Source organism: Oryzias latipes, chromosome 21 (genome assembly GCF_002234675.1).
Source record: "Oryzias latipes chromosome 21, ASM223467v1".
Classification (NCBI taxonomy): domain Eukaryota; kingdom Metazoa; phylum Chordata; class Actinopteri; order Beloniformes; family Adrianichthyidae; genus Oryzias; species Oryzias latipes.
Genome location: NC_019879.2, coordinates 30,461,500 through 30,522,447, shown reverse-complemented (window position 1 = coordinate 30,522,447; position 60,948 = coordinate 30,461,500). Strand labels below are relative to the sequence as shown.

At 45.4% G+C, this 60,948-nt stretch overlaps 4 protein-coding genes across 7 annotated transcripts; 1 reads left to right on the top strand and 3 right to left on the bottom strand.

Moving 5' to 3' along the window:
• Positions 1-6,384: 6,384 nt before the first annotated feature.
• Positions 6,385-8,892, bottom strand: LOC101159571 (cyclin-dependent kinase 5 activator 1). Its single transcript, XM_011473660.3, has one exon. The coding sequence runs from the start codon at positions 8,329-8,331 to the stop codon at positions 7,465-7,467; it is 867 nt and encodes a 288-aa protein (XP_011471962.1). The 5' UTR covers positions 8,332-8,892; the 3' UTR covers positions 6,385-7,464.
• Positions 8,893-16,621: 7,729 nt separating this feature from the next.
• agpat3 (1-acylglycerol-3-phosphate O-acyltransferase 3) lies at positions 16,622-29,642 on the bottom strand. Of its 4 annotated transcripts, none has more exons than XM_023951164.1 (10): positions 29,492-29,642; positions 22,921-22,977; positions 22,598-22,828; positions 22,356-22,525; positions 22,118-22,279; positions 20,045-20,198; positions 19,877-19,979; positions 19,612-19,687; positions 18,293-18,491; positions 16,622-18,202 (listed from the first exon to the last, which is right to left on the bottom strand). In XM_023951164.1, the coding sequence occupies exons 3-10, from the start codon at positions 22,773-22,775 to the stop codon at positions 18,111-18,113; spliced, it is 1,134 nt and encodes a 377-aa protein (XP_023806932.1). In that variant the 5' UTR covers positions 22,776-22,828; positions 22,921-22,977; positions 29,492-29,642; the 3' UTR covers positions 16,622-18,110. The 4 variants fall into 4 exon arrangements, with proteins under 4 accessions (XP_023806932.1, XP_023806934.1, XP_023806933.1 ...); XM_023951166.1 differs by lacking the exon at positions 29,492-29,642 and adding an exon at positions 29,237-29,331; XM_023951165.1 differs by lacking the exon at positions 29,492-29,642 and adding an exon at positions 25,571-25,993.
• A 2,877-nt stretch (positions 29,643-32,519) lies between these two features.
• On the bottom strand, positions 32,520-39,349 carry LOC101155341 (pyridoxal kinase). Its single transcript, XM_004086930.3, has 11 exons — positions 39,043-39,349; positions 38,230-38,284; positions 37,168-37,272; positions 36,999-37,082; positions 36,889-36,923; positions 34,994-35,079; positions 34,502-34,547; positions 34,323-34,434; positions 34,091-34,227; positions 33,956-34,022; positions 32,520-33,457 (listed from the first exon to the last, which is right to left on the bottom strand). The coding sequence occupies exons 1-11, from the start codon at positions 39,124-39,126 to the stop codon at positions 33,330-33,332; spliced, it is 939 nt and encodes a 312-aa protein (XP_004086978.1). The 5' UTR covers positions 39,127-39,349; the 3' UTR covers positions 32,520-33,329.
• A 9,918-nt stretch (positions 39,350-49,267) lies between these two features.
• Positions 49,268-60,243, top strand: chpf (chondroitin polymerizing factor). Its single transcript, XM_004086929.4, has 4 exons — positions 49,268-49,911; positions 54,056-54,620; positions 56,399-56,581; positions 56,715-60,243. Exons 1-4 carry the CDS (start codon positions 49,619-49,621, stop codon positions 57,975-57,977), a joined length of 2,304 nt encoding a protein of 767 aa, XP_004086977.1. The 5' UTR covers positions 49,268-49,618; the 3' UTR covers positions 57,978-60,243.
• Positions 60,244-60,948: the final 705 nt, after the last annotated feature.

The window sequence follows — 60,948 nt, the reverse complement described above, 5'->3', positions numbered from 1 at the left end:
CACTGTAAATGAGGAACAGGAAGTTCAGATTCTAATGGATTCTTCTCTTCTGTTTTCCTTGGGTTGATCATCAGGATGGAACTGAGGGTTTTTCTGATGACAGTCACTGCTGTCAGCCAGGTGGGGGCGCTGTTGCCCTTCTCAAAGAGGAGCAAAGTTTACATAACACTATGACTAAGTACTGTTTTACTATAGAAGATTCAAAAATAGCCGACGATGTTCCCACCTCTTTGTGCTTCGGCTCCACCTGCCGAGAGGCCGAGCACAAAGGAGGAGAGGGAAGGAGGAAAACGTCGATCCGAGCAGGTGGAGGTGTGGAGGGTTTGCTCCTTTCAGATAAAAAGCAGATCTGATGATGGTGTGAGGGAGAGGAGGAGGGAGGGAGGAAGAGCTCATTCATGCAGCAGTGCTTGTGAGCGGCATATCAATGAGACAGACTGCAGGTCGCCATTGACAACTGAATGTCTCTGCAGCTCAGGTCCTGCTCAGGCTCAGCAGCACAAACACAGCAGAAATGTGAGGGTTCAGGCACGTCTTCCTCCTCTTCCTCCTCCTCCTCTCCTGTAACCAGCTCAGCCTCATCACGGCTCGTCTTGCGTAATGAAGCTGGTGGGTGTTTTCCTGCAGCCTGCGGGATTATCTGACTGAACGCTGAAGTAAACCGAGATGATGAGGAGGAAACACTTCCGGCTGCTCCTCAGTCATCCAGCAGGAGGAGGTGCACCAACAATCTGTGTCCACACAGAAACCTTTCACTATTCCTTAGTTTTTATGCACTTACTTCCGCAAAAAAAGATTTGTTTTTAAAAGATTGACAGATTAAGCCAGGCTGCCACGCCTCTGCCTGTCTGCCCCGGGGCAGCTGTGGTACATCAGCAGTCACCATCACCAAGCAGGAATGAATAATGGACACATTGGAAGAACTTTGAGCGTCTGGAAAAGTGCAGATACAAATCCAATCCATTATTAATATTATAATTATTACATTTGATGCTCATTTTTAAAGCTCCTCTGTTCGTCCCTTTACTCCCATCAGCCCCGCTTTCTCCACAAAGTAAGATTATTTTCAGATGATCATCAAAGCTCGACTGGAATAAAATCTTCTCGTGTTGGAATCCAACCGACCCAGGAACCTGTCGGTGTCTCAGAAACACCGTTTTTTTTCTTCACAGGTGAGTTTCCGACTTAAGCAGGTCTGTCTGCCCCCAAAAGAGACACCTGGGGGGTGTTGGTAACGTCAAACCGTGAACATGATGTGCTTTGTGCTAAACCTCACAGGCTGTGACTCATTCATTCAGGAGAAAGGAGGGATGACGGCTGAGTAAATTTACAGCACCTCACCTACGAAACAGACTGAAAGAGGAGACAACTGCGAAGAAGAGTGACTCGTCTGTGAGGACAAGGATCCTCGTCTCCTTTTTTTATCTAGACTCTTACAACAAATCCTGGTTTCAAGAAAATATTTATTAAAACCACAAAGAAATGATGAAATATTCTGAAAAAGTTCCAATGTTTAGTGGAGTCTTTTTCTGTGAAATTGATGCCAAAAATGTAAACTTTATTATATTCACTTTATAAAAAAGTTATTCCGTCCATTTTCTAAGTGATCTTGTCCTGTGTTTGGGGTCATTTTTCTTTGTCGCCCCCCCTTTGACCCTTTCTGGATGTGGGGGTGGTCTACATGGAGGATCAGCCCAGTCTTTGTGGTGTTCCGGTGGAAAATTGGAGTAAACACAGGGAGAAGGGAATTAAGGGCGTGCCTCACCTGTCTGCAAAGCTGGTGACCAAGTGGCCCCGCTGCAACTTAACACCTGCGTAATCTAGTTAAAGAGATTAGCAGGCTGGTTATGTAGCAACAGGACAGCAGAATAGACATAATCCCTGTGAGTGTTAGAGCAGATGATCCACTTTAGGACTTTTTCTGTATGGAAGGAATGCAGGTGAGAAAACAGCTCCAGTCAGAAGAAAGAGCGTTGAAAAAAATGTTTTAGTTTGTTTTTAACTGGATACTTTTCTCATTTACAGGATCAAACCATTTCTATAGAACATATTTAATGTTAATATGTGATTTCTTTAATCTTATTTAATTCACACAAAACGGCTGACAAAGAAACATCTGGATTGTCCCTGAAACCTTTTGATGAGACAGAGGAGGAGCTTTCTGAGCTTAAACAGACAGACTTTCAGAACATCAGGGCAACAGTCAAACATGGCAGTGGTAGTGCAGTAGTATGGGTTTGCTTTGCAGCGTCAGACCCCAGAAGACGTCATGGGAGCATGCCAGAAGCAGCTGAATGAGTTTAAGAAAGAGAGATGAAGAGGTTCTGCTGAAGGTCACTTCACAGACACCCAGCTGGTGAAGACATTCAGAGGAGGACCTTCAGGTCCGGTGGAAAAGTGGAGTAAACACAGGGAGAAGGGAATTAAGGGCGTGCTGCGGTCTGATGAGTTTTATTCTGCAGAGATTTTATCTGAGCCTTTTTCTGGACTGCTTCAGACTCCAAGAACAGAGGACACAACATCTTTGACTTGGGGTGTCCTGATCATTTATTTTACCTCTAGTATGCAATAGTCGCGATGCAGTACGGTGGTGTAGTGGTTAGCAGTCTCATCCCAACGTGAAAACACCTCAAAACCCAGCTGGGTTCTTCGTGTGTGGAGTTTATGTTCTCCTGGTTCAAACAGATGCTTCTTAGGTTCCTTGATGGTTCCAAACTGTCCTGTAGGACTGTGCTTGTGTGTCTCTGAACTGCAGAACTGTCCAGGGTGAAGCACGCCTTCACCTGACTGCAGGTAGGATAGGCCCCAGCAACCCTGTGACCCCTTATGGGCGGAAGCTTCAGAAACAAACTTTATTTATTGGTGCGCAGAGAAACATCCGACTTGGGTCTGCTGGGAGGAAACATTATGTTGGGGATCCACTTCCTGCGGGGCCAGGTCGGACCGCATCAGCAGATCAGCAGAGGGGCCCCTCCCAGCGAAAGCGAGCCCCTCCCAGACCGAGCTGGCAGTGCGATTTCTCCACTGAGACGACTTTTTATTCTTATTCTTATACAAGGGTCTGCGTGAGGAAGCACTGGAGCTTAACATAGACATAAATTACGAAAAAATAAAAAACTAAATAACCATCAAGGCAAAGACTTAAAAAAAGAACAAAAAGGTAAATAATCATAAAATTAAATACACATCTGCGAATGAATGTAAAAACTGAAATGGACACAACACTGGACACTATAGTCAGTAATAATTAAAGCCAAATCAAATAATTTAGCTTTAAAATGGTTATATTTGTAGTTTTCTACAGGTGGGAGGGTTTTTCTGAGCTTGGCCGTATGTGTCTTTGACTGTTCATTCTGCTTCAAATAACTGACAAGCTTTTATTTTTGTGAAAACTCGTATTTGTTTCTAAAGTTTGGTTTCCAAGAGCTGAAAATGTGCTGGAGGAATTCATCTGAATCAAGACGGAGTCAGAAAAAGCCAGCAGAAGCATCTTGAAGGTGAAGGAGGGATGGGATGCTGAGGGGCTGAGGTCCTGTCCGCACCTTATGGATGTCGTGCAGCAGCTCAGCCCTGCAGCTCTCATGGTCTCACCTACCCGTTACCATGGAGACGCAGCTGAACAATGCAGGCTGGCAGACGGACGTGCAGCAGCCCCCCAAGTCCCCGGTTTGTCACAGAAACCTGAGGATCACGACAGTCGTCCAAGGATGTCCTCACGTCTTCCTCCGTCCACCTGGAGCCCTCAGATGGTGACATCTCTAGTTTGTGAAGTTAGGAAATGTTCAGCATGAGACACAAATCGTCCTTTTGGCTGCCTGGCAGTTTAAGCTCTTCAGGTTAGCTCGACCTGAATCACTGAGGCTCTTTGTCAGCAGACCGGTCTATATTTAGATTTTTGTGTGAGCCTGCAGAGCGTGTCGGTCTGTATGATTCTTCTTCTGATCTGACAGATGAAGAGCATGAAGACCCGGACCTGAAGTGTCTGTTCTGTCCTGACCGAGCCTCCTTTAGGCGGACAGTGTTAGCCGTCTTCTCTTGGACCCTGAAGGTCATGCTGACTTTTTTGGAACAATTTCTCTGCTCCTTCATATCTCTTTTCTTTTTACAGCTTCGTTCCGGTTGGACCGTAATGTAAAAACTGATGAATGCTGAAGATCTGCTTCCTGGCTGTGAAGACGGTTCCATCACCAAGACATAAGCTGTCTTATTCAAAAAAGGTGGTGTTCTGTCACAGATCCCCGATGTTCTCTTCGTTCCATATGTGTGAAGATGACCTTTCGGCATGAAAAACTCACTGAACCAAACTCAAGGTTTTGTCTGAATGCTCTTCATTCTGGTGTTTTGGATCTTAATCATAACTCAGAGTAAACTTCATTTACAAAAAGGCTCAGTTTTATTCCTACTATTTTCTTCCTGCTGTTCCATTAAACCTTATTTCTATGGATATGTCAGTTCTTCATCATATTTCTCATTTCTGAGACCCCTATCTCATTAGCATAAATTTAGGCCATGTTTTCTGCCCCGTAGTTCATCATCCTCCCACTAGGGGCAGTGCAAGGACTTTTCCTGTTGCCTAAATCTCAAAAACACTTTTGGCGGAGAAGGTTTTGCTAATTTTCTAAACTTTATGGTGAGAATAACTCATCTCTTCTTATTCGTGTTTGTAAATTAATATTTTCTTTATTGAAAAAAGGCTTAATTGGTTGATAATAAATTCTTCATAATCCCGTTACAGCATGGTATAAATGATTTCACACGGCAGGTAAATAAGGTGCTTTTTCCCTGAACACTGGTAAATATTTATGCATGCTAAACGAATGTTGTTGCAAAAGCTTTCCAAATTACCCAAAGGGTCATAATTATTACAATCTACAGCTCACACATAAGAAATCTTGTTGATATTTTTTGGGGGATTTCATCAAAGTGTAAAAAAAACACATCCTTATTCCAAAAAAATGAATTTTCCTTCAGTTCTGTGATGTAGTGATGTTTCCATGGTTAAAAAGGTTCTGTTTATGTACCATCATGTGTGTGTCATCAATCATCTTTAAAGAGTTTATCCTGATTAAAAGAATCAGTTTTATTCCAGGAAACAATCAAAAATATGTTGAATAAATGCAGAAAATCCACGATCTAAACCGGAATGAAATGAAATCTTTAGTTTGGGTTTCAACAAGAATCTGTGCTTTTGCTTAATGTGCTGTCTTAGATGACCCCCCCCCCCCCCCCCTTCCATTGAGGTGTTCTCCCTACCATGACAAAGGTGGATAAAGGTGGAAAGATTTCATGTAATCCATGGACACCAGTGAAGATCACAAATCATTGAAGAAAAAAGGTTCAGAGCACTGTCTAGTGGGTCTAGATGACCCCACTCCCAACGTTAAAGTGCCTAGGATAGCACAAGGGTTATAGAGAATCAGATCCGCTAAAAAACAAAAACGGTCAAATCTAGACTTTTGATCCAAATGTGTTAAATTGTTGATCATTTAAAAGAATAAAGACTTGTGTTTGTCTTTTTTGTTATAATTTGACAACAAAGACAGCAGTGACTGGATGGTTTCTTTTCTGGTTACCGTTTGCTTCTTTGCAGATTCTAAAAGCTGACCCACATGCTTTTTTTTTTCTTTCTAAAGAGTTTTTCGTCCTAATTTTCTGCTGCTGCTCTCAGTTTAGTTTCTGTAAATAGATGCCGCAGATCTGTGGAAGATAAGAGATGCAGGCAAGGAAAGGCTCACACAGTCCTGAGACTGCAGCAGATTCCAGCCAATCACATGAAAGAAGCCTCCGGCCCACGTGGCTGATTCATAAAAACCAGGAGGAAATTCTTATCAATGCAATATAAACAAAAAAAAAAAGCCTCTGTCTTCTTTCATTAACGTGTCTCTGATCTGAGCTGGAGGCAAAGAAAAAGCTGATGTCCAGTTTGGTGCAAATGTTTTTTTTTCTTTCCTGCAGATCAGTTGGAGTTCCTGTATGTTTTCTCTCATTTCAGGACGCAGCAAAGAGGAGAAACCCAAAATATCTCGTTATGTGTGTCAGCAGGCAGCGACGGACGACCTCAGCCGGTAGCTGCTTATAGGTTTTAGGAGCTTCAGGTATGAGGAAATGAGTGAAACTTTCAGTCTAACAATGCCTCTATGGGGTTGGTGTAGTTTCATAGCAACCAATGAAATCTCTGGAGCTGCAGTTTCATGGCAACCTTTAGCAAAATATGCTCCACGCAGAATGAGTTTGTTCGTCATGGACTTTTCATTCCTGTTGCATAAGGATGTCTCAAGGGTTTGTTATGAATCAAAGATTAGTGAGGGTGTTAGATAAGAAGGTGTCCAAGGTGAGTGCAGCTCTGAGAAAACAGCAGTGGAAGAACTTCAGACGGAAACAGGACAGCCTGCAGAAGGTTGGATTTATTTCATAAGGGTCACCATACACAGCTACTGTATTGACCTGGTCATGACACTGGAGATGTCACTTTGCGCACGACGACCCCAAAGACGGTCTGATTGTGAAACTGGAGACAGACATGTGATGAAGAAGACTCCAGCGCCAAACACCAGTGGACCACAGCTATGCCATACCACTGTGCAAACACTGAACGCCTGTTGTGCAAAAGAGCAGCATCGTTTTCACTTTCCAAGCAAAAGTCACGACACGTTACGAAGGTTTCCCCCGATGCAGGTGGTGACCACCGAACCAGGAGGAACCAGAAGAATAAAAAGGACTTCTATACCGTTAAGCTGTGTTGGTTTGTTTGTGTGACGCTGAAGCTACAATAGAACAGGCAGCGGAAAACAGTCCAAATATGGGATATGTACATGTAAACCTCAACGCTTCAGGCTTCGGTCACAGTTGGCACACAGAAGATTCCAAACAATCTTTTGAGAAACTGTACAATTGGTCGCAGAGGACCACCGCAGAGCAGCTTTGAAGGAGGTCATCGGGTCAGCAGGAGCTCCAACCAAACCTGTCCAGGTGTTTTCAGCACACACTGGCACAGGAAAAGCAGGATTGGGTGGATGAGTGTGGGATTCCTTCACTTTGTTCCATCGGTCAGCAGGGATGTTTTGGAACAGCAGATTATGCCTCCTCTGCTTCCAAGGCTTATGTGCCGAAAGTGTGCTGGGCTAACTGTGGCCCCGTTAAGCCCGGCTCGGCTCTAAACAAAAATAGTGAGAGGAGCAGAAATTGGAGCACAGGTCAGCACCCTGGACAGCTCCAGCTCCAGGTCTGTTCTGGTCTTTCATCTCATCCGTTCTCCTCCCCAGAATGGGGGGGTTCATCCTGAGTGAAGGATGTGATGGAACAGAGAAGGAACAAAGCAAACAGAGAACATCTACAGGCATGCATGTCGGACCCCCCTCCCCCCGCACTGCGGCCTGACGTTGCGTAACACTGCGAAGCTCCAGAGAAGCCCTCAAACCCGCGCGGGTGCGTTCACATTCAAAGTGCGCCACAGTCCGGTTCCGGTCAGCGGTCCAGGTTGCCCTCGGCGGACTCGCGCTGGTTCTTCAGGTCCTGAAAGACCTCCGTGAAGAAGTGCGGGTCCGCGTTCAGCTGGAGCATTTTGGCGCTCATCCTGTCGATGATGCGCAGCGACGTCTCCCAGAAAACGTCCTTGTTGGCGTCAATCATGAAGGGCTTGAGCGGGTATGAGATCTCGTTGCCCATGTAGGAGTAGGACAGGTAGAGGCAGGTCTGGAAGGCGCCCTGCAGCTGCGCCGCGCTCTCCACGCCGTCCGTGATCGTGTCCTGGCACAGCAGGTACACGAACACAACGTTAGCCGGCGTGATGAAGCCAATGTCCTGCCAGCCCTGGATCAGGAGAGTCCGGTCAATGTTTCGGAACCAGAGGACCACCTCTGCGCTGCTTAGGTCCTGGACCTTGAAGCACCTGCGGCAGAGGAAGTCCCCCAAACACCGCAGCAGCTCCCCGGTGGACGCCTGGATCACGATCCGCCTCGGAGACACCAGAGAGAAGCTGCTGGGCTGCTTCTGCACCGACGAGAGCCGCCCGTTCTCCCCGCCCTGCGTGGGCACAGTGGGCACCGGCACCGGGATGGGCGCCTTGGGCCTCTTCTCCTCCGTCCTCCGGCTGTTCTCGCTGTTGCGCTGCGCCACTTGGCAGGACGGGAGCTCGCGCGCGGGCTGCGGGTTCGGGGTCACCTTCTTTGCGCTCTTCTTGGCTGAATTGGAGACCAGCTTCTTCCAGGAGAGCGACACGAACATGGAGTGGCGCTTCAGGCTCTTGTCGTTCTTCAGCCTGTCGGCGGAGACGTCTGCGTCCATGATGGACGCCTTTTTGCTGGCGGGGGAGATGGAGAGGACGGTGCCCATGTCTGCGGATGAGGTGAGCGCTGCCGCGCGCCGGGAGGATGCTGCTGTCGCTGCTTCTTCAGCGCAGAGTCTTCTGCAGTGAGAGGCGGACGGAGTCACGACTGCAGCTCCATCCACGCGTCCTCCACCCGCAGCTCAGCTCCAACGACGCCGCGCTGCCGCGCACCTGAACGGAGATCAGAGTCTGCGCCAGCATCAGGAACCCGGAGCAACAAGAGGCGCAGCGCCGTGACCGACAGCCGAGAACACCAATCACAGAGCAGATCGATGATCCAATCACAGCGGGGCGTGGCCTGCAGCTCTCCGTTTCTATTGATAGACTGTGACACTGTGGAACTGAGGGACTTTCCTGCTCTCTGTGAAAAGAAATCCAGCTGCGTAATCTGGATAATCCAACTAAGAGACTCTAATAGACCCTTCATTCGCTTTTAAGCAAACCCGAAAGAACAGTGCAGACCAACACAACAGAACCCTCAGATAAATAGGGCAGGTCTGCCTCCATGACTGCAGACCTGCTCCAGCTCGTGGTCAAAACCGGAGCAGCAGAAGGAACCAAAAACCGGGATCTCCATGAGTCTGTCAGCAGAAAAAACACCACGACTCTGTCCAGTTAAAAGATAAGTTCCAGAAAGAATTTCTCCTTTTTGCATCGGTCGAGCGCCTCATCTGGATTTAACCCTTGTGCTATCTTAGATGACCCCCCCCCCCCCCTTACATTGACGTGTTCTCCTACCATGACAAAGGTGGATAAAGGTGGAAAGATTTCATGTAATCCATGGACACCAGTGAAGATCACAAATCATTAAAGAAAAAAGGTTCAGAGCTCTGTCTAGTGGGTCTAGATGACCCAACTCCCAACGTTTAAGTGCCTAGGATAGCACAAGGGTTAACCCCAAATATCCTTGAAAAAATGCAGCTGAGACGTTCAAGAACCACACAGATCTGTAGGAGACCGGTTTGTCAGAGTTATCAAAGATGTCAGCAGAAATGGATTCTCCCAAACTTGCTTCAGTCAAACATCTGCTTCATCGAGTGTTTTTAAGATCTCTGATGTTCTGCAGGCGGTTCCACAAAAACCAGACAGAAGAGGCTCCATCAGATCAGACGCAAACTGAAAATAATGATCACAACTTAGAAAATAACCATGAATCTGGAGGAGCCAAAAACGAACGCGCCATGTGTGACCTCATCGCTCCTTCAGCGGATCCTGGAAGCACATCAGCAGGAGATGCTAGAGACACTTTTGAATGACCTGCAGTCATGAAGGCTGGTCGGGTAGAACCCAAACCCGGGAGAAGAACCCGCCTGAAGAGAAAAATCCAGACTTCTTCATATAGAAGAGGTTTGAAAAAAGTTTATTCTGAATCCACATGAAGAGATTCCTGCAATCCAGTCTTTTTGTGTTGGTGCAGAATTTGTGCAGTTTATTCTGAACTAATAACGTTTGGGATTAGGTTCATGAATAGAATAGAATAGAATAGAATAGAATAGAATAGAATAGAATAGAATAGAATAGAATAGAATAGAATAGAATAGAATAGAATAGAAGCTTTATTCATCCAGTAGAAAATTCAGAAGTACCCAACTGCTCGCATTCAGAACCACACAAGAACCCCCCCCCCAAATAATATTAATAATTATACATAAAAACAACCAAAGATTAAAATTAAAAATTAAAAATATTAATTAAAACCTTTAATGAATCCATAAACAATCAAAAATAAAATCTTATACAATAAAGGAATTCATTCATTCATTCATTCATTCATTCATTCATTCATTCATTCTCCACAGCTGCAAACACAGATTTCTTGTGGATGATGGACTCATGTGTCCCTGAAATCTTTCCATTTGGCTCATGTCGATGTTTCCTCTGTGAACCTTCAGTTCTTTGGTTTTCCAGCAGTTTCTTTGGAGAACCGTCCTCCTGAGCAGGACCAGGACTGCAGCATCATCAGGACAGAACCTCACCAGAGGGTCTCGGTCAAACCTGGACCATGCCTTCACTTCATCTCCAAACCGCCTGAGGGTGGCTGTGGGGGAGCGTGCTGCGGTTCCTCCTGATCTGTTCGGATCCCCGCGCTGATCCCATTACCGTGAAAAGGACTGGCACTCCTCCACCAGGTTACATGACGGATGTCTGACCCTCCACCCGAAGTGGGACAGACAGAAACCCGCTCAGACTCACAGAGGAAGAAGTCCCAACATCCATAAAACCCCAACACCAAAGTTCTGGGTGGTGTTCTTTAAATATTTGGAGCAGCGAGGAAGCTGAGGAGAGCTGTTGAAGTTAGATCATCAGAAGCACCAGACGAAGCTCACGTGCTTTTGGCGGGATTATGGGTTTGCTGGGTATTCTGGGACTTCGGAGGAGGTCAGTGAAGGAGGATCAGGATTGAGCGCCACGTCTGTATTTTAAGGTTTTGGAACACAAGTTATTCCTGTAGCATGACATCATGATTGGGGGGTTTTCAGACGCTTTTAGCAAACTCCAGTCAAGTCTCTGTTGTCTTTTTGTCACGTTTTCTGCAGACACACACATTTAGAAATAACCATCAAAGACACGGCAGGGGAAAACAGTGTTTCTCTAGAGTGATGGTTTCCAGATAAAAATGAAGAGAAATGACTGAAATCTCTGCAGGAAATCCCTCAATTTAACATTAAATCAGTTTATTTGAAAAGTGAACATTCTAATCAAAACATATGAGGGTCTGACTGAATAGATTTAAGGATGGAATCCATGGATTGGTCAGACGTTTGTAAAACATTTAATGCAGATAACTGTTCTATGAACCGTGCTGACAGTTTAGTTTGAACCGGTAAAGAATCTGCACATGGCCTCCTCCCCCTGGTCTCTGCCCTCAGATCAGATGACTTAACCTCCAGCTGGGTCTTCAGGTGAAACAGGTTCCGTTTAAAGGCATCAAACCTTTTCCTCACTCACTCATCCTCACAAAAACAACACATTCCAGTTTAACCTCATCATCACTTCCTTAACGGCCCCAAACATCTTCCTGAGTGGAACAGATTAATCATCATCAGTTAATCCCTGTTTTTCCTCCCCAGACTGAAGGACCCGGGGTTTCCCGTCCCGGTTCTGCCTGCAGCTCATCTCACAGCTTAAGTTCAATATAAACAGCATGTAGATCAGAGGAAACACTGCAGATGTCCTCAGTGTTGTTGTTTTCATCAGCATCTTTTACCCCAAACACTAAAAGAAAACCGCAGCATCCAAAAAACAGCAAACCACAAATAAAGATGAAAGGTGGGACGGTTGCATTGTGCCGTTGAGGCGTACGGCATTACCCGTTCCTCTTTTGATCAGCAGCGTGTTTGATCACAGATCAGAAACCGATCAAAAGAGATGCTTTGATCCCAAACCGAATCTACAGACGAATAGTGTCTGCGTTAAAGCGCCTGAAGCGTTTCAGCTCCTGGGTTCACAAAGAAAAACTGTTTTCTCTTTAGTTTCCTGTCTGGACTCTCGAATCTGATTTTTTATTTGGGTTTCATTGATTTGAAATGGATTTCGATGAATGATTTTGTCAGCAGAGCCGGATGATCTGCACAGAAAACTATCACCTCCCAGCAGGGAACATCTTTAGGAAACCTCGGATCAGATGCTGGTGAAACTGCAGGAAAACGTTTGAAGAATCTCAAAATTTGACTTGATGCAAGAAGAAAGATGGAGCACGGAAAATGAGACGACAGAGATCATTGAGAAAAGAATTTCACTTCTTTCTGTTTATCCCACAGAGAATCAATGCAGATTCACATCCTGAGAAAATGGGATTTAAAGTACATGAAAAAGGATTTAACAGATCAATCTAAAGTGGATTTTTTCTAAAAAAAATGAAAACAGCTGATGCAAAAAAGATGCAGACAAATTGAACAACTAGGAGACAAATAATCAAATGAATGAACCTTTGATTTAAACTCCTAAACGTGTGCGGTGAAAGCAGCCTCAGGCTTTGGTTCTCAGCTTTCAGTAATCTTCTTTTCTAACATTTATTCCGAAACATTAGCAGCGCGTCCTGACAGGTGAAGCAGCTGCTGTGACGATGCTTTGGATTATGCAAGAAGCTCTCAGGGATCGGCCTCTCCGATCCCACGTGACAGCACCGCCATCTGTTGGTGCGCACCTGTAACTGCAGCAGCAGAGGACACCTCTGCAAACATCTTCATCAGGTAAAAAACAAACATTTGTTCAAAGAAAAGTGGAAAAAAATGCGCACCAGAAATTATCTTGATGTTAGGGTGTATAGAAATTATTTAGAATAGAATAGAGTAGAATAGAATTGAATTTATGAAAACCTTCACCGACAATTAGAGTTTATTCTAAAAAAAGAAAAAAAGATTTCCAATGTTTCATTGATTCAGGTGAGTTTTCATTTGTTTATCAGCTCGTTGCTGTTTTCTTCGTGGAGGTTAATGATGAACACGAACTCAGTGTGATACATATCTGTTTACTTTACGTATTTTTAATGAAACAAAGAAAAGCAAGTTTTCAGTCCGCCAAAGAGCGGCGGCCGTCCTGCTATGCTCAAACTCACCACTGGAGGGCTCACTTTAGCCGTTTTCAGGATCATCAACAGGCAATTTTTTAGAGTAAAGAATGAAAACAAACAGAAGGGTCACAACACAACACAACACATTAACACACAACACATTAACTCACAACACATTAACTCACAACACATTAATTTACCACACAACAAATTAATCTCACAACACAATAACTCACCACGGAAGTAAAGCTGTGTTTGAAGTGCTTTTATTCTGAAATTTCCACTGGGCTGAGCGGCTAACTACCTAACAGAAAGTAACTTCACAGTGAGCTGTGGAGGGTAATACTGCTGCATCAGCAAGTAAGAGTTTCTGCTTTCTATTTTCATTGTGACGCATATATACATATAACTTATCCAATTCTGCCAACTTAATTAAATTACTTCTATTGGTAACAAGTAACTGTGTTAAATTTATTCAACCTAATTTCTTACGTCTATAAAACTCAATAATTGTTTATACAACTCAAATTTACATATTTTTCTAACTAAATGTCATCTGACTCCAATTCAATTAATATTTTTTCCATCTTATTTAATTGTAATTCTTGAACTCTCATATGTCTAAGTTTGAGCCGGCAGATATGCTCATTTGTATAACAATAAAAAGAACAAAACAGCACATGCTTAGCGCGAACATTCATTTAGGAATTTTCCGAAATTCGCAACATAAGGCTTGACTGTAGGGGTGGTATATAAACTCATCATACTCTCTCTCCCTCTCCCTCATGGTGCAGAGACTTAAGAATAACTCGGAAAAACACAGTAAAACAGCTAAACAATTAAACACATTTGGTCAAAAACCCACACTTAAACCCACATCTGTCCAGACAGGCAAAGGGAATGGTATCCCACAATCCCTTGCGGTGCCGATCTAACAGCAGCACCAAAGTTACACCTACTTAATTGAATTAATTTGAAGGAAAGTAAAATAACTGTCTGATAACTCCATGTTATTTTTAAGCTGACTTAACAAAAAAAAAAGATTCATCTTAACTGAAGCAAATAATTAAGGTAGATCAAAGTAAAACAGTCTTTCCAACATCCATATGTGGTCTTATCAGCCTCTCACAGTGGAAAAAGTATTATCTGAGCTTCTTCATCCACTAAATCATCTTCAAATGGACACGCCATGCTGCTTAACCCCTCTGTAAACAAACTAACCTTCAACTCAACCTGCTCCAGACCAGGTTATGTTCAGAGCATGAGTTGCTATGGCAACTTGACCTACCCTGAAACATACCTCCATTTCTGGGGCCTGTTTCAGAAAGGAGGTTTAGTGTAAACTCTGAGTGCGTTAACCCTGAAATCAGGGAAACCCTGGGTTTTCCGTTTCAGAATGGGAGGTTTGTTAAACCAGAGAAAGCAGAGTAAATCAAACCCGTTTCTGAAAGAGAGGTAACTTATACTCAGAGTCAGTGTCCATGGTTACTTACGCTGTGAACCTAACCTGGTCGGGAGCAGGTTTCATTTTCTAAACTCAAGGTTTCTGCCGGTCCCCTCCCCTTTTTAAAGACGAAGCGGTATTTTTTGCTTTAACCTTCATTGTCCACATTTCCGTCACACAGAGACAAGTGACAGGAATGGCTTGTCCTTTTTGGAGGACCCAATAGACGAGGAGGCTGCATTAATTCGTAGAGAATTACATTTACGTCGTACGAGGATTTTGAGACCTAGACTGGATTTTTTGTCATTTCCCCATACGTTTTTGTTTGAGCGTTACCGTTTTTCGTTGCAGTCAATTACATATATACAATGAAAACAACATTAGATATGTATTGCTATGTAGATGTTTCATATGTCAAATATTGTCAACAAAGCCTACATCCATGACATGCTCACATTTGACCTGATTGAATTATGTTTTTATACTTCATTTTTAGCTGCTGCCATGTTCTTTTAATTCCTGCAGGATTGCATCTACATGAAAATGAAATCAGGGACATTGAATTAGATTAATGTAACAATTACTTTATGGAAACACAATTTGCTAGCACTGCTTACTTTCTTAATCCCATATAAACCTACACCACTTGATCAATACAAGGGTAGACAAAAGTTCACTTTGAAAAACACAATTGCATGGATTAATATTAAACTGACCAACGTTTGCAAGAGGGGAAGGTTAACAAGAAAGTCCTCTAAACATTATCAACGTTAAATGCATTCCCCCCCCCCAGATTGGTTCTGTACACTATGCAGCATTTCATGCATTTACACCAGGAATAACACTTCAAAAGTACACCTAAATATCGCCATTTTTTATTTCACTCCTTACGCTATTTAAAAAGTTATTACAGCCAATATTTTATAACAATGATTTAAATGCAAACTTAGGCATTAACTTGAGCAGCTATGTTTTCCCACGCTAACTGTCTCTGTTTTGCAGATGCAGCGGTGTTGCTTTTCTTCTGGAATATGTGCTCATATTCACTGTAACTCTGCAGCAGCACGTCAAGTTCAGCTGGAGAAAAATACGCAGACCTCTTTTTTTCCACGGTTGCCATGGTGACTCGTGATATCTGCGCTCCATTGATAATGGCTTCTTATAGTCACGGTGCTCACGCTCACCTCCGAATCAGTCCACTCAGAGTTGATTGACCTAACTCGGATCAGCTTCTCTGAAACAGAAAACTCAGAGTTGTTAATCTCTCGATTGACCAACTCAGAGTTCAAGTTCAACCTCAGAGTTGGTTGAACCTCCTTTCTGAAACAGGCCCCAGCTTCTGCTTCAGACTTTAATAACTTCAGAGGAGACACAGAAATGGCTGAACACGTCTTTCAGGGTTTATACTTTTGGATTTGGTGTCAAGATATTCAGAAATTCTTATTTCACCTATGTTTTTTAAACATTTTCTGTTGAGTTTTAATGTTTTAGGCGCGGGGTCATTCACTATGACTAACATGCCTTTTCACCAGGTATCAGGTGTTCACACATTTTGGTGAGTTTGTGTCAAATTCTTTGCTCAAAGGCTCAGGAAGAATGGTGAAACCCATCTGGTTCCTTGAGTCCAGAAAATGACAAAGTCTTCTCATGAACAGATTGTCTCTCCGTCCGGTTTAAAGACTTTTTTCAGCAGGTCACGCAGAAACCTGCCTCTAGTGGCCTTTTGAGGAACTGCAACCTTTAGGACTTCTGGGTTCATTTAAGGATCAGGACCGATTCTTTGTTCTTCTCAGAAGAGCGTTCACGTTCCAAGACATCAAACGGGAGTCTGCTCTTCCTCAGAAACGCTTTTATTCAGATTAAATCAGAGTTAACGCCACAGCTTTGCATCCTCAGGCCATCAAAGAATCCCTGAGTTGGAATGAACTGGATTCTAGCGGCTGTGGGGGAGCGGACGCCGTGCATTTCAAAACAAGGGTCATTTACAAAAGTGGGAAAACCGCAGTCAGCATGACCTCCATCTGGACATTTTCATTATTTACAGCTGTGTAAACCGCAGAGGCTGGACGGTTCCCCCTCCCGCCGTGGGTTTGATCTCCAGAGGATGTAAGCAGGTCCGATAACTGTCAATATTTACACGCGTGCACGGTTTGAAGTGCACCAGAGTTCTCAGGTTTCATTCAAAGGTCTAGAAGCAGGTGACCGCAGCGGCGTTTCCCACATGCAGCGTAAAGCCACGAGGGGGGCCGGCTTGATATCACGTCTGCTGGGGGTGTGGAGGGGTGACGGTGGGTGGAGGAGAACATCAGATGGAGAAAAACTCACAGGAGCCCAGAGAGCAGCTTTGTGGTTAAATCCTTTAATATAATCAAGTGTTTCAATTGAACATAAAAATAGCTGTAGAAAAGAAAAGCGGATGCTGCAGACGGATGACTGAGGAGTTTAGAAAGATGATGAGATGCCAATCACAAAAAAATAAATCTGAGGAACAATTGACAGAACGGGACAGATCCTGGCGTTTCTGGTCCACGCCAGCGACCGGACGGGCTGGACTGAGACCAGACGGACACGGCGACGAGTTTCAAACAATCTCCGCTACGGGGAAACGGGAGAATTCCTTTAAATCAACGAGCGTGTCAGCCACTAATCTGTCCTGCAGGGCTCCAAACCATCACACTCATGGCTTCGCATCTACGCTTTTGCAAAAGAAAAGAAAAAAAGACGCTTTTAGTTAAGGCTTGCATGAAATCTGTCCGGTTAGAGACCGCTACAGGGAGGGGTGGGGGGTGATCGCCTTAAAAAGCCTCAGGAGGAGGGTCGTTCTAACAGAACGTCCCAGCAACCCCCCCTAAAGAAAGGGTTTCCACCCCGCCGTGCCGGAACAGGACGGGCGGTTCTTAAAGGGGGAGGCCAGCGACCCATCCTCCGTCTAAGCAAGCGTGACTTAAGGCAAAGGTAAAAATATCCTCACTACAGTCTAAGCCAACAGCTGAGGGGCTACAGAAAGAAAGAGGACGACCTTTCCCTGCAACCCAACTCCACCCCCCCCCGAGGAGGGAGGGGGGGCTCCTCCTGACCGACCGCTCCCTGTCAGACCGACGATGCGTTTCAGGAAACATCTGGGACGATGAGAGGAATGACGACGAGGATCTGAGGACGTGAACGTGCCGCCATGCATTCTGCTCACAGGTGCCTGGGGGGAGACGGGGTCTCCTCGGTTCGGGGGACGCTGGGATCGACGCTCAGAGACCCCCCACCACCCTTAAACTACGTCCAACATCTGTTCACTCCTGTGTTAGAGAGGAGAGCAGAGCGCGTCTGGCGGTGACCTCAGAAGGTGGAGATGGCGAGATTTGGGGTGACGTGACCTGATTCTGGAGAGCCAGGCTGGGCCTCAAGGCACCGGTTTCATTACAAGTCCCTGTTAGTGATGGTGCCCCCTGCATGGGGGGGTTAAAATAACCAAATGGAGAATGGACTGCGCCTCTGCTGGTGAGTGACGGGAACTGCAGGTGGGCGTGGCGTCATGTGACCTCAGGCTTAGCAGCTTAACCTGGTTGGTTCTGAGACTTAATGGGGCCTGATGGGAGGGGGGGGGGGGATTATGATAGACATTTGGATTAGAGCTGCGTCTCCCCATCCTTCTGTTATGTGACGCACTGGGGGGGCTGGACTCCAGAGTCTCTGTTAGAGAATTTTTGACGTAGTGGTGATTGGACGCGTGGCCCCCCCTCCCCTGATACTAAGTGGGGGGGGTGGGGGGACACCACATGGTAGCTGTACTGAAACAGCCATTTATCAGCAAAGGGGGGCAGGGGGGACACAGTTTAGTTTTGTTTCTTGGCCTGCTGGTCGCCATAACTGGAGCCGGTTTTCTTCACCTCGGTGACCCCGATGAGACGACGGATGGCTATGGAGGCTGCAAAACAGATGGGGGGGGGGGGGGGGGGGGGGGGGCCAGCTGGCGATAAAAACCCGGCATCAGCCCCCTCTGTACGTCGTGACCCACCTATGATGAGGAAGATGATGAAGCCGATGATGAGGAGTGGGGAGCCGCTGACCACCACCCCATAAGCGAAGTTTATGAGCGGCGAAAGCAGAAGGGTGGCCCAGAACAGGAAGTTGAGCAGCGTCCATGGGCGGCGGGGCGGGATCACCGTGGGTCCGGGGAACTTGCCTTCCTTGTTGTAGATTTCCTGTAAGGCGTCCTGAGGGAGGAGGAAGAGGAAAGTTCTGAACGATGATACAAACTGCTGCAATTTCATCAATTTCACATGTCTTTTATTCTGAAAATCCTTTCAGGAATCATAATAAAAGGCAGGAGTCCCATTTGAAGACTTTCCTTTCTTCCCAAACGCTGGAACAGTTTTAGGACCAACAAAGAACCTGAAGTGGTTTACGGCAGAACCACAAAGTTAGTTCATGTCAACAAGGAGGCTCCCTCAACCAGCCATCAGTCTTGGCGTACCACAGGGCTCTGTGCCTGGACACATACTATTGTACAGCCTGAAAACTCTTCTATGCTGATGATACTCAGGTATACTTCTATAGAAACCCAGAAAATAACTTAACTGAAGAAGTTAAAGGACTACAGACATGTTTAAAAATGAAGAAAGATGACAACTCCTGCGCTACATTGGCAAGTGGTCCCTCACTATGCCCTGATTGGCTGTTGATCATTAATGTGTCATGTTTCCTGTACAGAATGTGTTCATATTACATAAATCCCATCTTTGTTTTCATTCTGTAAAACTGGATTTATTCTTCTATGAAGTTTGATCCTTGAGAGTTTAAACGAGAGAGAAAAGTGTGAAAATGTTCACGTCTGTCTGCCTAAAGCAGGGGTGTCAAACTCCAGGCCTGGAGGGCCGACCTCCTGCTGGTTTTCCAGAAATCCTGCCTCATCTGCTGCGGATTACCTGGATCAGGTGTGTTTAGCCAACAAGAGCTTCATTGGCAGGCTGGTTAGAAAACATGCAGGAGGACCAACCCGGACTCAAAGCCCCGACCTGCTGATGGGAAGTCTATTGATGCATCTTTTACTTCAGGATTCTAGCAGTTTCCGTCACTGGTGGACAGTTCAAACCCCAAACAAACACGTGAGGAAGAGCAGCTCCATGATGTCGAGTCACACGGATGCAGACTTTGACCTATTGAGCATCTCTGTGTGTTCATGTTATGGCCGTGGTCATCAACCCAATGGTTTTTTGTATACGACATTCAAATGTGTGGAGAGGATCCAGAGTTTGAGGAGGAGGCTGGTCCCCAACCCTCATGGCAGTTCAGGCGACCTGTGAGCTTAGGGTTGCCGCCGCCGCGTCGGCTTACTTTCTCCTGGTAGAGCTTGTGCAGCCAGTGGGCACACTCCTCCTCATCTTCGGGTATCTCCTCCACGGTGAATCGCCTGGTCAGAGAGGAGAGAACCTTGAAGGGAAGATGTCGTGGTTCTGATGCTCTTCACCCGACAAAAGAATCAACTTTCTTTATACAAAAGATAAAAAGGTGCTGGTTTGGCGTCATGTGTCCTGATGATCAGAACTAGGATTCTGGAGAATAAACTAGCACAGGCTTTAAAGCAGAGACGCCTCCTCACCTGACACTCAAGTCGGCTTTGTACTTCTTGCCGTTGACGATGCCCAGCAGCGTGGGCGTCTGTTTGTCTTGGAAGTTCAGGGTCACGTCATAAACGGCCTTCACTGCAACCGGAGACAACATTGGAGCATCCGGCCAAACGTCCTTCTGGAGAATCGGCGCTCCTTACCTGTGCCTTTGAGGCACCGCAGCGTGGTGGTGAAGCCTTTGGTCCGGGGTAACAGGTGGTATTTGAGTTGGGGGAGGCCTTTGCTCTCTGCGACCTGCATGCTGATCTGATGCTTCTTCTCGGTGAAGCGGGTTCCTTCACAGTACAGCAGGAACTGTGGAGACACAGGAGTTCTCCAAACTCAAACATCCAGACAGATTACAGCAGTTTTTGACCCCAATTTACCAGATTATCGGAAAATTAAGCAAAATATTTTCTAGTGAAGAAAACTACCTGCTGTGTTGCTGCAAAAGTTGACATTTTAAAAACAAACTTCACACCTTAATCTGACTAATTCAATCTGCTGCTTTTCCGTTTATTGTTGCTTTTTTAAAATCTCCTGCAGGTGAAGCAGGTGCTTCACGTGGAACCAGCAGGTTCAGGATCCTAAACCTTAAAACTAGAACCCAATGCTCCTTAATCTGATGGTTTGTTGGTGCATCCATAAGGATAAAATCCCACAGCGCAGCGTTACAGAACGTCATCCAATTCATGCAACAAGGAGCAGAAGGTTAAACAACTACAGGGATATAAAAAAATTTTTTTTAATGCAAAGTTATATCAATAAGGATTTTTTTGGGACAAAGATAAAAAGGCGGACTGAAGTTGGGCACAGTGGGTTCTCTGGAAACAGCATCGCTGCCAACAGAATCTGGGCCAAAGGGCTGCTTGGAAACAATCAGTCATCTTTCAGGAAAATGTGTAAAAGATTAAACCAAACAAAAGTTTTTCTTAATTTCTCTGACCAAACACCCACGTCTGATGGAGATGCAGCAGCTGTGTCGATCGGGTCATGGTTTCATTTTCCTCTCCAGCTAAACTTTCGACTTGTTTCAGAATAAAAATCCAGAAATAAAAAGACTTTGGCTACATTCACACTGCAGGCTGAAACGACCCAATTCCGATTTTTTTGCCCCTATGCGACCTGTATCTGATATTTCATGACAGTCTGAACGACACAGATCCGATCTTTTCAAATGCGACCTCCGTCTGAACGGCCAGGCCACATGAATCCGACCCGTACGTCATCATTCTGCGTTGAAATAGGCGGGAACGACGACATAAACATCGACCATGGCGGACGATGCTGCTGAGACCAGTCAGTGGAAGGGAAGCGAGGTCACCCATTGATTCATATTTGGGGTGACAGCTCTATTCAGGCCAAACTCCAGGGCTCTTATCGCAACCGGGCGGTTTTTGAAAAAATTTCCAGCGAAATGGCCGAGCGACATGTTGAACCTTCCCCGCGATGACTTTTTTTCCTTTCCGACCGTGGTCAGAAGCGCGGGGGACAGAAGGACCCTCCTTCGGGTTCACTTCCCTGTTCGGACCCTCAGATTCTCCAGAGCGGGTTAATAAGCGGGTCAATAGCATTTCTTCTGGGGGAAACCTTCTTTAATCACTGTTCTCCTTCCTCCGTAACACACAACATGAATGCGCCCCCACTGTCCCCCAGCGCTGCACGCGCCCTCTCCTCTCTCTTACACACACACATGCGCGCGGCCCCCAGCACATACACATCAGAACAGTGGGTCCAGACGATCCTGGCTCCAATGCCTTCTTAAAATGAGAGGATTGTTATTGTTATTATTGAATGTAATGCAAAAAGAGCTCAGCTTTGACAACACTGTTGTTGACATCCATTGTTAACGTTAGCTACTTCCACAGACAACAGTGACGTCGTTCACCGTTGAGTACTCTTCTGGGCATGCGGGTCACTTCTGGGTCATTTCACGGTCACAAAGGAAATCACAAAAGTTCACATTTAATTGGAAATGAGAACGGCCTAGCAAGAATTTTTTTTGAGCATTAATCCCTGCAGTGTGAACGTAGCTTAATTGGCTGAAATGAGTTGAAAATAATCCCCGTTGTCACATTTTTGGATCAAGAAAAATTCGACGCAGATACGTTACATTTGAGACCAACCAAATGTCGTTTAAGCCGTTCAAACTGGAACAGAAGAAGAACCGTTTTCCATTCTTTCTCATTCGTAGTCACTTAAAGTCTGACTGAGGGAACGGAGAAGGAACCTACCCACATATACTCGGGATAGTCTCTGAGTCTTCCCAGGCCTTTGAAGACCGTGTCTCGGTCCTCCTCCCACCTCCTCTTGCAGAAAACGATTTCTAGAAAGTACCAGGTCCAGCCGATCAGAGGGACCTTCAGCAGCTCGTGTTTGGCCAGCACTTTGGAGCCCTGCGGCGACAGGAAATGTTTTTGACCACAACGCTTCAAGCAGGAGCAGCAAAAACAGCGTGCAGGCGTCACTCACTCCCAGGACGCCGTATCTTTCACAGATGGTCCAGCCGCACAGGAAGTCGATCTCAAAGTTGTGGTTGAGGATGATGATGACGTGCTCCTTGCCGAACATGTCCACCGTGGCCTGGTCAGTGTATAGAGTGCACTCTGTGCCCGACCACCACTCCAGCAGCATCACCAGCTCTGCACAGACACGGCCAACGTCAGCTCAGCTGACGCCGGCGCCGACAACCAGGCGGGGACGTCTTTACTCACGGCTCCAGAGGGAGTAGGACAGGCGGCAGTTGATCCGGCGGTACAGCTGCCTGTTGATTGGCCAGAGGACGCAGGTGCACAGCTGGAGGAAGTTTATGATGAGGCCGCTCACCACGAACACGAAGCCCATCAGCAGCTGCAGGATGAACAGGCTCTTCAGGCTGGCCAGCAGAGCCATGGCTGAGGAGCCTGGAGGGCCGAGAGGACTCCTCTCTACACACTATGACCAACCTGAGGAGGAAGAAGAAGAGGAGGAGGAGGAGCAACATTTATGCCAGAACACCAGAGCAGAGGTTCATTTGATGTCAGGAGCAGTTCCTTACCACGGTGGACTCCTTTACAGGCCCCGCTTACACGGTCCGTCAGCCAATATCACCGACCTGCAAAGGAAGAGAGGGGCTCAAAAAAAAAACACAAAAAGGGAGAAGGGCCTGGAGACCTTTGGGGTTCGGAAGGAGGTTCTGGAGCAGGTCAGCAAGGCTGCTCCCAAAGCAGTAGGTGCAGAAAAACCTCACGATTATCACTGTCACGTCTGTCACGATGAAGATCTGAGCGGCCCAACACACCTGCTGGTTTAAGGTATCAGGTGCTGATTTGGCGTTGGCTTGAAAACGCGTCAAGAAATCCAAAATTCCTGAAGAACATTTACCAGAAATGAAAACCAGTAAAGTTCTGACCCAAAAACCCCAGTGAGAGCACAAGCGGAGACTTTGCTGTAGAGCAAAGCATGCTGGGACAGACCAGTTAAAGTAGGAATGTGATACTGGATGGGCGGCAACTCAAAACTCTAGTGGCCACTTGGATGAGCGGTTTTAAACTTCAAGACCAGTCACCGCGACTCAACGTCACGACTACATCACCAACAAACTGAGCAGAACACGGTCCTGCAGAGGTTCTCTGGAGAACATCACAACAACGTGGTCTCTTCAGCTGATCAAACACAACGCTGCTGAAAGGAAGCCAAAGATCTCAAACAAACCTGGACCTTCTCGCGCTTGATTGGTTCCTGTGAGCGAGGAGGCCGTGGCGCTCTGTGCCCACATGTGCAGCAAAGCCCATTAACGTGTAGGTCAAGCCCGTTTTATGGGAGCATAAGCTGTGGAGACCAAAGGCTCTTTAGGAGGCTTTTCCATCTGCCTCGTCTCCTGGGATTCTTCCAGCTTTATTAATAAAGACGCCCTACTATATTTACCAAAACAACACAAACAACGAGGAAGAAGAGGCAAATGTATGGTTATCGCGATATCCAGCTGTGCAATACGCATATCGCCAAAGTCGGCGAAGATCGCGAAAAATGGTTTCCTTAAAACATTATTATGGCAGCTTGAAGTATTTAACGAATCTAATCCCTTTATGCATTTGACCAATCGGATGGATGCCTTCACGTTAGATGTCATTTGGAGTATAGAAAGTTATATCGTCGTCACAATATTGATCACAAATATGGCAAATCGCGATTTTTCCTCACATTTTGGCACAAACGGCCCAAAAAAACTGTGTCTCACAGACCAAACGTCATCCATGTCTGAACCTTTATGATCAGAAAAAGTTGAATTTGAAGGATCTAACAAATAACTACTTAAAATAAGTTGGTCAAAGTATTATTTTTTAGTTTGTTTAGCCGTAATCATCACATTTCTTTGTGAAGACTGTCTGAGGAGCCTTGTCTTCAACAAGAGCCTTTTATTTAATCCAAACAGATTACTGTGTGGAAGCAACAAGTGTAATCCAAGCTACACAAGCCCTGTGACTCACTGCAAACACAACGCTTCACGCTGAAACGCCTCCGCCGTCCTGCTTCAGCCGAGCTGCAGACCTTTAGTTTCAGAGGACCATCAAGGTCAGAATAAACGCTGGAAAGGAGACGTTAGCAGCTTCTAACCATAAATCAAAGTTCTGCTGTGGAGCTCCTCAGATCCACCTGCAGAGATCAGGTCTCACTTTCCCAACATCCTCATTTCCAAACGTACCCGCAGCCTGAAGATGGCCGGTTGTCACGGATTTTAAATCCTTCTCCTAAGATCCGGCGTGCAGTCTGAGCGCGTCCAGCTGCGAGAGCGTTTTCTACATCCCATAAAGCCTCCTGCTGACTGGGTTTCGCCTCCGCTGACCCCCAACCATGAAGTCAGACGAAGACATTTCCAAATATAACATGAACCTTGTCCTCATTATCCTCCCCCCCACAACAACACCACACTCTGCCCTGCAAGTCTGAACAACAAAACTATCCGGACGCATGTTAAACGACCCGGGACTCGATCCCGTTCCTCTGTCAGCTGAAGTGATCCCGTCTCTCAGAAGATCCCCGCTGGATCAATGTCAGGGTTGAAGATGAAGGAGCAGCTGCTGAAACCAGCTCTGTGGGATTCTGTCTGTGCAGGACGTCCCTGAAGCCTCCGATGCATTTGGATGGAAAGCTGTAGTATAAACTTCTGCTTTAGCATTTCATTTCTGTCATTAAAACTCCAAACGCTTTGGGGACAATAGACTTCATGATACGAGCAACTCGTTTAAGGATTTCAGCTGAATATTGTGAAAAAAAAAGCAGCCTGGACCGAAACATTTCCAGCTCTGCTGCAGTGATCTACATAGAATTGACAATCCTGTTCTTTCTTCTGAAAGCCGGTTTGGATCTGCAGACCGTATGTTCTTCACATGTAGCTCGATTTCTTTCTACACGGCTTCAGGACGGAGGAACAGCGGAGACGTGGAAACCTGCACCTGTGCTGGAAAGATTAGCGATGCTGACCGGGTTAAAGCAGCTTAAGGCCGGACAGCTGCCTCCCCTCAGCCTCCCAACCAGAACCGCAGCTTCCTCGGAGCGCGCGGGAACACGACCCAAACACACGACACGCCAGGACGAGTCCGGACCTCTACTGCCCAGATGTTCCAGGGGGAAGAGCTTCATTTGACTGCTTCTCTGCGGCCGGCAGCTTCACGCCCGCTCGCTGGAGACGCTGCAGCTACACTTACCAGTAAACATAGTAGGCCATGGCCATCAGCACCATGGCCCCACAAATGCCGGTGAAGATCATGACGGCGCTCTGGTTCAGCATTTTCGCTCCTCCAGAGACTGACAAAAAGGAGAAAGAGTCTTGTGGGGAGCACGGCGCGGTCACACGGCGGCCTGCTTCATCACCACGATAATCCCACAGAAGCAGAGCGGGAGATTATGATGATGACAGCAAAAATGGAGCCGAACCCAAGACTGCTGGAGGAAAGCGCCCGATCAGCACGCCGGGCTGGTTCTGAGCAAACAGGGGTCCATTAAGCAGGACAGCAGCATGAAAAATGGATGTCCATTCTGCATGCAGGAGCATTCATTGAGCCAAACGCTGGGAGGAGGGCCAGAGGAGAGGTCTCACCTCCAGAGGGAAGAAGGTGCACATGTGCAGCCAAGCAGGGCTTTGCTTGGATTCCCATCCTGTAATCCAGTAGATTAGATTAGCGCTGATTAGCAGGCTATGTGCACCCTGGATATGTCGCACTTCATTAACTTCAACAAACGCCGGCGTGGGCGGGGTCCACCTACACCAACGTCTGCATCTCCTGTGGAAAAGCAGCTTCTTCTCTGTGGCATCATGACCAACATGAAGACGAGGATGAGACCCCGATCACGAGGCTCCTTTTGATCAACATCACCAGCAACTATTCTAAAATGAAACCGTGTTCTAGAAACACATCCTCTGTTTGGATCAAATGTTATTCAAATCCAGCAGAAGAAATGCAGCAAATGTTCAGCCTGAGCTCATAAACACATAAGGTGGGGTTCAGTGTCTTGCCCAAGGACATTTCGACTCATTGGTGTGCAAGGTGGGAATCGAACCTGCATTCTTACGATCATGGGTCGACCGCCCTACCGCTGCACCACGGCCGCCCCCAACAGCAGAACAATAACAAGATCTCAGCCAGAACCAGCTGGTTCTGTTGTTCTGAGCTACTCAGTGTTTACTAAGGACGGTAGCGAACAGACAGTCTGTTCCAGCTGCTGCGAGGATCCTAGAAAAACACGGATTGTGGTTCTTTGTGGCTCAGATCAGAACCAGTGAAGCTCTGCAGCTGCACAGCGGCTGCTGCACGGAACCAAAATGCTGTCGGCAAAGCGGGCCAAAGTTCTGCAGAACCTCCCAGCAATAGATTGTAGTTCTGGTGGATCAGAGTGATGTCTCCAACGCTCTGAAAAAGGCCATCGCCGTGGCGATGAGCGGTGAAATCCGTGGTTACTTCCACGTGTGAGAAAGTGGAGCTGCAGACTGACATGGAAACAAAGCATCTTAGCCACATTAAAGCTCTTCATCCTGTCATGCTGCCTCATCATCATCATCATTTTATTGATTCTGGAATGAATTAGTGTTTTTGTCCTTTATTTTAGAAGCTCCATTCAGACTCCTGAACCGTTTAAAAGTTCTGGAGAATCTACTTTAATGTAGGAAATAAACAGAAGTTTATATCCCCAACCTTAGTGGTTAAGACAAATTCATTCCATTTATTTATAATGAAAAATATTTAGTTGTGGAAATCACACAATGTTTCTATATTTTAGGTTACCAAAATAAAAGCACTATGAATTTGCTTGGAAAAGCCTGATAAATGAGATACAGTTGCAGTGCTTAACATTGTGATCTTTAAATCAACTGAATTTGACCATTTTATTACAAAGAAAGACGTATTGATAAGCAGCTACAGTTTATTCATAAGTCATACTTTAAAAAAGAAAAGGAGAATATGTTCCGGTACAATGTCAGGATACGTATCGTATCGCCAGACTCTTGCCAACACATCCCCTACGGTTTAAGGGGTTTGAAAATTGACATTTGAACATTCTAGAGCTTCTTAGAGCTGAACCGCGTTCAGACTTCAGAGGACCTGAAGAAACGTGTGTGGAAGAGACAAAAATCTCTGTGGATCGTCTCCACACTGACGCTCTTTTCTGTACTTTTACTCTGATCTTCAGGTTTCTCCTCGTTTTCAGGGACCTTCAAAAAAAAAAAAAGGCTTCCCCAAACATCTCATCTCGCCGTATAATTTGTCGTGTAATTTTTTCAAATTGCTTTTTTTGTTCCTCTTCCTCTTTGCTTTTACTCCCAACTTTCAATTCAATTCTGACTCTTCTAAATGTTACTTAGGGGGCGGGGCTCCAAATCCATTGGCTACCAGGCCGTGGCAGAGGTTACGGTGACATCAACTCAGCTGTAGAACGGCGTCTGCCGTCGGCCTCAGTGGATCCTTTCCTTCTGCAGAGACACCAGCTTCTAAACTGTTCTGAGGTCAGAAAAATCCTAATCTCGCTTTTGAAAACAGGACACCATGTTTCTGGAATAAACAAGAGCAGAACCAATCGCGTGTTGGGTGCTCGGTTAAAATCCTGCATCGTATAATACTGAACAGCCATTGCTCAAGGACACACCAACACATAAAGGTGTTTACAGCTTCATAGGCTGAAATCCAGACAGCAGAATCCTTCAAACCGTTTCTGGGAAATCAAAGCATAAAAATGATTCACCCTTAAATGTAGTATTGTTTGAAGCGGCGTTGAACCTGCAACCTCGTGTCTCACGTCACCTTTCAGCGGTCGGATGAGCCGCCTGGAAACATGGCAGGTTTGCAGCACAAATCCTAATTATGGCGTCTGAACGTTCCCACCGCGGTCCGTGGATGGAATTAAACGGCCGGACGGAAACCTACAAAAAGCTCTCTGCTGTGACTCCAACTTTACATGTCTTTTTTTATGCACCATTCTACGCCGAACCTTCACCTGGGGACAGCTGGAGTCGGCCCCAGCCGCCCCCGTGACCCAGATCAGGGGGAGGAAGAGTCCAAAGAGACAACAGCAACGTTTTCAACAAGATCACCAACTCAAGCTGAGGAGCCTAGATAAACGCTTATCAACGTCTCAAAGTCCTAAAGGGCAGAATTAGCAGATAAAGGATATTAATGAATGACTACATGGGTTCTGGTAGACTCTTCCATTACTATTAAAAACTGAAAGAAAAGCATCAAAATGTCATTAAAGAGAATTTGAACAGTTTAGTTTTACTCTACATGTACCAATAATCCCCAAGCACACTAGTATCCGCTGTGTTTAAACTCCTGAAATGGTCAAATGAGCTCTGCAGTTGTAATATCTGAGATAAGTTCCTGTTTGAAAAAACTTTATTTAAACTCAACACTGCAGCAGCTGCTCGCAGTCGCACGCGCTGGGGGCCGCGTTTCTTCAGTTCAAATGCTTCCCCAAACACGAGGCCACAGCCGATGTGCGCATGCTCAGCTATAAATCTAAAAAGGTCCACTTTCGTCTCAGCAAACCGAACCCGAACAGCACCGCACATCCGAATCCCGCCCTGAAAAGCGCGGCTTCTGTGCGTGAAAACCAAAGGCACGCGGCTCAGGTGGCTGACGTGACCTCGCGTCTGCTCTGGGGTAAACGTGGGTCAGAACTTGGTCTCCCTACAGTCATGGTACCACCGGTCCGAACAAGACTAAAAGCTCCACTGATGGTCGGCGGTTCGGGCCGAACATGCGTCCCAACCCGCTCAGCCGGCCGCACATGTTGGCCGCCAGAAGTCCCCGTGGAGGACAGAACCGGGTCCATGACCCGAACACGCGCCGTTAGAGAAAGACGTCCGGCGGGGAACTTACTGGCGTCGGAATCGGTATTGAGGAGCAGCAGAACCTCAGCGGGAAACCCAGCGGCTAACGGAGCATGCTACCATGCTAGCAAAGTCGCAGATAAGAGAGAAGAACCGGAAATGCTGGGCTCGGTTCGCGGTTCCGTTCCGAACGACGCCACTTGCCTGCACGGTCAGCAATCCCGAACAAAAGCCACACAGAGAGAGAGAGAGCGTCGCTGCGCCGGTATTTGTTACCGGGAGGTAGTACGGGACCCGGTCTTACCTGATCCCGAGAGAGTCCGGGTCCTGGATCCGCTCGGTACCGGTCCGGGACGTCGGGGCCGTAAATCGCAGTCGAACTCCAGGCGCTTCCTGGACAGAGACGGACTGATTCAGAGGAGCACCACCGCCTGCTGGTCAAAGCCCCTCATTTCCGCGGGCCCCACATCCGGTGCCCCCCCCCCCCCCCCCCCCCCCGCACAAGTCTGCAGCCCACGAGGTCCAATCAATAACCCGACTATCGATTACACATCGATCGCTTCACAGCTGGGACCAGTATTGACGTCTGACGTCACGAATTCATTACGTCAAATAAACATAAACAAATAGTTGTAAACAGAAAATAATGATTTGATTGAATGTTTTATTGATAGAAAATGACAGAGCGGATGCAGCTATTTTATATATTTTCTTCTTTCACTTTTACCCATAATTTATTCATCAAAAAACACCTGAAATATTAGGAAAAATATAACATTGGTTAAAAAAATGTGTTTATTCTGAGAAAAGGTTTAAACTGTTAAATATATTTATTTTTCATATTTAGATTCTACTTGAACATTTATTTATTAAGAAAGCTACTGAACTCTGCATTTAATAAGCATAAAAAAATGCCAAATTGGAGCCATTTAGACAAACTTCCATCTGGAGTCCCTCATTAGACACAATAACTATATATCTTAGATAAGAAAACATGTATAACTGTTCAGTTTGGGCGTGCACATCTCCAACGACCTCACCTGGAGCACCAACACCTCCTGCCTGGTCAAGAAGGCACACCAGCGCCTCTATTTCCTGAGGAGGCTCAGACGTGCTGGGATGGGATCTCAGTCCTGACCTACTCCTACAGGTGTGCGGTGGAGAGCGTCTGACCTCCTTCTACAGGTGTGCGGTGGATAGCGTCTGACCTCCTTCTACAGGTGTGTGGTGGAGAGCGTCTGACCTCCTTCTACAGGTGTGCGGTGGAGAGCGTCTGACCTCCTTCTACAGGTGTGCGGTGGAGAGCGTCTGACCTCCTTCTACAGGTGTGTGGTGGAGAGCGTCTGACCTCCTTCTACAGGTGTGCGGTGGAGAGCGTCTGACCTCCTTCTACAGGTGTGTGGTGGAGAGCGTCCTGACCACCTTCTACAGGTGTGTGGTGGAGAGCATCTGACCTCCTTCTACAGGTGTGTGGTGGAGAGCGTCTGACCTCCTTCTACAGGTGTGCGGTGGAGAGCGTCTGACCTCCTTCTACAGGTGTGTGGTGGAGAGCGTCCTGACCACCTTCTACAGGTGTGTGGTGGAGAGCATCTGACCTCCTTCTACAGGTGTGTGGTGGAGAGCGTCTGACCTCCTTCTACAGGTGTGTGGTGGAGAGCGTCTGACCTCCTTCTACAGGTGTGCGGTGGAGAGCGTCTGACCTCCTTCTACAGGTGTGCGGTGGAGAGCGTCTGACCTCCTTCTACAGGTGTGCGGTGGAGAGCGTCTGACCTCCTTCTACAGGTGTGTGGTGGAGAGCGTCTGACCTCCTTCTACAGGTGTGCGGTGGAGAGCGTCTGACCTCCTTCTACAGGTGTGTGGTGGAGAGCGTCCTGACCACCTTCTACAGGTGTGTGGTGGAGAGCATCTGACCTCCTTCTACAGGTGTGTGGTGGAGAGCGTCTGACCTCCTTCTACAGGTGTGTGGTGGAGAGCGTCTGACCTCCTTCTACAGGTGTGCGGTGGAGAGCGTCTGACCTCCTTCTACAGGTGTGTGGTGGAGAGCGTCTGACCTCCTTCCACAGGTGTGCGGTGGAGAGCGTCTGACCTCCTTCTACAGGTGTGTGGTGGAGAGCGTCTGACCTCCTTCTACAGGTGTGTGGTGGAGAGCGTCTGACCTCCTTCCACAGGTGTGTGGTGGAGAGCGTCCTGACCACCTTCTACAGGTGTGCGGTGGAGAGCATCTGACCTCCTTCTACAGGTGTGTGGTGGAGAGCATCTGACCTCCTTCTACAGGTGTGTGGTGGAGAGCGTCTGACCTCCTTCTACAGGTGTGTGGTGGAGAGCGTCTGACCTCCTTCTACAGGTGTGTGGTGGAGAGCGTCCTGACCTCCTTCCACAGGTGTGTGGTGGAGAGCGTCCTGACCACCTTCTACAGGTGTGTGGTGGAGAGCATCTGACCTCCTTCTACAGGTGTGTGGTGGAGAGCATCTGACCTCCTTCTACAGGTGTGTAGTACAATACTATAATATACTGTGCAACTTGTAAAATACTTTCTGTGCAAGTACTCATCAGGAACCACAGCGTATCATACTGATATTACATTATTTATTGTGTCTAAATGTAAACGGCTGGCCCGGGACCAGAGAACCTAATTTCGTTTTATCATGTGATAAAATGACGATAAAGACTCATGAGTTTAATTGTATTAATAGTGCATCAATTGAACGGTTTGTCTTTTTAATGGATCCTGGTCCATCCATCAATCCACGATGGGGTTGCTGGAGCCTATCCCAGCTACTGTCGGGTTTACTGAACAGGTCGTAGTCGTTCTGTTACAGACCCGGTATAGGTAATAACCGTTCGGTTATTACCTATACCGGTCGACGCCCCCCCCCCCCCCCCCCCCCCCGCTCCATTTTTTTACCTGACACAGAAGACACAAAAGCTGCAGCTCCTCAAAATGTTTAGACAATAAAAACATTTTGACATAAACCAGAATTATGAGAGAAAACCTCATCATTTATAATATGTCAAAACAAAAAGTTGCATAGAAATGTTACGACTGTGTTCAGCTGTTCTGTTCGTACAACAAAAAATATCAAAGTTTAGAGTATATTTTATCATTTTTAATCAGTTCCGGGATTTCTTCTTTTACTTTGGTTCCTCGATCTTATAATTTCAGTGAAGCTAAATACTTTGTTCCAGTAAAGAAACTGGAAAGTTCTGTTTCTGCAGAGCAGCGCCCTCCTGTGGACACTCTTAGAACTCACCCGTCTGCTTTTTCCAAAACTATAGAAACAAATTTAAAGATGAAGAAGATCAAGGATTCATGAATAAATTGAACACAGCAGTTTGATTAAAAGATACTCCTTTATTGTTAATTTTTCTATATTTGCTCTGTAACGGAGCAGCAGTTGAAGGTTTGGCACTTTGACTAACACCACGAGTGAGGATCGCTGTTAGCACATTCACATTCAGGAGCACGGTGTCCGGCATTCCTGTGAACGCCAGAAAATCCCTCCAAGATCAAACAACGCTCCGAAAATTAAAACATCCATCTTCACTTAATATATTATTTCAGATTATCTGTGCAAATACCTCATTCTGAAATGGTTGGGACACCAATCTAAGACATCTGGAACTTACAGACATTATTAGAACATTTCTGACATCAAAAATTAGATTTACGATTAGTAAAAATCAAATATTTGCATAAAATGTAAAACATTTGTTAGAATTAGAATAAAACTTTGATAAAAAGAGGATTTAGAACTCGTCACATGCATTCGTACGGCGTTAAAGAAAACTATGGATGAAGCTTCTGCTCTAAAAGGTCTCACAGTTAATATTCTAGTGTGCTTTGATGCTCCGTCTGCGTCCCGCCGTCGACCACGGGCTGAGGTCATGCACACGTCACGGGTCTGCAGAAGAGTGTTGCTAGGTTACCAAGCTAACGTACATTTACACCCTCCTGAACCCACGATAGTCTGACGTAGATGAAGTCTACACAGGGAACCGCACAGACACAGATGGCAGTGGTACCGGCAGGACGAACGACGAATCTAGAGCCGGTTCTGTCCTGTCCTTAAGGCGTGAGGAGTCAGTGTGGAGGTGGAGAGCCTGCAGGTGTGCCGCTGACTGCCCGGACCGCCGCGCCGCCCTCAGTGCAGAGGCGTCTCTAGAACCTCCGCCTGGACCACGATGGTGGGATTCTCGATGTCGGCTTTGCTCTGGACCATCCTCAGCTCCAGCTGGGCGGGACTGGGCTTCTTCCCAGGACCGGCCGTCTCTGAAACGGTACAGCAGGACCAACTGGGTTCGAATGTGGAAGAAAGCTCCAGCAGAACCAGAACCAGTGAGGCGATCGTGAACCAGAACCAAGACGAAAGCAGACGAACGCTGGCTGATCTTTGGACACATAATTAAAGTTAAAGTGCCATTAGCCGTCACGCACCTAGCTGTGTAAAGTTTGACCCCTCCACTAAAAGAAAGCCATTTGTTGGTTTAACCCCCCCCATCCAACCCCCTTCTGCTGAGTGTCAAGCACTCGGTCCCATCTTAGAGTCTTTGGTATGACTCAGCCCGGATTCAAACTCACTACCTTCCAGTCCACAGGGCGGACACTCTACCACAAGGCCACTTCTCCTTTATTGGGATTGGTTTCTGTGTTTTCCCCAAACAGAACCCAGGTTCTTTGCCCGGTTACCAGGGCAACCCACTAAAGTTCAGGTGAGCCCTCACACCTCACAGAGAAATCGTGAAAGTGCCAAACGACGTCAAACTCTACCGTTGGCGTAGGCGATGGTTCTCTGGATCACGTGGTGCATGACGGACACCGTCTTCTCGCAGGCCGTCTGAAACAGCAGATGTTGACAGTGAGTCTGCGGCGGGCTCCTCTGGGTCCCACGGCTGCGGCTCTGACCTTCAGGTCCGTGGGGTGATGGTGGGTCCAGGCCAGCAGCATGGCAGCGAACAGGTCTCCTGTTCCCACAAACACCGCGTCCACCTTTGGGATGTCCATCCAGATCTTCTGGCTGACGCGCGTCCCGTCCGCCTTCTCTGCACGGATCGGGAGAGACGTTAGAGGTTTGACTCCAAGCCAACTGCGACGATGAAGATTTTTTTCAATCGTTCTGATCAGGGTTGGGTTTTACTGATTTTTTGGCTCCCGAGGGCCACCAGGAAGCCGCCTCCACGCTTGGACCGCAGGTCTGTGCTGGTGAGGACCACGGTCTCTGGACCCATGTCATGAAGCAGGTCCATCACCTGAAGGACAGAGACGGCTCAACGTTTGCTGCTATGAACCCGCCGCGCCGTGAGACGTTTGCGCTACCTGGACAGCGTCGGCGGCCGTCTTTATTGTTCTTCCGGTTAACAGCCTGGAAGAAACGGAGAAACGTTACGGCTCAGAGGGACGCAGAACGGGATCTCGACAGGCGCGTTCCTTCCTAAACGAGCTCGGCCTCGTCTACGGAGGAGCCGTGGAGATGAATGCATAACTTCCCTTTTACTGGACAATCCCATCGCACAAACAGCAAAGGATCTCAGAACAAGGATTCATATATCAAATATTGGACATAACTGTAAAGCATAAACTCCCCACTGCCAGCGATCCATCAGGAACCACAAGCATCGCCATCAGAAATAACATTCACCTGAAAACTGTCAATTACTGACTTAAAACCAATCCTTCCTTTAAAACTTTCAGTCTGAATACAATTCTTCAGTTATTCATCTTTTAAATGTAAAAAGTTATTTCCCCTGATTTTAACTGGACTCATTTAGATTCTTGATTTCCATTTGAAAGCTTTTAAGATTCACTCACTCAGCTTCAAACTGGTTGGGGGTGAGGATGTCTGCCAAAGGCACCACCTTGGTCTTGTAAATGGGCAGCAGGTTCTCAGGAACGTACTGAGGAAAAAAAAAAAAAAACAAACAAGTAGCAACATGACAGCCGACATGTCAGACACCAAGAACGCCAAAAAAAACCCAAAAGTTTCATCCAAACGAAATGAGGCGTAAAACGCAGACGGAGCTGCCTGCACGCTTTAAAAAACCCTTAGGGCAGAATTTAACCATGTTAAATTTCTGTCACTTTGTTGACATACAAAATGACAGAAAATGGTCAAAACCGGAAGAACGTTAACAAAAGAGGAAGCAGTAAGAAACGGCCATCTTTCTGCAGAGTCATGCTTGAGCTGCAGGCATGACTCGGCAGAAACACAGAACGCAAACTGATCAGGAACCAGGACTCATCCATCCGTCTTCCAAACCCGCTGTGGGCCCTTCGGGGTCACGAGGCTGCCAGAGCCCATCCCGGCCACCCGTGGGCGGAGTCAGGGGACATCCTAGACGGGTCGCCGTTCTGACGCCGGCCCTTCTGGCTGTGAGGCAGGAGCGCTAACCACTGCGCCACAGCCCAAGCACCAATATGAAATAATGTGCGGGTTTGTTCTGTAATTCATTCAAATCACTTCAATGAAGGCAGAAAATGTCAGTAATTCAATGAATTCCTCCAGAAAGTGAGGCCGGCTGAAGCTGTGAGCCGCAGGTCGCTTCCTGTTCGTGCAGGACCGTCCCAAACGCCACAGAACCGTTCCGTTAGTCCGCATGCAGCTGCTCCGAATGACCAAAACCCGACAGAACAGTGAGAAACCTCTGCAGAAGACCGTTCTCCTGGGCCGGCAGAGTCTGTTCATCGCAGGACTGGACTGCAAGAGCCAGACGTCGTCCATAGAAGATGGTTTCTCCGGCGCCAACCAAATCAAGTCAATTCAGTTGCCGTTTTTTCCTCATGTTGGAGCCAGATGACGCCAGTGGGCAGTGATCGGTCCGAGCCGGTTTGAGTCATTGTTTCTATGGTAACCACTCTCAGGAGTGATCTTACTGGAAGGCCACACCCCTGCCACCTGAAAGTGGTCTAGACCAAATCTGTCCAGCGTTTTGAGGGTCGGATGTGGGGGCCAACAGGCTCCTCCTACTTTTATTGAGGCGTCTGATTAATGAGTTTATATGTTGCACTACAGAAAAAATATGAAAAAGAAAATGGTTGATCAGACCAATAGAATGACTGAGGAACAGCCGTTTGTTTCTCTATAGACGTCTATGGGATGTTGGCTTCTTGGAGCCACTTCCTGTTTGGACGCCTGGGGGAGGAGTCACTCAGTCCAGGTCTCTGATGCAGTCAATGGTAATGGTAATGGTAATGGCGTATACTTATATAGCGCCTTTCTTCCTACAAGGACAAAGCGCTTTACAGTCACAGACCCATTCACCCAGTCACACACACATTCACACACACAGTCACACACTGGTGGTCGCTCCGCTGCCAAACACAGGCGCCCGCCTACCACCAGAGGCAAGGTGGGGTTCAGTGTCTTGCCCAAGGACACTTCGACTCATGGGCGTGCAAGGCGGGAATCGAACCTGCAACCTTACGATCATGGGACGACCGCCCTACCGCTGCACCACGGCCGCCCAATGCATGGCCATGCAGGAGCCAGAGACCAGGGCAGTGAGGCATCTTCACATCAAGTCAAATTTAACCCATTTAGGATTTTTTTAAGGTTCTATTTGTTTTGTTTTTGATTTTTTAAGCTCCACAGGAAATCTGGAAGAACAGACGGGAACTCTAGAACACGTTCAAACGTTATAGATCAGAGTGTCAGCATTAGAAACACTGAATCTTGATCATGAGGGGGTTCAAAACAGAAATCTTACCATTGCACCTTGGTCTCCCAAAACAGGGTCACAAACTGCAGAAAAGAAAAGATTTTCTATCTTATCAGGAGACAGAACCGGTCCGGTTCTTCGTCAGATGCTGGACTGACCGTACACCAAGTCCGGATTGGCAGTCTTCAGCTCCTTGATGATGTCCACCACCGTCTCCAGGAAGGACGTGTCCCTGCTGTACCCTGAGGAGGAGAACCGCCCGAATGCCGGTTAGCTTCCCTCTCTCAGCTGAAATGTCCCACTGCACCTGAACGCCTCTTCACTCACCAGTGAGGATGTAGTCATAGTGGTGAACGTTGTTGAGCTTGATGCCCTCGTACAAAACATTCAGCTCCTCCGCGGTCAGCACTTGTCCCTTCCAGTGGGCGTAACCTGGAGGAGGAAACACCCACCTGGATTTAATCCAACCCCCCCACAACAAAGGCTCATGTTCCCACTAAAACCTTTCATTCTGAACACACACTTCCTTTAAGAGAGAAAAACAAAGGACACAAACATTCATGAAAGGCTCCACGCTGCATATCCCCCCCCCCCCCCCCCAACAGAGTGTTCTTTGGCCTGGCAGCAGAAGAGGAGGGGGGCCTCCATGAAAGACAATGCCTGTGTGCACAGCTCATCCTCTCGCTCCCAGAACCGGTTCTGCCTGCAAATGCAGAACATCCACAGAGGAATTCCTCCCTAAAACCTGCCCTCGGATGGGACAGAGCCTGGATTTGTGAGTGAAGACGTCCCGCCCCCTGTGGTGGAAGCACATTCTTCACGCGCTCTGGCGCGCAGACCTGAGAAAATAATCCCATCCCGCTGCGGGGGGGGGGCTGCACCTCCTCACCCCGACTTAGTTTTCCTGCATTTGGAAACAACTGAAGACGGTCTTCTGCATCTGCAGCCATCGATGAAGACGACAAACGCAAAATGTGGAGAACCCCCACACCAAGAAGAAGCGGCCCCCTGAAAACTGATTCACCAGTCCAGTTCATGTGACGGCGCTGCAGCGTGCATCATTCCGGCGAGTCACAACCAAACCAGGAACCCGGATTCCGACCAGGAACTGCGACACCTTTTAATGAATTCACTGAGCCCACGTTACTTCACCTGAGTTCATCTGCAAACCTGGGATGTGCAGAGGCTGCGTCTGAATTCCTTCCCTGCTCACTCTACAGCGCGTTCTCCATGTTCTAGAGCTGTCCAAATCTACAATTCCAAAATCCAGAGCCCCAGAAATTTCCCAGAAGTCTCTGCCAAGAACCAGTGTGCATCCATGCTCACTAGACCGGAGAATATAGACCACAATGCATTGCAAAGCCCACGGGAGGAGAGAGGACTGCTAACCTGTGTGGTTGGAGAACTGCACCGAGTTGATGGAGTCCACCTCGAAGCCCAGCACCTAAGGGAGAAGCAGCGCGTCAGCTGAGAAAACACACACGTGGCTGCAGAACCGGGCCCCGGACCCGCACGGCCCTGTGGGAACAACCAGCGGGAGGGCGGGGACACGCTCACCCGGGGTTAGAGGAACCCAGTTGACAAAATAAAGGGAACAGCGAGGAGCCAAACGGCCGACTGTTTTCACTCTGATGGTTCAACAGGCGGCTGTGGATCAGAGGTGGTTAGGGGTTCAACTCCTGGGCTACACTGTCATTGTGCCCTTGAGCAAATAAATATAAACATAACCCGGTAAAGTAAGAAAGGTGGGAAAGAATCATCTTAATGTTCAGAAATATTAAAAACTATTAAAAAACTAAAAAGGTTATTATTGATATGATGAAATGGTTTAGTTTGGATTATTTTGCATGAAATATTGCAATAACTGGTGATTGAATTTAACATTTATGAATTAAATAAACAACTTTTAGACATTTTAAATTCATTGATGGGGGGGGGGGGGGCAGAAAACCCCTTAGGGGTCAGAGGTCATTATCATCCAAATACAATCAGCTCGGATTTTCACATGAATAATTTACTGCGCAGTTAGCAGAGAAAACGGTAAATGACGAAATGAAAAAAAAATAAGTCCGGTCTGACCATCCACCAAAAACACAAAGGTCACTCCGCGAGGGCGCGTGACCGTAAAATGAACGTTAAAAACCCCGTTTACGTTTTCCCCCCTCAGAGTTGAGACTGCTCATAAGGCATGATCCAGATTACCTGTAGCGGGAAAACCGCAGACTTGTTCCCCACGTATCCCCTGACAACGTGACTCTGAATCGACAAAACGCGACGCTCCTGCATTGCTGCCGGTTAGAGGAGACCGCAGAGCAGATTTAACGGAGAAACGGCATGAAAACGAGAACGCAGGACTGGCGCCGCGACTCGGAAAACGAGGAGAAAGTCCAGCTTTGAAGGGCAGAAGCGGCGCCGCTGATTGGGACTTCGACGGATTTTTTCAGGCAGCTGGAAGGACACCTAAAACGTTGCGTTCACTGGGCAGCAAGAAAAACGGAATAACGAGCTTCCAACGGAAGTGTCGCCTCATGACTCCACCTTTTATTGTGTTTTTTGTTGTTATTCATAAATGTCGTTTTATGAAAGAGAAGCCCAAATTTTTACATTTCAAAAACAACATCCTACTTTTTCATTTTCAAATCAACCCCTTCAAAAATACATTATATGATAGCTATAAAACTCTTAAACTGTTCATCGTTTTATCTGGATTAATGCCTTTGTTTCTTTTTTATTTTATTTTTAAAAACTTTTGTTTAAACGTCTTGAACGTTCCAAGTGGAAAAAAATGCTGTGTAATTTTGAATTTTGTCAATTAAAAACAAACAAACAAACAAACACTTTTATTTTATACAAAATGAAAGCAGTCAATGCATCACATTTGTTTGTTCAAAAACAAAATTATCTTATTGGATGTGACAGCAATATATCAGTGCCCACCATTAATTTAAAATAAGATAAATGAACAACAAAAATGTATTTATTATAATTATTATGATATATTTTGTCTTGAGAGATCATAACAGAGTCCCCGGAGAAAACCCACGCATGCACGGGGAGAACATGCAAACTCCACACAGAAAGGCCCCCCATTGATGTTCTGGTCCAGGTCCCCCAGCCGGGACTTGAGCTGGGGCCTTCTTGCTGTGAGGCAAGAGCGCCAACCACTGCGCCACCGTGCAGCCCGATTTATTTTACATTTTTAAAAACAATAATTTCACCTTGGATGGCATAATTTGGAAACTTATTCATGTGTCACAAATATATGAAATAACAATTTTTGAATCTGAAATCGGCCAGTATTTTGTGTGTCTAGTATAGCAAAAAAGCAAAAAAAGACCTGAATCCTGGGACGGAAAATCAATGAAAGGTGAACTCCTAAAGGCTCTGTTAATGCTTTTTAATGTTATTGTTTTTTGTATTTCACTGGAACTGAAATCAAATAGATCAGAACCACAAAGACAAGTTTCTGTGTGTGTATAAAACTTTTTATACCTTTGGTTCACAATCTGAGACGACCTGGAGGTCTCTGAGTCCTCATAGAAATTCCAAAAACAACTTTTTAACTTGAATGTTCAGCATAAAAGTTTGGAGTTTTCATTAAAAAAAGGAGACGACTGCATTTTTATGACCAAAAAAATGACAGAAAAGAAAAGTAGATGAAATGTAATGAGCAAAATATCAACTGAATGGAGAAAAGTCAAATATACTTTAAAGTTATTTATGGATTTTTGTTTTGATATTCTGTCTCTCCATGTTAGAATACGTCTGTCATTAAAAGTATAGAATTATGTCTTTATTGGTGGGCAAACCAGCAAGGGATCAAATAGTTTTTACTCTCACTGTATGTTCAACTTTAGTGACGCTGACCACAACAACAGGAGATGTGTGGCTACGGCTGCAGTTTACTGAGACTGTTATTCCCTGGAAATCTGATGGACGGCCTCCAGGTGTTTTGTCCACATGGGAAGCAGAAAACAAGGCTTTAGTAGAAAAGACTACTATCTGATAGATTTACAGTTTATTTATTTTCATGTATTGACCTTGTATTGGTGACGCTCAAACCCATTTGACATCTGAGTTTCCATCCTTCTGTGAAACTGTCAGTACTTTCCAATGTCAGATCGTTTTTTTTTAATCAATAATTGATCTTTATCCTTTCTTAACCCTTGTGCTATCTTAGATAGCACAAGATAGATAGATAGATAGATAGATAGATAGATAGATAGATAGATAGATAGATAGATAGATAGATAGATAGATAGATAGATAGATAGATAGATAGATAGATAGATAGATAGATAGATAGATAGATAGATAGATAGATAGATAGATAGATAGATAGATAGATAGATAGATAGATGACTTTATTAATCCCACAATGGGGAAATTTCATTTATCTGTGGCAGCAACACGACATTCAGAAATAATCTATATAATATAACATCAATAAAGGACATCACAAATTACATTTATATTAGATAATTAAAAATATTACTAAAATTATTATGAAAACTTATTATCAAAAATGAGATTCTTATTAAATAAAGAAATAAATATTAAATAAATACAGCTGCAAAAGTGTAAAAAAACATGCGGTCTGCAAAACATGTAAACTGTAAAAAAAACATTACAAATTTTTTCAAAATACAGAAATAACTAATGAAGTTCACACCATGAACAAAAACAAACAACTGTTCAACTGTTCAGGAACAAAAAACAATTTAAAATTGAAAAACAACAACTACAACAAAAGTAAATGAATCAATGACTAAACAGAAAAACACCCCTGGGACCGTGGAGTGTCACTTTGACACGGTGTTGTACAGTCTGATGGCTGTGGGGAGGAATGACCTGCGGTAGCGCTCCTTCTTACACTGAGGGTGCAACAGTCTTGTGCTGAAGGAGCTGGTCAGCGCCTCTACAGTTTGGTGCAGGGGGTGGGAGGGGTTATCCATGATGGATGTCAGCTTAGCTAACATCCTCCTGTCCGCCACCTCCTCAATGGACTCAAGTGTGCAGCCCAGGACAGAGCCGGCCCTCCTAACCAGTTTGTTAAGCCTCTTCAAGTCTCTGCCTGCACTGCCCCCCGCCCAGCACACAACTCCATAAAGGACCACTGAGGCCCCCACAGAGTCGTAAAAGGTCCTCAGCAGCTGTCTGCACACGCCAAAGGACCTCAGTCTCCTCAGCAGGTGAAGGCGACTCTGGCCCCTCCTGTACAGAGCATCCGTGTTGTTGGACCAGTCCAGTCTGTTGTTCAGGTGAACACCCAGATATTTAAATGTGTCCACGACCTCAATGTCTGAACCCTGGATGTTCACCGGTGAGTGTGATGGTGAGGACCTCCTGAAGTCCAGGATCAGCTCCTTTGTCTTGCTGGTGTTAAGCAGCAGGTTGTTAACTTCACACCAGCTAACAAAGTCAGAGATGACCCCCCTGTACTCCTGCTCATCCCCCCCTGATACACAGCCCACAATGGCACTGTCATCTGAGAACTTCTGCAGATGACAGTGGTGGGAGTTGTAGGTGAAGTCTGATGTGTACAGGGTAAACAGGAATGGGGAGAGCACAGTCCCTTGAGGTGCCCCCGTGCTGCAGACCCCCACATCAGACACACAGTCACGCAGCCTCACAAACTGTGGCCTGTCTGTGAGGTAGTTGATGGTCCAAGCAACCAGACGTTGGTCCACACCTGCAAACTCCAGCTTCCTCCTCAGCAGCGATGGCTGAATTGTGTTGAAAGCACTGGAGAAATCAAAAAACATGACTCTCACAGGGCTCCCAGGGGCCTCCAGGTGAGACAGGGCCCGATGCTGCAGGTAGATGATGGCGTCATCCACCCCGATGCCTGGTCGATATGCAAACTGCAGCGGGTCCAGTGCTGAGCTCACCTGAGTGCGGAGATGGCTGAGGATGATCCTCTCCATAGCCTTCATCAGGTGGGAAGTCAAGGCGACAGGTCTGAAGTGGTTCGGTTCCGTAGGACGAGGTACCTTTGGAACCGGAACCAGGCAGGAAGTCCTCCAGAGGACTGGTACCTTCTCCAGTCTGAGGCTCATATTAAATATGAACAGCATCACCACACAGAGCTGGTCTGCACACTCCCTGAGGAGCCTGGAGGTGATGCTGTCAGGGCCTGTTGCCTTCCTGGCCTTTGTTCTCCTTAACTCCATCCTAACCTGATTCAGGGTGAGGCAGAGGGGGGTTGGAGGATGGGTGGGCGGTGGCTGGTCTGGTGCTGTGAGTCGTTGGGGGGGTCCCTTTGCTTCTGTTGGAAGAAGGGGAGAGTGGACTGTTTGGTGCCGAGGTGGTAACAGCTGCAGCTGGGAGGAGACGCCTGAGCTGGAAAGGTGTGAAGAGGGGGCCGAGTGGGTGGAGACTGGGGGCTGGGCAGAATCAAATCTGTTAAAGAACAGGTTCAGTTCATTCGGCCAGGCTTGGTCACCTGTGACCTGGCGACCAGATGACCCCCCCCCCCCCCCTTCCATTGAGGTGTTCTTCCTATCATGACAAAGGTGGATAAAGGTGGAAAGATTTCATGTAATCCATGGACACCAGTGAAGATCACAAATCATTGAAGAAAAAAGGTTCAGAGCTCTGTCTAGTGGGTCTAGATGACCCAACTCCCAATGTTAAAGGGTTAAGCCTCAACTGAAGCTAAGTTACCACTAGAGGGCGCAATAGGACACAGATTTACTTCATGCTAGAGATGCTGGTCCTTTATGCGATGAGGTGTCCTGAAGAAAAAAAACTGACAGAAACAGTGGATGCATCAAGATTTATATTCAGTTCCTGAAATTGTGTAATTTGTTTTCTCCTCTTAGAGCAGATGAAAGTATCATAGAGTCATTAAGAATCTCTCTCATTGGTTCAGGAAGAATATAGTTCATTTCCACATTTACAGGTTTAACTTTAGCCACAATCTGTATTTCTTTTTCCTTTTTCCTGATTGTTTACAGCATTTCTCCTTTCTTCAGATTACTGGGACTCATAAGTTAGTTATTAACATTTAACTAATCCGTTGAACCCTTGTATACCCAAAGAGGCACGCAGAAACGTATGTAGGAAGTCCTGGAGCTCTTATTATGAAAGGGTTTTGTTTAGATCTTATTAACTTGGTTTTATTTTTCGCCTTTTTCAGAGGAAACTTTATCAGTTTTGGATCAACCTTTTAAAAAAGTCCCATTTCAGTGGCTCTAGTTGTGTTTTTCCTATTACACAAGTCATTTAACTCACCAAACTATATGTCCAGATTATACACATTTCAATTGACTTGTTTGTAGGATGAGCCTCTTGTCATCTCGTTTTCAAATGCAAAATATTGTTTGTTTGAAAAGTTGTGCAAAATTACAACAAATGTTCAAGTCTTTCAAATTAAGTTGGAATGAAACTAAAAAAAAGAACAGAGAGAATGAAGTAAACTGTAAACTTTGAAAGGAGAAAAAGAAAATGGCAGGTATGACGATTACCCAGAATTCCTCAGAACACAAACATTCATAAAGAGCACAAAAAAAACTACGAAACAAAGACACAGATCTTCCAAAACAGCTCAACAGTGTGTTTGCTGTGTCTCATTGCGTAAACAAAGATCATTTTTAGGAATGTTGTTTCGTCTCACTGAGAAATTAGCCGAAGAAAAGAAAAAAGTGACTTTAAAAAAACACAATATCATGGATTAATCATGCAAATGTAAAAAAAGTAGCTCCTCCTTAACTGACATAAGTAGGTATAATAACATGAAGGAGGTAAAACCCAAATGACAAAATGTGTTTCCGAGAGTCATGTTAACGTCTGAAAAAATAAATAAATGCAGTTTTACTTCAGCAGGAGCTGCTACAGAGTCACAGTCAACAACATTCCACATTTTCCCTTTGGTGAAGAGTTTTTATTCCATTTCTAGGCTTTGTTTGCTGAACAAAGGTCCTTGGAATATTAGAGAAAACGCTGATTGTCACTCATGCTTCCTTTCCACCTTTTTCTCTGTCCTGAATCACTGACAGCTGACAACCAGGGTCTTCTATTACAAGTGCAGTCTTCAGTGCAATCAAACTGTTTTTAGGAAATCAAAAATGAACCAAAAGGGCAAGACGTTTTATGCTAAAGATCATTGTTCTGCAAACCGGTGAAGAGAAAACAAAAATCAGGACAAAGAAAACGTTCTGCCATGCTGTGTTCCTTCGACAAAAGGACGAGGGTTCGAGCCCACAGGTCAGCGTGACTCCCTTCTGCAGAATCAGAGGCACAGCCTGATACACGGCAGTGAAATGAATGAGAACTCTCATTTTTCGACAGATTCTTCAGCGCTCTGACGGGCAGCTCCTCTGTTCAGGGACCACAGCATACTGCAGGTGGGGCGGCTAGCCATTGTGCAACAAGATTGAACTCATTTTTTCCTGTTTAATTTGGACGTCAGATCTGGTAGAACGAGCCTGCTGCTTTCAGATGGATGTTTGTGTTCTCTTTTGTCTGTCACTGAGAGTGCAGCTGCGCCTCCATGACATGTTTCGAGAACTTGCACTGCACAATCTCCTCAGAGGCGACCGTGAGTCATGGGAAGAGTTTCCGGCTCGTTTGATGGGTTTCGCCACAGCGGAGTTGACGAATCAATGGGAAGAGTCTTGACAACAAGGAGCTCTGTTCTCCTGCAGCTGATGCTGCTCGCTGGGGTTTCAGGGAGAGAATGGAGGAGGTGGGAGCTTCAGGGCTTGGCTGAGCAGACCTGACACCTGGATGTGGAGCACAGAGGCTTCACAGAGAAGAGCTCAACAGGTGGATAATGTGCAGCTGCAGGTGGAGGGGTTGGGATGACAGAACCCAAACCACAAACGGGACGTTTATGGGGTTTCCATGTGAAAAGAAAGACGTGCGTAGAATTGTGTTTGGTGGAGCTGCGTCTCCATTGAAGAGGATTGCAGGATTCATGACGAAAGTGCAATCGGGTTGTGATCTTCGTCAGTGTTAAGCTGTCACTGAGGGGATATTGCAACGGTAAGAAGTGGGGGAGACGGCCTGCATGCATGCAGGATCTTCATGAAGGTGCTCCTTTGTTGCTATGAGCACAGAGGTGCACACTGTGCAAACACTGATGAAGGCATGTTTTAGAAAGAAAAAAAAAAAACATCACGTCTTCATGAAAGATTTCCAGATTGTGCTTCATTAACTTTATTAAAATAATTGGGTCAATAACTGATGAAAAGAAGGGAAAAAAATGACCTGAAAAGGTTTCATTTAAATGGTTCATTCCACTGAAACAATAGAATCTGATAAGAAATCTGCTGAAAAGATGCTCAACATGAGCAGATAACACAAAGCAAGGAATGTAAGGAGGCAATGCCAAGTTCATCACAACATAACTGTAATGTTGAATTATTCACAAATGAGTTTATTTGATGGCGTTATCAAGTCAAATGATTGTTAGAATTCAGCATCAATGTCTAGTTCGGTTTAGATCATCGCAGATTGAGATTTAATGTTGGGCCATAAGTGACCATCAGGTTCCATCAAAGGGGTTTTAGTGTCTTCTCAGCTCACAGAGAGGAGAACTTTGACCAAAAAGAAGAAACTTCCAGCAGAAGCAGACTTCGACAAAAGGGAAAACACTGGAACATCTGCCAAAAGACAAGACATGCTCCATTTTCTGTGGTGCAGGGGGAGAGCGGTCAACCTCTGATGGAGGATTGCAGGGTCAGCTCCCACCCTGCCAGCCCATATGTCGAAGTGTCCTTGGGCAAGACACCGAACCCCACATTGCTCCTGGTGGTTAAGGGTTAACACCAGTTATTGAAAAAAAAAGGCCGCCATGGGCCTCCTAAGAAGGTAGAAAGTGCTATAGAGTTATATGCCATTTACCATATAACAATATTGATGGATACGAGAGCAAACGGTTATACGATGGGGGGAAACACCCAGTTTGTCCTAAAACAACCCCCACCGGTCTCACCTCCAGCAGCTTAACTAAAGACTCAGGGTCACCCAGAAAAAGATGGAAGTGTGGAAAACTAATCAGGAGTGGACCAAACACAGAGCCCTGTGGAACACCATGACCGCTGACTGTCGGATAAAAATGACCTAAAAACCAGCTCTGAGGAAAATTGTGTTTTTGGCGACATTGGTGCCATTTTTGTCGCACCCCTGATGTTAGGTTGGGGGTGTCAGGGGCTGTAAGCTAGCGGAGAGGGTGGAAACAGATAGGTGATGTCAACGGCCCCGCCCACAACTCAGAGATGAATTTCAAATGAACTCCTGCCGCTCTGCAGAGACTATGTCCTAGAAACAACACGTTTTTGGATTTTGGCTAAAAACAGCAGTCAAAGTTAAAGGACTACAGCGAACACTTTCGATCTAAAGATGATCGTGTGGGACTCTAACACATCCTAAGAGAGTTCCGGAGAGACCAAAGACGTGTCTGTGTTATAAAATGTTAAAAATGCAGCACCAAGGTCTGAAAGAACAGACACAAGTCCACTGTCTGCAGCTATGATGAGACCTTTGGCACCTTCATAGATGCAGGTTTTAATGCTGACATCCTCTTAGGTCCTGATTGAAGCTCTTCAAAGATCCTCTCAGAGTTGATTCATAACAGTTATCTTCAGAACTTTTGAAATAACAATGAGATTAAACCTAGATAGAAGTTTCACTTTCCAAATAAAGACAGCTACAATAAAACCAGGAGGACCATTTTGTTGATTTGGTCTATTGTGTTTATGATTTTTTATTATTGTTTTAAAGGGCCCATATCATGCTATTCTTAAGCATTACAGAGTAATCTATTTCCGTATTTATGATCATATATTAATCTATATAGTAGAATATATATACCGGTAGTAATCTATATCCATACTTGTGATAATGTATTACTTTTGCCAAACAATTTTTTTATTATTATTAAACGTTAGTTATGTTTGCAGTTACTTTTTCTACCTGGAAGTAAGATGAATGGATCTCTGAGGCTTGTTATTATGGTTTTTTGAATCTTTGTTCATTTTCCTGGCGAATGTGAAAACGGTCTTTTGCACACATTGTGTAGTTTTGTATTTGGGATTTTGCATGTGCAATATTTGTTAACAAAGTAGAAAATAAATCTCTGAGGCTCCGCCTTTCTGGTCCTTGCGGGTGCCGCCCATTCCATGACGTCAATGACCATGTGTTCTACAACATGTTGATAAAAGGCGCCCTATAACTGAAGTGGTTGATTGACTTGCTGGTTGGTTGGCTGATTGATTGACGTCTCGTTAAGAAGGTCAAAATAGGATGTGAAGTAGAAGAATCAACTACATGGAGACACTGACTCTAGACACAGAAAAAAATGGATTGGAATCACAAACGAGAGAAGTTCCAGATAGATTTTTGATGCTCGTTTGGTCAAAAACAAAAGTGGATTAAAAGAAATCTGGATCAGTGATCATTGAACTTTGTTCCTGAAAAACTATCTGCCTCTGTTTTACTTTAGACTTTTTTTATTGTGAAGAAGCTCGTGAAGTCCTCTCTTTAAAGAAATTTAGGGTTTAGCAGGGCTGTGACTACAGAAATAAAAAGAAACCGGAGGTTGTTGTTAATTTGAATTATTAATAAATGTATTAGCTAAAAGAAAATACCCATTTAATGCATAAAATGTAATAAAAAAACAAAAAGGGGTTTAAACAAATCACCTGTTGTTCGAAGAGACATAACCCCTTATTGTAATAGTAACTATGGAGGTTTTTCTGGTTTTGACTTTTATTTCTAATAACGCTACAGAATCACTTCCATAAGTAAGACTTGTCCAACACAAAAGGCCTTCAGCGATCATCTGTTTACTCAGTTGTTGGACAGAACAAGTCCAACAACTGAAAACAAACAAACAAATACATAAATACACAAACAAACAAACAAACAAATAAATAAATAATAGCCAACCATAATTTAAATTGTACTCTTTTTGGTAAAACAAAAAATCCTGCCCACTAAACACAGATAAAATGAAAATTATTAGGCAGTAAACTAAAGTCACAAGTTAGTTTTGTTTTATAAATAATAAAAATATTGCATACATTTATAGTGTTAAAGAAAAATTAAACGTTTTACTACACATGTATTTATGTAAAGTAATAGATAAATTTAGTAAAAACAAAATCTAGTTTATTTAATGATTATGTTTTTTTAAATACATGTTATTATAAAAACCTTTCAATTGCACATTTACTAAAAATAAAATGTATGATTCATGGTTATTCAAAATGAACGTTATTCATCAGATCTTTTTACTTGTCATGAACAATCTAAAACTTTCTGTTTCTGTTTTATAGCTGGCAGAAATGCAAGGCACTAAGCTGCTATTTGCATTAACAGTTTTATTATTTAAAAATTATATTAACAGTTTTTATGCTGCTTTATCGACCGAAAACGTAAAACCATTTAACAGAAAGTACAAAACCCGCCTCATTTCAACGGTTAACGGACACCTGTTGCATCAGCGCCGGCAGTATAGATCCGCACCGGGCGCAGAGTACCATGGTAGTGCTTCACCTGCTAGCCTGTGGCCAGATATCCCTCCGCCCCGAGCAGCGGGACCTGAAGCCCCGCCTCTGATGCTAACACCAAGGCGGGGGGAGGAGCCAGGTAGCGGGCAGACTGACACGTAACAGTCCAGCGTAAAATTTAAGGAGGAAGTCGCATCTTTTCCATAAATTGACTTCGTTGAGGACCGGCTCACCTCAGGCTCGATGAGGAGCGGAGCTGCCCCGTCGCCGAAGCCCGTTTGAACGCCTCCGAAGCGGGACCGCGAGACGGAGAGCTTAAAATGAGATTCTCGGTGTTTATTTCTGTCCTGCGCTCGCTCGGGCCGGTGGTAATCGGCGTGTCTTTGGGGTTCACGCTGAGTTTGCTGAGTGTTAGTTGGACGGAGGAAACGTGCCTGGTGGTGGGCAGCGGGCGGCGCGAGGATGTGACTTCAGGTCGGGACGGACTCCTTAAAGGAGCCCGAAAGCCCAACTCCATTTCTGCCGCGAACGATGCGGACTCCGAGGAGGGATTCGAACCCAGAATCGTCCCGTACAAGCAGCTCCAGCCCAGCGCCCCCAAAAAAGTTTTCAGGTAGGCGGTGAAGCCTTAGTTTCTGCTGTTTGTGTCGTGTCCACCTATTGAGGAGGTAAACCAGGATCATCAAAGGGCTCGTTTGGCTCCCAGCTGTGTTGTTGTCTTACCTGAAGATCATGAAGGTGGTCATCATCATCATCATCATCACTGCAGGTGGACAGGCGGCATATTTCACTTTATCTCATCGTAATTAAGCATTTCCACAGATAAAAGCTTCTTCTGCCTCCTCCTGTATGTGAGGAAGAGGAGGTCGTCATCAGCATAGACTTCACCTCTCCAGCACGGACTCTGTTTGATGTTCTCCAGCACAGAACCGAATCCTCCAGGTTCTTTCTCCAATGGATTCTGCTACAGGCTGCCATGCATGAGCTCTCTGAACATCAGACGAGGGCTGTAAGGATGAATCCACCTAATCGATGAGTCAATTTTTATTCAGAAGCTCCAACCAGATAGATCTGTCTGAGGCTATCGATCTATACACTTATAAAATATTTTAAAAACGAAATAAATCATTCATAATCTAAATCAGCAGGTGCCATTTGGATGGAGGTACAGTGGGTATTTTTATGAATGGATTTGACATTTACTCTTGTTTACTTGTTTGTTTGTACACATATTCAATTCATGCTTTATTAACTTGAAGAAATCTAAGGAATCTGGAAAACTTCACCTGAACTGTTCAGTACCAGGTATTTATTTCTGAGTCACACAGGTGGGCATTTTGGCTAAAGATGATCTGGATCCATTTTTAGCTCAGTGAATCGGATCGTTCAAAATAAACCAAAGTGGACTCACCAACCAGAAATTATTTGAATTCATTCATTCATCTTCTTCCGTTTTGGGGTCAAGGGCTGCTGGAGCCTATCCTGGCCACTTGTGGGTGAGGGCAGGGGACACCCTGGACGGGTTGCCAGTCTGTCGCAGGGCCACAATCACCCACCCATGCACACTCACATTCACACCTAGGGACATTTTAGAGTAACCCATTAACCCATGGAGCATGTTTTTGGACGGTGGGAGGAAGCCGGAGAGCCCGGAGAAAACCCACGCATGCAGATTGAATCGAATTGTTAAAATGAATGGCCCAAACGTTCACATCTTCCAATGTAGAGGTCCATTTTCAGCTGGAAGCTGCTTAAACAATTGCTGACAATTGTAACCGGTAACATTAAAAGGGACTAAATGTTAGGCTTGGTTGGTCCTGATGAATCATGGGGCAAGTCTTTACATGTGTAGTTTCCTCCACACATGGTTTTTCTTGTTATTCTTTCATTCACGACTTCAAAGGATCAGTTTCACTGATTTTTTGATTACCTAACTTTACTCAAGAAACCAACATTCTGCCCCTGCACGTTCACAGATGCTTATCTTCTCCTCCATAAAGGTCACATGTCGTCATTAAACAAATGTGCTCCAATTCAGCAGAAGTCTCCACGTCTTCTGACCAGTTTCCTCGTGGTTATACGGTGAGATTGGCCATTAGATTGTGGGGGATCGATTACATTTGGGACCAAAGTGTCAATGGAAGCCAGCCAGAAAGTGGCGAGAGCAAGTCATGCCTTTGTCATGCTGCAAAAGGAAAACTGGCCCCCGCCACACATCCAGCATGACTCATTCAAACCATGGGAATTGATTTGCTGTGCAGTTCATAAAAGGATCAAATATTTAGTTCTTTATAATTGTTTTACGTGGGCGGGTAGCTAATAAAAGCTGGCTCTAAAGTGGAATAAGAGGTGAACTCTCTTTTGAATGTAGAGATCAAAAGAAGCCGTGGCACATGACATGCAACCATCGACTGTATCTGAGAACTGGAGTGAGTGTGAGGTCATCGAAAACGGTTTTATTTGCAGCTCCGGCTGAAAAAGTCAATGCAGTCGCCATTTTTGTCGCGAAACGGATGCTGCCATGTTGGAGCCAGACGTCATCAGTAAGAGGTGATTGATCTGAACCTGGTATGTCAAGTTGCCATAGCAACTCATGCTCTGAACATAACCTGGTCTGGAGCAGGTTTAGTAGGTTAGTTTGTTTTCAGAGAGGTGAAGCAGCATGGCATGTCCATTTGAAGATGATTTAGTGGATGAAGAAGCTCAGATAATACTTTTTCCACCGTGAGAGGGTGATAAGACCACATATGGATGTTGGAAAGATAAACGTTTTTACTCTGATCTAACTTAATTATTTACTTCAGTTAAAATAAATCAATTCTTTTTAGTTAATTCAGCTTAAAAATAACACCTAGTTTTCAGACAGTCATTTTACTTTCATTCAAATGAATTCAATTAAGTAGGTGTAACTTTGGTGCTGCTGTTAGATCGGCACCGCAAGGGATTGTGGGATACCATTCCCTTTGCCTGTCTGGACGGATTTGGGTTTAAGTGTGGGTTTTTGACCAAATGTGTTTACCGTAGTTGTTTTACTGGGTTTCGTCTAGTTGTTTTGTCCTACTATGTTTAAGTCTTTCTGCACCATGAGTGAGAGGGAGGGAGAGGATGATGAGTTTATTTAGAACCACTACTGCCTAGAGGTGTAACATCAAAATGGGTCAAATGGCAAGTTATATTATGTAGTGAATCCTTTAATTGCTTCTTTTATTTTTCTTATAAAAATGAGAATATCTGCCAGCTCAAACTTAGACATATGAGAGTTCAAGAATTAAAATAAATTAAGATGGAAAAACATTTAATTGAATTGGAGTCATATTACATTTAGTTAGATAAATATGTAAATTTGAGTTGTAAAAATAGTTATCGAATTGGATAGACGTAAGAAATTAGGTTGAATAAAATTAACTCAATTACTTGTTACCAATAGAAGTAATTCATTTACCGGTAAGTTTTCAAAGTTGGATAAGTTATGGTAAATGGCGTATACTTATATAGCGCTTTTTTACCTTCTTGAAGGTCAAAAGTGCTTTACAGTCACACACACATTCACACACTGGCGGTGGCTCCACTGCCGAACACTGGCGCCAACCTCCCACCAGAGGCAAGGTGGGGTTCAGTGTCTTGCCCAAAGACACTTTGACTCATGGGCGCGCAAGGCGGGAATCGAACCTGTAATATTACGATCGTGGGTCGACCGCCCTACCGCTGCACCACAGCCGCCCCCATTATTTTTATATATATATATATATATATATATATATATATATATATATATATATATATATATATATATATATATATATATATATATATATATATATATATATATATATATGTATATATATATATATATATATATATATATATATATATATATATATATATATATATATATGTCACAATGAAAATAGAAATGAGATAGAAACTCATGTGTTTACTTTCTGTTTGTTTTCTACAAGCAGAAACTCTTATTTGCTATCCGTCTGTATTACTTTTTGATGGACGTATAATCTTCATACGCCGTCATTTAAATCCGTCTCACTGAAGTATAGCGCTCTCTTTTTTTCTCCACGCGTTTCCCTACTTGCTATGCACGTGCATTAACCCAGGGTTACCAAGTCGCTAACTCATATCCGGTCTTTTGGAACCGACATACAAGACACACAAGTTCAGGCGGATTTAAGGCAGAGTTCAGGGTTAACGTCAGGGTAGTTTAAACGTGCTTTCTGGAATACCCCCCTGTATGTTTGTTTAATACTATAATAGGTTGAGAATTCGTTCTGTTGTGTCTATTGAAGGGTATGGAAAAGTTGAATGCCTGTTGATTCAATAAAAAACAAGAACCATCTTCCCCTTCCTATGTGGGAGAATTCTGGTTGATTGTTTTATTCGACCATAAACCACACTTGCATGAAGACCTGAACTGCTGAACATGCCGGGGGACATTGATGCCACGCGTGTTGCATAACTCCAGGAGCTATTTTGATCTGGTCAGAATACCTGGCACTAGAAACTTGAGCCAAATTGATGAAATCGTAACCCAGCAGAAATGCACCCCCAGCAAAAACCTCACTTGATTCTGCAGATCTAGGAGTTCAGTTGGACTCTCAAGCTCAGAGTTTGCGTAGTGTGTTTCATCACACACTTTCATGTTGTTTTTTTTCAAGAGTTATTCATTAAAGTACTTTATTGTGTTGTCATCAATTCCATAGTTTCAAAGGGATTTCATTCAGCATTCCACATCGCATGTCTTTCAGAGCCAAATACATCAGCACGGAGCTGGGGATGCGGGAGCGCCTGTTCGTCGGGGTCCTGACCTCCAAAAATACCATCAACACTCTGGGTGCTGCTGTGAATCGCACTATAAGCCATCACTTTGACATTGTGGTCTTCTTCACCGGTCTGCGCAACCGCAAACTCCCCCACGGCATGTTCGTGGTTTCCCATGGAGACGAGAGGCTGATATGGAACATGTTTCAGACCGTCAAGTACATCTTTGAACATTACATCAACGAGTACGATTGGTTTTACTTCGTCCAAGATGATGCCTACACAGAAGCAGACAGGATCAAAGCCCTAGTGGAGCACTTGAGCATGGATCGAGAACTCTACATGGGGAGGCCTGAGGAGTTCATAGGCGGAGAGACGGAGGGGAAGTACTGCTACGGAGGCTTTGGGTACCTGCTGTCGCGCAGCCTGCTGCTCAGACTTCAACCTTTCCTGGAAAACTGCAGGAACGACATCCTAAGCTCCAGACCCGACGAGTGGCTCGGAAGATGCATCATCGATTACACCAGCACTAACTGTGTGGGTGAATACGAGGTGGGTAGCCTGAAAGCATGTCTGTTGTGCTGCTCAGCAGTAAGAAGGAAAATCAGTTAAAAACAGTTGTGTATTTTGAGAACTTTGAAACAAGTAAACCAACAGGATCTACATGTTAAGATAGAGAACATCCATGAAGACTAGGGGATGGGAACCGTTTGGAATGGTGACAAACCGGTACTTTTGAAATGATTCCAGTGCTTGAACTGGTGCTACAAAAATAAAAATATGTTTCTCCTGAAGCTCCGCCCACTCACACAGTCTCACCCACTCTGACATGAGCCCAGCCACAATTGCTTGAAAGGTGAAATGATTGGCTAGAATCGTACAGCAAAACGGAACAGAATGCAATTGATTTACACGTCCAAAGCACCGAACTCCTCCATTTTATACGGTACCGTTTGTACCAATACGCCGGTTCTGGTACCGACCTGGCAGAGTTTTGGTACCCATCCCTAATGAAGACTCGTATGCTGTAAGTTCTTCCAAAAACACTGAGGGGCACCACCTTTACTTATTTTGGACCTCCTCTGTTTAAGACCCGACACGAGCTCTGGGGAGGGTTGATGATTAGTTGGTGACATCTTGTTTCTTGACATGCGCATTTTGGGAACCTGTCAGTGGATTTGATGAATGAACGAAGCAGTTGAGTTTAGGTCACAAAGTTTACAAAAACAGTTGAAGACTGTCATCAGAACATCTGTATGACAGGTTGTTCTCCTCAGCAGAGATCCTACTTTGCCTCTAGGGAAGCACTTTAAACTGGCAGTCAGCTCTAGGACTGTAATTACAATGCTAGCAAAGGGACGGCATTCCTATTACAGACTAGAGGGCTAATGCCCTTTAACTTCCTGCTGCCTGAGGAGCAATGTGGAATAGGTTAACAGGCACAGAGACCACAGCAGGGAGTTCAGCTTAGGTTCAATGTTGTGAAAATCCCCTGTGGGTCAACATGCTCTGCCCCTATAATGTCATTAGTGTTTAGGGTCAAACTGGCTTTGTCTCAGTACTTTTCAGGTGGTTGTCATTCAGCAGTTTGTTTCATCTTGTCCAGGTTTGTAGTCTTCACTCAGAAGCCAGGACTTAAGCTGGCTCCACACAGGGTTTACACCGTTTTTTTTTTTCTTCTTCTTCCCATTTCCTCTGTCTTGGCTTCAGCCCAAAGCTGGAAACCATCTTGTTACACTGCTGAGAGTGAGTTACTAGCTATCTGAAGTGCCCCGAGCCAGAGGGTCTCCAGCAGAGCCCCTTTGATAAGGGACAGAGGCCGGGGGAAAGTTAACAGGCCTGGGATGGAGGAGAAAACGGCTCCAACGCCAAGCCAAATGTCTTTTTTTCCTTGTTACAAGGGAGTATTGAAGGCAATTAGGCAGGCACAATGCTTGACTAAGTGTTCAGCTACAGGCTGTAAGCTGTTGCCAGACATTTGTAATGGAGTGGCTTCACTTCTTTGTTTATCCGAGTCCCCATTCTTTGTTCTTTTAATAGCTTCATCAGATTGGGTTCACTTTTTTTAATCACTCAAGCTCTTTAGGTCGTTACTCGCTGAAATGAGATTCAGTTTCCTCCTTCAGCTTTAGTTTTAAAATAAAACCCCGACGCATAACTGTGTATTAAATGCTTTGCCATGGTTAACAGGGTTATGGTTAACCATGGTGCGCCGGGGATGGCAGGAATGCAGATTTTTGAGGAAAAATGCAGCATAACAAGTGAGCCTGGAATAGCATTGGACACGTTGCCATCACACCTCGTGAAAGGCCCGTCTGTTTCTTTTTCAGGGACTCGAGTACCATCATTACGAGTTGGGAAAAAACTCCGATCCCAGTAAAGAACAGAGTGAACAGTTCAAGAGCGCCCTGACCGTCCATCCGGTGTCAGACCCCGAACAAATGTACCGGCTGCACAGATACTTCTCGGAGATTGAACTCCAGAGGACCTACGATGAGATTGCTAAGCTGCAGGTAAGCAGATTTCCAGGAGTCACCAATCTGACTGGATCAGTCACAAAGACATTCGTTGCTTCAAAGTGTTTCCTCCTGACACAAAAATAACAAAAAAAGACAAAAAGAATACTTCCTTCTTCTGTCTTTACAGGCGGAGATCAAAAACGTGAGTGTGGTCGCTTTCGAAGGCAATCGAAGCGCCCAGTGGCCCGTGGGGATCAGCCCGGCGTTTGAGCCCAAGTCTCGGTTCGAAGTTCTGAAATGGGAGTATTTCACAGAGGAGGAGATCTATTCGTGCATCGACGAGGCCCCCAAGTGTGAGCTGCGTGGCATTGATAAATTAGATGTAGCAGATGTCATAGAGACCGCTGTACAGGAGCTGAACATCAAGTATATGCCTATTCTACACTTTAAGAAGCAGCAGCTGATTAATGGCTACAGGCGCTTTGACCCCACGAGGGGCATGGAGTACACCTTAGACCTCCAGCTGGAGGTGGTTAATCAGAAAGGCCACAGCAGGTCCATCACCAAGAGGGTCCACCTGGTGCGACCTTTAAGCCTGATAGAGATCATTCCCATGCCTTATGTGACTGAAGCCACAAGGGTTCACGTCATTATACCGCTGACCCTGGAGGACCGGAGCTTCGTCAACCGTTTCCTTGAAGTCTTTGCCTCCAATGCTTTTGAGACGAGCGAGAATGCCGTCCTGACCTTCTTGTTCATTTATGACCCAGTGGAAGCTCAACACGTGAACCAAAATGACATATTTGCCGGCGTGAAGGCTCAGATAAACGCCTATGAGCACAAGTTCCCTGCAGTGAAGATCCCCTGGATCAGTGTCAAGACAGACACCCCAGCTCCCATCAAATTCATGGACATCATTTCAAAGAAACACCCCGTAGATACCTTGTTTTTCCTCGCTCAGGTCAGCACGAACGTCGATGCGGAGTTTCTGAACCGCTGTCGCATGAATTCCATAAACAACTGGCAGGTCTTCTTCCCAATCCACTTCCAGGAGTTTAACCCAGACGTGGCCTACCACAACCAGCCCCGCCCAGCCACAGTGGACCTGGTCAAAGAGGCGGGACACTTTGACCGCAGGTCTTTTGACGAAGCGTGCTTTTACAACTCGGACTACATGGCGACTCGCTCCCGCATGGTGTCAGATGTCCAGGAGAACGAAGACCTTCTAGAAGGCCTGGATGTCTACGACATGTTTGTCAAGTATTCGGGTCTGCACGTGTTCAGGGCTGTGGAGCCAGCGCTCCACCAGCAATACCGCTACCAGCCCTGCAACCCCAAACTCAGCGAGGACATCTATCACAGATGTGTTCAGAGCAACCTGGAAGGCCTCGGTTCTCGATCCCAGCTCGCCATGCTGCTGTACGAGCAGGAGCGAGGAAACAGCACCTGAACTTCAGCCCAACCGCTGGGCTGAAGTTCAGGAGATGAGGCTCGTAGTTCTGAGGTGGGGAAGTGCTAAACGCCCCGCAGAGGCAGCCCGTCCGCGGCCGGGAGGTTGGTCTCAGTCCTCCTGGGGAAACCAGGGCTGTTGGGTTAGCTTGAGTCCTCGGCTGGTTTTGGTTAAGTGATAGATCACCTTTTCTACCTAAAACCAAATGTTTTTACACTGTGCTACAAACTAACACCTACGTAGAGCCATTTCTGACCACTAGAGGACAACAGTCGGAACAATAACTTGTATTTTTTAACGATAAAATATTTTATAGTAGTTTCTTAGAATTTATTGAGCAGTCCCATCTGGGTGAGGAAAACCGTCCGGACGCAGGCGAAGAAGATCCTGCAGGCGGACGTCGGTTGGAGATGAATCGGTTCACTCGGTGTGTGAGTGTGTGTGTGGGGGGGGCATGCCTTTGTTCTGCTGCTAAAAGGAACCGATCATCTTTCATAAGCGGAGAGGCGTGGAGGGAATGTTTCCCTTGTTTAACTTTAAAGCTGCTGAGATCTGTTGACGCGGTACCAACGAACCCAAAGAGGCGTCTGCGCCTCGATGCTTTTCAGGGAGATCCGTCCTGGAAGACGTGCGTTCCAAGAGCGTTTAGATCAACAGTTTTATGTTGCACGGCTGTTTGTCTCTTTGGGGCATTCAAATATTGCACTTTTGATGCTCAACTGGTTTGAGTACTTACAAAAGTGTATTTTTTTTAATCTTTTGTGCCTTGTTACAGAATTTTTGATACTCCTCGCTTTAGCATCTCACCTCTTCGTGGGATGCAGATCAGATATTTTTCTACATTTCCGGTAGTGTTACACACATACATGTACATGCAGAGAGGGCTGTTTGTAAAGAATGTACGTTTTTCTTGTTCTTTCGATAGCTTTCACGGTCAAATCTGGATCGTCTCCAGTCTGAGTTTGTGCCTCGACGCTGGGAGGGGCTCCGCCGGCCGAACGCTGTTCACGCGGTTCTCCTTGAGACCTTTTCACGGTGAAATGACAAACAAAGAGGCAGAAACAGACGGGTGAATAATTGGGGAAAAATGCCTGAAATACTTGCCAAGGTTTGTGTAGACGTTTGGTACTTCAGAGCAGAATTTAATCAGCTCAGAAATGTTTCAAGGAAGAAAATAATCCAATGTTTAGTTTTTCCAAAGTGCTTTGAATGACTTTGAGTATTTTTTGTGGTGTTTGCGTCCTTGGTTGTGAGCTGCAACGCCTGCCGTCTGTTGGGGAATCCAGTGGGAGGTCTGTTCTGTCACTGAGTAGTAATGGATGTACAACAGTAAGTTATTAGTGAGTTATAATGTGCAATATTACAGCTTGGTTTGTTGTTTTTAGAGGACTTTTAATGTCCAAACATTTCCCTGGAGTGCAGTAGCGTATCCTATCGCAGTACTGTTTGTGACTCATACGTTCTGTTTGATGCAAAGTAAAAACACTGTAATTTCTCTGACAGGACATTTTCAATGCTGTCAGGAGACGCTTTTGCTCCTCAGACTTACTTTGAAGTACATAAAACCGAAGCGAGTCCTTTTATTTAACTGTAATTGGATTTAATATATATGTTGGAACATTGGCGGTTCTTCTGCAGTGTTTCTGCTCCACTCTTTTTTTTTTTTACCAACGCATCTCTTTATCCAGAAAGGAGAGCAGTCGTGACGGCGCAGCGTCTGTGTGAATGTTTATTTTGAAAGGGTGTTCTTTAATAATATGCAGAGTTGGAAACGTAGTCTTCCAAAGAAGTCACTGTGAACGAGCTGGGATACGGAATGAAGTTGCTTGGATGTTTTTTTTTTAAATTTGCCTTTGGTCCACACAAGAGGCCTGACATAGTGGGTGGAGGTGGGGCGTGGTTATCCTGTTGTTAACACGGCCACCATCGCTGAGCGACGGCTCCCTTCGTGTTCGCGTCCATAATTTATTTCGTCGGCAGAGCCTGAATCTGCAACAAACCTTTCTCCAGCAAATTCTACTCAATGATCCTTTTTACATTTTGTGATTTTTTCCTTTAAATCCAATGATGAACTGAACAAAAGTATCAGGTACTTTAAGAGCTCCAGGTTCGGATGTGTGAGCCCGATAGTTTACATTGTTTTATGCACATGGGTACTCAGAAAACCAAAGTAGTATGTTTTAGCTGATGCACATGATTGATTGCTGTAATTCTCAATAAACTGTGAATTATTGTATTTTTCTGAATTAAAGAATATTTGAGTATTTCCCGTCTGTGTTCCTTGCACGTGGTCGACCTTTAGGTGTCAGCAGAAGTTCACGTTTGCACGGCTCAAGCCGGAACCGAGCACACACGGGGTTTGCCATCAAAAAGTGGATTTTCTGAAGTCGTCCTCGCTCAGATTTTGTCAATCGGTTCTTGGAAACACGGCTCTCGACATTCCTGCTCGTGTTGGAGTCGAGGTATTCCTGATGTCTGGGTTGGGAAGAAACGGGGGGATGTTGCAACCGTAATTACAGCTGTAGTTATTTCAAGGCTCAATGTGCAGGGCCTGTAGGCATGATGTAAAACCACATAACTACAGAGCAGCTGGGATTTAAATATAAGCCATTATTTTCTACTTGGTTTTTATGTTTCATCCCAGAACTTTCTCCTCCCTCACCAGAACAAACGGAGGACGCTGGCGCTCTGAAACTCTATTTTCACTTTTCTCTTGTTTCATTTCTACAAACTTGGGATAGCATGCAGACTCTGAGGAATTTCTTATATTTTTTATAATGTTGCATTCCCACAATCATCCAGTGAGAGGCAATAAAGTCATTTTTATCTCCTGGTTTTGTCTGGAAACGAGCAGAGGACTGAGGTCTGCTGTTCAGGAGTTTTAAATGCTCACTTTTTTTCCATCAAAAAGAAGACGGCTGTGAGAAAACCCACTCTTGGCCTTCTTGGAAACTCAGAGCCGGCTCCTTTG

Coding starts and splice junctions, on each gene's coding strand:
- LOC101159571 (XM_011473660.3), bottom strand. CDS start 8,331: ATGGGCACCGTCCTCTCCATCTCCCCCGCCAGCAAAAAGGCGTCCATC.
- agpat3 (XM_023951164.1), bottom strand. CDS start 22,775: ATGGCTCTGCTGGCCAGCCTGAAGAGCCTGTTCATCCTGCAGCTGCTG. Junction 22,526..22,597: donor GTCCTACTCCCTCTGGAGCC/GTGAGTAAAGAC, acceptor GTGTCTGTGCAG/AGCTGGTGATGCTGCTGGAG. Junction 19,980..20,044: donor GCGGTGCCTCAAAGGCACAG/GTAAGGAGCGCC, acceptor CTCCGGTTGCAG/TGAAGGCCGTTTATGACGTG.
- LOC101155341 (XM_004086930.3), bottom strand. CDS start 39,126: ATGCAGGAGCGTCGCGTTTTGTCGATTCAGAGTCACGTTGTCAGGGGA. Junction 36,924..36,998: donor CAATCCGGACTTGGTGTACG/GTCAGTCCAGCA, acceptor TCTTTTCTGCAG/TTTGTGACCCTGTTTTGGGA. Junction 34,228..34,322: donor CCTCGGGAGCCAAAAAATCA/GTAAAACCCAAC, acceptor CGATCCGTGCAG/AGAAGGCGGACGGGACGCGC.
- chpf (XM_004086929.4), top strand. CDS start 49,619: ATGAGATTCTCGGTGTTTATTTCTGTCCTGCGCTCGCTCGGGCCGGTG. Junction 54,621..56,398: donor ACTGTGTGGGTGAATACGAG/GTGGGTAGCCTG, acceptor TTTCTTTTTCAG/GGACTCGAGTACCATCATTA. Junction 56,582..56,714: donor ATGAGATTGCTAAGCTGCAG/GTAAGCAGATTT, acceptor CTGTCTTTACAG/GCGGAGATCAAAAACGTGAG.